General features: G+C 54.3%; 1 long non-coding RNA gene across 3 annotated transcripts; it reads right to left on the reverse strand.

Moving 5' to 3' along the window:
* Positions 1-3,216: 3,216 nt before the first annotated feature.
* On the reverse strand, positions 3,217-33,291 carry LOC117974378 (uncharacterized). Of its 3 annotated transcripts, XR_004664366.3 has the most exons (3): positions 32,167-33,279; positions 15,799-16,826; positions 3,217-11,862 (listed from the first exon to the last, which is right to left on the reverse strand). It is a non-coding gene; the product is annotated as an uncharacterized LOC117974378 (long non-coding RNA). The 3 variants fall into 3 exon arrangements; XR_008626556.1 differs by lacking the exon at positions 3,217-11,862 and having other exon boundaries at positions 14,047-16,826; positions 32,167-33,291; XR_008626557.1 differs by lacking the exons at positions 3,217-11,862; positions 32,167-33,279 and adding an exon at positions 31,779-32,147 and having other exon boundaries at positions 14,047-16,826.
* Between the last annotated feature and the right edge of the window lie 37,711 nt (positions 33,292-71,002).

Here is a 71,002-nt window from a genome sequence, read left to right on the forward strand (position 1 = left end):
TCCACCTCCACCACCTCCACCACCCACCACCCACCACCTCCACCACCCACCACCTCCACCACCTCCACCCACCACCTCCACCACCCACCACCTCCACCCACCACCTCCACCACCTCCACCACCCACCACCTCCACCACCCACCACCCACCACCTCCACCACCTCCACCTCCACCACCTCCACCACCCACCACCTCCACCACCTCCACCTCCACCACCTCCACCACCTCCACCACCCACCACCTCCACCACCCCCCACCTCCACCACCTCCACCACCTCCACCACCCACCACCTCCACCCACCACCTCCACCACCTCCACCACCCACCACCCACCACTTCCACCCACCACCTCCACCACCCACCACCCACCACCTCCACCCACCACCTCCACCACCTCCACCACCCACCACCCACCACCTCCACCACCTCCACCACCCACCACCTCCACCACCTCCACCCACCACCTCCACCACCCACCACCACCTCCACCACCCACCACCACCTCCACCACCTCCACCCACCACCTCCACCACCCACCACCACCTCCACCACCTCCACCCACCATCTCCACCACCCACCACCCACCACCTCCACCCACCACCTCCACCACCCACCACCCACCACCTCCACCACCTCCACCCACCACCTCCACCTCCACCACCAACCACCTGCCCTTTCCTCTGTCCAGTCCACTCCTCCCCTGCCCTTCCACCTGCCCAAACTGCCTGTCTGCCCTTCCGTCCATCAACTGCCTGTCTGTCTAGATCTCCAGTCATCCCCCTATCCATCCATCCATTAATTCATCCATTCACCATACATCCCCATCCCTCCATTTCCCATCCCCCATCCCCCATTCCATCCCCCATCCCTCCATCCCCCATCCCCCATCCTTCCATACCCTGATCCCTCCATCCCTCTATCTTCCATCCTCCCATCCCCATCCCCCATCCCTCCATCTTCCCATCCCCCATCCCTCCATTCCCCATCTCTCCATCTTCCCATCCCCCATCCCTCCATTCCCCATCTCTCCATCTTCCCATCCCCCATCCCTCCATTCCCCATCTCTCCATCCCCTGATCCCTTCATCCCTCATCCCTCCATTCTCTATCTTCCCATCCCCCATCCCTCCATCTGCCATCCCCCAATCCCTCCATCTCATCCTCCAATCCCCCATCCCCCATCCCTTCATCTTCCAATCCCCCATCCTCCATCCACCATCCCTCCATCTCCCATCCCCCATCCCTCCATCCCCCACCCTCCATCCCTATCCCTCATATTTCCATTCCCCATCCCTCCATCCTCCCACCCTTCCATCCCCCATCCCCATCTCCTCATCCCCCATCCCTCCACACTCCATCCCCATCCCTCTACTCCATCCCTCCATCCCTCTATCCCCCATCCCCCCTCTTCCACCCCTCCATCCCTCCATCCCCCATCCCTCCATCCCTCCATCCCCCATCCCTCCATCCCACATCCTCCCATCCCTCCATCCCCCATCCTCCCATCCCTCCATCCCCATCCTCCCATCCCTCCATCTCTCATCCCCATCCCTCCATCCCTTCATCCCCATCCCCCATCTCCTCATCCCCCATCCCTCCATACTCCATCCCTCCATCTCCCCATCCCTCTGTCCCTTCATCTTTCCATCCTTCCATCCAAAGAACATTTCTTCAGCACAGGAGAGGTGCACTCAGTCCAGTTTCTGGGCTAGGAAAGGCTTTTAGGAGGAAGAAACCTACGCTGAGACAGGAGAATGAGTCGGAGGCTCCTAGGCTAGAGAGGAAGAGAAGGTATTCCCAACAGAGGACAGGAGGCAAGAGGCCTCTTGAGGGCCATCCAGTTGCATTCTGGCAGTCACTTCAGAGCGGGTGGCCCACCAGAGCACAGGAGACGCTACTTAGGCTGGAGTGGGCAGCAGGGCCAGGCCGTGGAGCTGGGACCACCTGCCCGGCATGGAGCAGGGCCAACCAAGAAGGGAATGTGGAAGGTACAGAAGGCCAGGTCCTCGTCCTCTGGCTGTTTACCACCGGCCCTTCCAAATAGGCCTGTCCCCCATGTCCCTCCAGGCTCCCCAATCCTTTGAACTCCCAATATGCTCATAGTGAAAACCTGCAGTTCCACCCCTGCAAGCTTTCTGTTGCCGTGTGTGGATTCCAGCTTCTTTGGGCAGGGCTGTGCCTTATCCTTCTTGGTGTCCTGCCCCATGTACTTGGCCAGAGCCCCCCAAATATTCAAGAGATAAAAAATACAGGTGGCCAGGCACGGTAACTCATGCCTGTAATCTCAGCACTTTGGGAGGCTAAGGTGGGAGGATTGCTTGAGGCCAGGAGTTTGAGACCAGCCTGGGGAACAAAGTGAGAACCTGTCTTTCTATAAAAACAAACCAACAAACAAAAACACAAAAAATATGAAACCTCCCCCTAAAGCCTCCTCCTCCTCTTCTTCCTCTTGGGGCTCCTGAGTGTTGGCCTTATCCCCTTCCTGTCTCCCCAGCACCCCGCCATATCCAGTCACCAGCATCTAATGATTCTGCCCGCAGCACAGCTGGACTCTCCACCATCCTTGCCCTGCCTGGTCACCTACATGGGCAGGAATGGCAGCCGCCTTCTCTCTGCCTTTCCTGCCTCCAGGCCACACACACAGTGCAGTCAGAGGAGTCTTTCTAACACATAAGCTGGGTCACGTCCCCCTCTCCATTGTCATGCCTCCCGCTGCCCTCTGGATAAAGTCCTAAATCCCCGCCACAGCCTGAATGACCCTTCCCAGGCTGGCCCATGTCCACTCCTCTGGGCTCCAGGTTCATCCCTCTAAGACATGAGAGCCATCTAGTTCATTGCCGTCCACACTGCGTCTCTGAATCCACAGTCCTGGCTCCCGCCCCTGGGCCATCTTGGCTAACAGCCTAGAAGAGTCCCGAGTCTTCAACTGCCTGGTCAGACCCCCACATCATCCCGTCCCCGTGAGCCGGGAACCAAGTCCGTGTCCTCCACACCACGTCCGACACCTGACTGGCCCTGGGGCAACAAAAAATCTTGCACTGGCTGCCCGAATATTAGAGTTTACCCCCCAGGCCCTCCCTCCCTGGGTCTGACCGTTCCCGTTTGCTGTTTGTGCCTTAAACCAAAGCCAACTGCTTGGCCTCTTCTCTGCCTACAAAACATTTTTACCGATTTTATGGCTGCGAAAATTTCCTTCCTGTCTTCACATTCACAGGAAAGAGAGAGCCCTGGCCCTGACTCAGAATTGGATTGTAGCTGGAGGCGTCCTCTCCAAGCCGGCTCCAGAGAAAGGGTTTATCTGTTTGTTCCTTGACCTTGAGCAGCCGCTGAGGCAGCCAGAAAGAGGAGAGGCAGGAGCTGGGAGGAGAGCGAGGAGCAAAGCTGGGGACCCTGCGCTCTGCCCCAAGGGACCCACCAGCCAGGTGACCGGAAATAAGTCGGAGGGAGGAGGCAGCCGTGCTGTGTGCAGGGCCAGGGCCACGGAGGCCCAGGGGGACGTGAAGCATTGCCTCTCTGCTGTGGCTCTGCAGGTCCGCGGGCTGTGCTGCCTGCCTTTCTCCATCCCTGGTCCCCCTGGAAACTGAACAAAGAACTGGAAGGAGACGTCAGCCATCGAGGCAGGAGCCGACACTGCCCAGCCATCCTGGGGCAACTGCGGCTGTCACAGACCCTGCCCCAGTGGAGGGAATAGCCCCAGGCAGTCTGACCTTGTCCACAGCGAGCTTCCACACTAGGGGTGGCGGCACCGGCAGGGGCAGGAGATAGAGAAAGAGACAAAGAAAAGGAACCCTTCTCAAAAAGGCCTCTTCCTCCTTTCTGCTCCTGGTGCGTGACTGAAATGTAACCCAGACATTTATTGAGCACCTTTGTCTGTGGTATCCTTACCCTCAATGGGCCAACCGTCTTTTCTTCAGCTGAATTAGGGGCAGGCTTAAAGTGGGAACTGTTTTATTTTTGCCAAAATAATCTCATTCTTATTACATAAGTAATGCATGCCTATTGTAGATATTGTAGAAAATACAGATGAATCCAATGAAGAAAATATAACCGCTCACTCTTTTTTTTTTTTGTATTAGAGACGAGGTTTTGCCATGTTAGCCAGGCTGGTCTCGAACTCCTGGCCTCAGGCAATCCACCCGCCTTGGCCTCCCAAAGTGCTGGGATTACAGACATGAGCCATCGCACCCGGCCTAATACAACCACTGTTAATCCCATCCCTTATCGATGACCCTCTTTGGTTGGCCCCCTTTGGTATTTGGAGGGGTTGGGTCTCCTCCCGGTCCTCTGTATCTGACATTTGCTTCGAGCCTTGCACACAGTGGACATGGAAGATGACTTTATGGCTGATCACTTATCTGTGTATTCATTCTTCACTAACCCAAGGAGTATTCACTGAACCCTCAGGAGGTAACCATTTAGTGGTGTTTTAAATTCTTTGGGAGGGGACTGGGCACATTGGCTCACATCTGTAATTCCAGCACTTTGGGAGACTGAGGCGGGTGGATCACTTGAGCCCAGGAGTTCGAAACCAACCTGGAAAACAAGGCGAGAACTTGTCTCTACTAAAAATACAAAAAAAATTAGCTGGGCGTGGTGTTGTGTGCCTGTAGTCACAGCTACTCAAGAGGCTGGGGTGGGAGGATTGCCTGAGCTTGGGAAGTCGAGGCTGCAGTGAGCTGAGATCGTGCCATTGGCCTCCTGCCTGGGTGACAGAGTGAGACCCTATCTCAAAAAAAAAGAAAAAAAATGGCCAGATTCGGTGGCTCATGCCTGTAATCCCGGTACTTTGGTAGGCCGAGGTGGGCGGATCATGAGGTCAGGAGTTCGAGACCATCCTGGCCAACATGGTGAAATCCTGTCTCTACTAAAAATACAGAAATTAGCCGGACGTGTTGGCGTGCGCCTGTAATCCCAGCTACTCAGGAGGCTGAGGTAGGAGAATCGTTTGAACTCGGGAGGCGGAGGTTGGAGTGAGCTGAGATGGCACCACTGCACTCCAGCCTGGGTGACAGAGGAAGACTCCATCTCAAGAAAAAAAAAAGTGATAAAATAAGCATAAATAACTTATTTGGGAGTGGAGAGGGATGTGTGGAAACCTAGACTGGTGCCCGTGTAACCCAAATAAAAGCTGGGCTTCCATGTAGTTCAGTTGCTGCCTCCTGGGACCTGATAATCCAGCAGTCACAAGTCATTTAAACGAACTTTCTGAATGTCCTTGTGACTCCCGAAGAGCCTCAAAGGGGCCGAATTCAAACCCCACAGCAACAGCTCTCACCAGCACCCGTTTCCTTGCTCCGGTTCTCTCCATTAGACTGGCTGTTGTTTTGCGCATGCTGGAGGCTGCCTGACAGTCCTGACACCAGCCTGCATTCTCCCCTTCTCCCTCGAATATTTGTTATGTAATGTGTTCAGTGGGCAGACCCTTCCCCGCCCGTCCTCATGATCCATGCCCCTCTGGTGAGTGGTTCAGAGCCCACGCTCTGGAGCGAGACCCTCTGGGTCCAAATCCTGGCCCCGCGAGTCACACGCTGTGACTTGACCCCGCGCTACCCAAGGCGCGGTTCCGAGGATCAGTGCTGGGCCACACACTGTTTGTGGACACGACACGCTAAGTATAGAACTGAGAATAAGCATTTAGCAACTTTCATAGCAATTTGACACTGCCTACATCCCATTGTGACTGTGTATATTATAAAAATATCATTCCTGACAGATTGGAACATTTTTTCTCGAAGTTCCTTCATCACAGATAGTTTGGGAAGCACGGATTCAGCCTACTGTGTGCCTCAGTTTTCTCAATAGTGAAATGGGAATAATGATGGTCTCTAACCTCACCACATCCCTGAGAAGATGTAAAGGAGTAAAATCAGGGAGGGCTCTGAGGCTGGGGGCTGGGCATTGCAATCTCTCAGTAAATGTCAGTGTCACTATCATTTTGACACATTCTCCAGATTCTGCATTACAAACACCAGATTCTCCTCTGAGGGCAGAGGAGGAATTGTTGGGGAGAGAGTGGACCCCATTCAGTGTATCCTACCCCACCCCAAGTTCCTATAGCTTTTAGCCAATCCTTGAGATTGGAACACCTCTATCACTGCATCCAAAACCTTTCAGGTTTCCAAAGGAACCACTGGGTAGTTTATTCATCCACTTAACAAATATCTAGGGCCAGCACCATGGCTCACGCCTGCAGTCCCAGCACTTGGGAGGCTGAGGTGGGCAGGTCAATTAAGCCTAGCAGTTTGAGACCAGCCTAGGCAAGATGGCAAAAGCTCATTACTAAAAAAAAAAAAAAAAATGCAAAAATGGCTGGGCACGGTGGCTCACGCCTGTAATCCCAGCACTTTGGGATGCTGAGGAGGGCAAATCACCTGAGGTCAGAAGTTCGAGACCAGCCTGACCAATATGGAGAAACTCTGTCTCTACTAAAAATACAAAATTAGCTGAGTGTGCTGGTGCATGCCTGTAATCCCAGCTACTCAGGAGGCTGAGACAGGAGAATAGCTTAAACCCTGGAGGCAAAGTTTGCGGTGAGCTGAGATTGTGCCTTTGCACTCCAGCCTGGGCAACAAGAGCAAAACTCCATCTCAAGAAAAAAAAAAAAAAAAGCAAAACTTAGCCGGATGTGGTAGCATGCACCTGTGGTCCCAGCTACTCGGGAGGCTGAGGTAGGAGGATCACCTGAGCCCAGGGAGGTCGAGGCTGCAGTGAGCCATGATTGTGCCGCTGCACTCCAGCCTGGATGACAGAGAGAGACCCTGTCTCAAAATAAAATTAAAAAATAAAATAAAACCAAATATCTACAGCCCACGTACAGGGTGAGAGCCGGAGAGTCTAGTGGTTAGGAACTTTGGAGCAAGATGGCCCTGGGGTCCAGTCTTGGCCCTGCCACTTACTACCTGAGTGGCCTTGGGCAACTCACTTAACCTCTCTGAGCCACAGTGTTCCCAGAAGAGAGTCAGGAGGAGTCCTAAGCTCGGGACTCAGTTCAAAGCTGAGATTTGGCCTTCAATGTGCACATACCTGCAGAAAGCCTGGCCACCCCACACACTCACTACATCCAGGCTTGGATTTACAGGCTGTGGTGACCTCCCAGGTTCCCTACCCTCAATGAGTTCCTGTGGATTAAGAAGGAATGGGTGGTGCTTTGACATATCAAACTTGTCAGGTGTTATAGAAAAATAAATGAATTTAAGGGCTTTGAATATTTGAGAATGGAGAGATTTAAAAATGTAAAGGTTTCTTAAGATGGATAGAAGTCTTACCAATTGGATTTGTATTCTGTGGAACAGGGAGGCTTGTGTGAGGCCTCTCTCTAGAAAACGCAGCTCTGTTTAAAGGGAAAAGTGCAGGCAGGCTGGCCAACCCACGTGATGGCTCTTGAAGCTTCTCTTTTGAATGGCCTGCTAGGACTTGGGCTCCGGATTCACTGGCTAACGCGTCACGTGGCCAAACATGATTTGGTGGGGAGGGGAAGTGTACCCAGCACTGGATGCTCTGCATGTCACATAGCAATGGGGCAGGATGGATAATCCTCTCACTGAGGGGATGGTGAATAACTGGAAACAGTGACCAATCTGCTGCCGTTCACCATCTTGGTTGCAAATATCACTCCCGTCTCTTGCATGGGCGTGGTGGATTGGAGATGGCTGCAGATTCTTAGTCATTACTCTCAGCAAGACCTGGAGTCTTTTCCTCCTCCCCTTGGATCTGGGCTGACTCCAGGACTGGCTTTCATCAACAGGATGCAGCAGAAGCGACGCTATGTGACTTCCGAGGCTGAGGCTGCAGAGATTTGAGGCATCTGCTCTCACCCAGCTTGAAGTGCTTCCTCTTGGAAGCCAGCCACCGTGAAAAACCCCGCCATGCTGTGAGGAAGCCCAAGAGAGCTGCATGGAGAGAAGGGCCTGTGGAAGAGCCCTGAGGTGCCACTCACATGAAGTGAACATTTGTGGACCTTCCAGCCCAGCCACCAGCAAAACGCAACCCAGCGAGTGTCCCCAGTCAACGCTTCTCTCTATAGGAGACCTGTAAATGGGGTGGCGGGGGGGCGGGAGGAATTTTCTGATCTCACACACTGTTATGGGTTGAATTGTCTCCCCACCCAAATTCATATGTTGAAGCCCCCACCTTCAGTACTTTACAAAGTAATGTATTTGGAGATAATATCTTTTTTTTTTTTTTGAGACGGAGTCTCACTCTGTCGTTGCTCAGGCTGGAGTGCGGTGATGCGATCTCGGCTTGCTGCAACCTCTGTTTCCTGGGTTCAAGCGATTCTTGTGCCTCAGCCTCCCGAGTAGCTGGGATGAGAGGCGTGGTGTTGCATGCTAATTTTTTAGCGTGGACTACTATTTTTGTATTTTAGTAGAGACCGGGTTTCACCATGTTGGCCAGGTTGGTCTTGAACTTCTGACCTCAAATGATCTTCAAATTTTTTGTAATTTTTTAGCGTGGGCTAGTTTTTTTGTATTTTTAGTGGAGAGGGGGTTTCACCATGTTGGCCAGGCTGGTCTTGAACTTCTGACCTCAAAGGATCTGCCTTCCTTGGCCTCCCAAAGTGCTGGGATTACAGGCGTGGGCCACCGTGCCTGGCTGGAGATAAAATCTTTAAAGTGGTAATTCAGTTAAAATGAAGTCGTCAGGGTGGGCCTTAATCCAATGTGTCTAGTGTCCTTATAAGAAGGAAATGTGGACTCACAGACTGAGACGTCAGGCAGGTGTGCACAGGGAGGAGGCCACCTGAGGACACAGGTGCGCCAGGGAGGGAGGGCCTTGGAAGAAACCAACCCTGCTGGCACCTTGATCTTCGACTTCCAGCCCCCAAAGCTGTGAGAAAATACATTTTTATTGTTCAAGCCACCCAGTATGTGGTATCTCGTTATGGTGGCCCTGGCAAAGTAATACACTCAACATACAATGGTGGAATAGGATGACCCACAAACGCTCTCCGTTGGAAAGGAGAAGAACAAGACTGGGCGCAATGGCTTATGCCTGTAATCCCAGCACTTTGGGAGGTGGGCGGATCACTTGAGGCCAGGAGTTCAAGACCAGCCTGGACAACATGGCGAAACCCATCTCTACTAAAAATACAAAAATTAGCCAGGCATGGTTGCATGCACCTGTTATCCCAGCTACTTGGGAGGCTGAGGCATGAGAATTGCTTGAACTCAGGAAGTGGAGGCTGCAGTGAGCCAAGATTGCACCACTGCACTCCAGCCTGGGTGATACAGTGAGAGCAAAGAAAAAAGAAAGAGAGAAAGAGAGAGAGAGAGAAAAGAGAAAGGAAGGAAGGAAGGAAGGAAGGAAGGAAGGAAGGAAGGAAGGAAGGAAAGAAAGAAAGAGAGAAGAGAAGAGAAGAGAAGAATAGAGGCGGTGTGGTGACTCACACCTGTAATCCCAGCATTTGGGGAGGCCAAGGTGGGAGGGTCGCTTGAGCCCAGGAGTTTAAGACCAGCCTGGGCAACATAGCGAGACCCCGTCTCTACAAAACAATACAAAAATTAGCCAGGCATGGTGGTTCATGCCTGTAGTCCCAGCTACTCAGGAGGCTGAGGCAGGAGGATCACTTGAGCTGGGAGGTTGAAGCTGCAATGAACTGTCATCACACCACTGTATTCCAGCCTGGGCGACAGAGCAAAACTCTGTCTTAAAAGTTAAAAAAGGGCCGGGCGTGGTGGCTCACACCTGTAATCCCAGCACTTTGGGAGGCTGAGGCGGGTGGATCACCTGAGGTCAGGAGTTCAAGACCAGCCTGGCCAACATGGTGAAACCCCATCTCTACCAAAAATACAAAAATTAGCCAGGCATGGTGGCGGACACCTGTAATCCCAGCTACTCAGGAGGCTGAGGCAGGAGAATCGCTTGAACCCAGGAGGCAGAGGCTGCAGTGAGCCGAGACTGTGCCACTGCCCTCTAGCCTGGGTGACAGAGTGAGACTCCGTATCAAACAAACAAACAAGCAACAACAACAACAAAAATTTAAAAAAAAGAAAGGAGAGGAGTGGAGCAGTAGCAAGTGCTGGTCCTCATGAGTTCTGAGTCCTGCTGGGTGGATTCGGCAAGTGCCACCTGCCCTGGGGAAAGAAACCCCTTGACCAGGCCCCATGGTGCTCTCTGGAAATTACTCCCGACTCCCCTGTTCTCCTGCCCTTGGGCCGTCCTCTGGGAGGCCTCCTTTTCTATAACCTCCTTGACCACACGGGATGAGGACCCTGGAGAAGGGGGTCTCCCTGGGGGCTGAGCAGCTTCCTCGGGCTGCTTCCCCGTTGGCGCCCAGAGGTGGTTTTGTGTTGTTGACGGTCACAGTCTCTTTTAATCCAGCTGACAGCTCTGCGGACAGTGCCACCCTCTTTAAAACTTCGTAACTTTTGCCCAATTGTTGTCACTCAGCTCTTTTTGCCAAAGATACACCCAAGGCCGGGTGCGGTGGCTCACGCCTGTAATTCCAGCACTTTGGGAGGCCGAGGTGGGAGGATCACCTGAGGTCGGGAGTTCAAGACCAGCCTGGCCAACATGGAGAAACCCTGTCTCTACTAAAAATACAAAATTAGCCGGGCATGGTGGCGCATGCCTGTAACCCCAGCTACTCGGGAGGCTGAGGCAGGAGAATCACTTGAACCCGGGAGGCAGAGGTTGCCGTGAGCTGAGATCACACCATTGCACTCCAGCCTGGGTGACAGAGTGAAACTCTGTCTCAAAAAAAAAAAAAGACACACCTAACTTTCTTCTAGACATGGCTTTCTAGACAGAACTGTGGGCCTGCGAGCTTTTCTGAGGTTTCAACAAAGGGCGTGATGGCCACACCCTTGGTATGATCTTTACCCTGAGATTGAGTCTTAACTGGGCTCTATCACACAGAGTGTTTCTTAGTTTTATTATTATTATTTTCTTAAGCCTAGAATATTCTTTATTGACTATTTGTAGAGTATCCATTTTAAAGAGTCTTCACAGAAAGTTTAAAATTCATAATTAGCTGGGCATGGTGGCACATGCCTGTGGTCCCAGCTACTCAGGAGGCTGAGGAAGGAGGATTGCTTAAGCCCAGGAGGTCAAGGCTGCAGTGAGCTGGGATCACGTCACTGCATTCCAGCCTGGGTGACAGAGTAAGACCCTGTCTCAAAAAAAAACAGAAAAGAAAAGGAAGAAGAAGAAGAAGAAAGAAAGCTTAAAATTCACAATTAGACTTCTCAAACAATACATTTCTGGGGACAGACAAAGTTAAATTTAAAACTCTTATCTGCTCCAAGATCATATTGTGTGTTCCAAGCACAAATATGTCAGAAATTTTTTCTAAAATGTCATTTGGCACTTGAGTCTTGCAGAAGCGACAAACTGCCAGAGGGGCAGGGACTGTGTCTGTTTTGCCCACTTATTATGCAAAAGAGCAGGATTTTCCAAAAATGGCCCTGGGTGCTCACTCTAGGTTGTCTGGGTGATGAACTGGCAGGATGGGGTGGAGAATTGGATCGCACCTTTTTCCAACTCGGGGATAAGTGGTTTGTGCCCAAGCACAGCTTCTCTGGCCCACCCCAGCCTTCTCCCAGCTGGGGGCACAGCACCCAAGCTCAGCCTCCTGCAGCACAGGTGGCCTCCTGCACGTGACAGTGTCTGGATCCTCCCACGGACTATGGACCTTTGGGCACTGGGTGCCTGGAGCACTCACTTAGTTGCTCTTTCATTGGACCGAGATGAGGAATAGTTGCCTTTTTCAATCCTGCAAATCCAACATTTCTGGATTTTCTCTTTCCCTTTCATTTCTGCTTGCAAGTAGGTTAATTCCCTTAGAGCCCATCTCCTGCCTGTAGGGCCCTGTGAAATGCGGCATATTCGTTTGCTAGGGCTGTGGTCACAAAGTCCTGGGTGGCTGAAACACAGGAACACATTGTTTCACAGTTTGGGAGGCTGGGAATCCAAGATCAAAGTGTCAGCAGGTTGGTTCCTCATGAGCGCCGTAGGGAAGGATCTGTTCCAGGCCTCCCACGTTGGTTTATGGATGGTTGATTTCTCCCCGGGGTCTCCATGTCATCTTCCCTCTGAATATGTCTGGGTCAAATCGCCTCTTTTTTTTTTTTTGAGACAGAGTTTCACTCTTGTTGCCCAGGCTGGAGTGCAATGGTGCGATCTCGGCTCACTGCAACCTCCACCTTCTGGGTTCAAGTGATTCTCCTGCTTCAGCCTCCTGAGTGGCTGGAATTACAGGCGCAGGCCACCACGCCCAGCTGATTTTTTTTTTTTTTGTATTTTTAGTAGAGACGGAGTTTCATCATGTTGACCAGGCTGGTGTCGAACTCCTGACCTCAGGTGATCCACCTGCCTCGGCCTCCCAAAGTGCTGGGATTACAGGCGTGAGCCACTGTGCCCAGCCTTTTTTTTTTTTTTTTTTTGAGACAGGGTCTTACTCTGTCACCCAGGCTGGAGTGCAGTAGCACAATCATAGCTCACTGCAGCCTCGAACTCCTGAACTCAGGCAATCCTCCCACCTCAGTTTCCCAAGTAGCTAGGACTACAGGTGTAGCTTTTAAAGCTTCTGCTGGCCACTGATGTGTGGTCACTTCTGCTCACATTTCATTGGCCAGAGTAAGTCACATGGCCAAGCCTCGTCAGAGGGCGTGGAAGGACGTTCTGGGGACAGGATGGTATAACCTGCTTAGGAGAAGGAATTGCTGGGCACAACGGCACCATCTATCATCCGGTTGGCACTGGTTAAGGCTTACGTGTGTGGGGCTTTGTGCCAGCAGCTTCACACCCTTAGCTCATTGACTCCTCATGTAGCCCCATTTTATAGGTAAGAAAACTGAGGCTTTGAGAGGGAGAGAGACTTGCTCATCGATCATAAACAAGATTAACTGACAGACTGAGAAAATCCTGAAGGTCTACATGCTTCTCAGGTCTTGCCCCGTTCCATCTTCTTCTTGAGGCCAGGGTGAGAAAATGCTTGGCCTAGGATGTAGCCCACGCGGAACACTCACAAATGGTAGTGGAGTTAAAGATCTGAGTTGAGGCCAGGCGCGGTGGCTCACGCCTGTAATCCCAGCACTTTGGGAGGCCGAGGCAGGTGGATCACCTGAGGTCAGGGGTTCGAGACCAGCCTGGCCAACACGGCAAAACCCTGTCTTAACTAAAAATACAAAAATTAGCCAGGCATGGTGGTGCATGTCTGTAATCCCAGCTACGTGGAAAGCTGAGGCAGGAGAATCGCTTGAACCTGGGAGGCGGAGGTTGCGGTGAGTTGAGATCGCGCCACTGCACTTCAGCCTGGGAGAAACTCCGTCTCAAAAAAAAAAAGATCCTAGTTGGGTGTGGGGGCGTCTTGAGCCAGCAATGCAGCTGCACACCCCACCAGGGTGCCGGAAGAGCTTGCTCTGGGGGAGCCCACACCCCACCTTTCAGCTCAGCTCTGTCTCCACCCTGCCTGCAAATCTAGGTGCTCCCCAGAGTGCACAGGGTCAAGGGAGGGCAGGGGTTTACATAAGTAAATCCAACTCCTCCTGGAGGAAAGGGAGAGAAGGAGCCTTGTGCATCCCAGGACCCTGTGACCCTGTGATCACTCCTTTGCGGCTGAATCTCCCAGGCTCTAAGTGCCTCTGGGGGGTTGTGAATTTCTTGTCTGCTTGTTTGTTTCAGCAGGGCTGGGCAGGGGGCAGAAAAACCTTATGTTCTTTTTATTATGCTCCTCATTTTACAGATAGAGAAACTGAGGCCCAGGGAGGTTAAAGCCACTTCCCACAGCAAGGGGTGATGATAGATCCAGGACTCAAGTGCAGCTGGGGCGGGCGCTGGGAGGACTGGGCACTGAGGCCCCAGGTGAGCCTGTATTAAAGAGGCTGAGGGTGGGGCTGGATGGGAAAGTGGTGGTGCGGACGGGGTGGGGGGGTGGGCGTTTCTCCTCCCAGGCCGCCCAGGTCTCAGAAGGACAGAGAGGGCAAGACAGTGATTCTTGGAGAGATGGATTTAGTCTAGGGGGTCCCAGATAGTGAGAAAGAGAACCAGGCAGGGGCCCGGGCCCACGTGCAAGGGACAGTGTGAGAAGGAAACACACACACACACATCCCACCACAGACTTTTTCTGGTTTTGACACCCAACTCAGAGAAGGTCTTTTTACATTCAGATTTCTGAAAATGTCATTAGAAACAATAATGACGATGGCAAGCCTTCCCTGAGACCTCACAGCATTTCAGGAAACTCGCTGAAAGGCTTTGCCTGGACTCCCTCACGGAGCCCTCACAGCTGCCCTGTGAGGTGGGTGCCATTACTGTCCTCTTATTATAGATTGGGAAACGGAGGCTCCGAGGTGCCAGAGCTTGCAAACCGATGGAGGTTGGCCAGACTTCATGAGCCACACTCTGAATATTCCCTTTGAGGCACAAACAACAGAATCAAGAAGGAGGCCACGCGCGGAGGCTCACACCTGTCATCCCAGCACTCTGGGAGCCGAGGTGGGTGGATCACTTGAGGCCAGGAGTTTGAGACCAGCCTGGCCAACATGGCGAAATCCCATCTCTCCTAAAAATACGAAAATTATCTGGCTGTGCTGGTGCACACCTGTAGTCCCAGCTACTTGGGAGGCTGAGGCAGGATAATCGCTTGAACCTGGGAGGTGAAGGGTGCAGTGAGCCGAGATCACACCACTACACATCAGCCTGGGTAACAAAGCAAGACTCTGTCTCAGAAAAAAGAAAAAGAAAAAGAAAGAAAGAGAGAGAGAAAGAAAAAGAAAGAGAGAAAGAAAGAAAGAAAGAAAAGAAAAGAAAAGAAACGAGGGAGGGAGGGAGGAAGGAAGGAAGGAAGGAAGGAATCAAGAAGGAAAGCCCTGCCTGCCTTGCCACAAAGCTCTAGGCCTCCCACCCCTCCTCCCTGCTGAGTCAGGTGCCCACTATGGACTCGAGGCTTTGGGTTCCGCCAAGATGGCCAGATAGGGACTTCTATGCTGGTTTCCCTGACGCCATTTCCCTCCCAGCCCTGGCTTTCCAGAGCCCTAAACTGCCTTTCCCTATGAAAGGGGATAGAGCTTCCCACAGCCACCCGTGCCTCTCTGTGACTATCAGAACAGGGGCCCCACTGACACCAATAATGATGCCTGCTGTATGAGGCCAGCCTGTTCTCTGCAGCCCTGAGGTCAGAGGACAAAACGAGACACAGCCTATGTGCCCATCCTCTGGGGATTGGATAACCACATACAGGTACATGTGCACAATGGAATACTACGCAGCCAGGAAAAATAATGAGGTGCAATAAATTGCCAAACAGGACATATAATATTGACTGGCATTTTTAGGCAAGCGTGGTGGCTTCCACCTGTAATCCCAGCACTTTGGGAGGCCAAGGTGGTAGAACCACTTGCACCCAGGAGTTTGAGACCAGCCTGGGCAACATAGTGAGACTCTATATCTAGAAGAAATAAAAAATTCGCCGGGTTTGGTGGCCTGTGCCTGTAGTCCCAGCTGCTCGGGAGGCTGAGGTGGGAGGATGGCTTGAGCTGTGATCATGCAACTGTGATCATGCAACTGCACTCCAGCCTGGGCAAGAGAGCAAGACCCTATCTCACACACAAAAAAGTTTCTATAAGTATCTGTATTGACAGAAAAACTCCAACCCTGAATGTGCTAATTACCCTGATTTGACCACTACACATTGTATACGTGTACTAAAATATTACACTGCATCCCATAAATATGTACAATTATTATGTGTCAATTAAAAATAATAATACAAGCCAAAAAATAGGACGCTGCACTAGAGGCTGAGGTTACGTGGATGAATATGGCACGTGGAAAAAACAACAACAACAATGACAACAACCTCACTTCAGGCAAAAGTAGGAGGCTTCCTCAACACAGCCCGGGGTTCTTTCCTCCGCTCCTGCTGTCTCGCTTCCTCCCTGGCATGGGCGCTACACGGTGTCTCAGCGCGACTCCCCTAAGTCAGGAACAAGCGAATTCCGAGATGAACGGTGCAGTCCTGGCCTCGAGGGGCCTGGAATCTACGGAGTGGGGCAGGTGGGCACATAAATAAAAAACATCATCACCTGAATGGCGTGAACCCGGGAGGCGGAGCTTGCAGTGAGCCGAGATCGCGCCACTGCACTCCAGCCTGGGCGACAGAGCGAGACTCCGTCTCAAAACAAACAAACAAACAAACAAACAAACAAACCATCATCACAATGACCGGGGGTGGGGGCTTCTCCAAGTGCTTGATGCTCTGCCAAGGAATTCACTGGCATTAATTCGGGGACCCCTGACCATAAGTGAGTTTTCTCATTTTACCAGTGAGGGAACCGAGTCTCAGTTAGTGCCCTGGGGAGCAGATTCCGTCTTGCCCTGGGGGTCTGGGCCTCAACTCCGGAGCCTTTTCCGGGACAGAATCCTCTAGCCGCTGAGCTAGCGGCTAATCACCCCCTAAAAGCAACAGAGACAAAAGGCAAGGAAAGGGGTTGCACAGAGGGTGGAGGCAGGACAGGTCCCGGTGGCTGAGCTGCCTCCCCCCACCTCGTCCCTAACCACGCACAAGTGGATTTGGTCCTTGAAGCACACACCCCCTCCGGAGGTGCCATGGGCTCCATCTGAAGGTCAGAGAGGGGACAGTGGCCAAGGCCATCTGGAAAGTGCTGTGGCAAGGGTTCAAACCCTGTCGGCCTGATTGCAAAGGCCCTGTCGCCCAGCGTGGGACCCAGCAACCGGCGCTGTCCAGAGACCCCGGTCCTTGGCCCCTGCACAGGCTTGGCACGGAACACGTGCTGGATACGCAGTCAGCCTCCTTCCTTGTCCTCCTTCCGCCATCATGTGACCTTGGTCCCACCGTTCTCTGTTTCCAGGCCTCCGTTTCCCCATCTGCAGAGAGAGGGGGTTGTCCTAGGGGTGCCCTGGCTCCCCTGGAAGCCTCCAGTACCTTAGATTTCCACTGGGGAAGCCAGGAAGGGTAGGTAGGGCCCCCTGGGGCTGGAGCAAATTTGGGGTTCAGGGCTGTTTTCTGGGGTGAAAGCTTGGAGCCCGAGGAGAGCCCCGCGGACGGCCCCAAATTCCCCAAGCCAGCAGCCCCGCTTAACCTTCCCCCCTCTGCCACCCAGAGCCCCGCTGGACCAGACTCGGGCCCCCACCCCGGAATCGCCCGACACCCCTGACTCTGGCGGGGGGAGGCCCCCACCGGGCCGGCCGGAGCCCCCAGCGCCTTGAAAAGCCTCTGGCCTCCCCCTCCCCGCCAACGCCCGACCCGCGAGCTGCGCAGAGAACGAGGGGGAGCGCCGGCGAGCGCGCAGCGAGAGTGGGGGAGAAATGCAAATGCTTTTTATCCTCCTTTCTTTTAAATGCTGAAACCAGCCTTGACAGCCTCTGAAAATAAATGGCACCGACTCGCTGGGATTTCAAATTCCGTGATTAAGGGCTGAAGCAAATACTTTTTCCCTCCCTCCCCCGCCGCCCTCCCTCCGTGGGCTGATAGAGCGGCGGCGGGCCGGGGACAGCTTTTTGCGAGCCTGCCAGGAGCTCTGATACGCAGCCTCCCGCCCGGCTGCGCGGCGGCTCGGCTCCGGGCTGTTTATCAGGAGCGCTCACGCCGGCAGCCGCGAAAGCAGCTTTAAATCCCCTGCCCGGCCTCGGCGCCCCCTCCTCCCGCCGGCACGCACGCCGCGGTCAGGCACGCGCGCGCGCGCACACACACACACGCACAACATAAGGCACACGCATGCACGTGTGCATCTAACGCACACCGCACGATGCACACACGCACGCGTGCACACACCCTCAGAAAAACATGCATGTTATGGGAGCACGCATACGTGTGCACACTGGCACATATGCACACACGTGAACACCCGGCCCTGGTGAGCGTCTGCCTGTTCTCCAATGAAAGGAGGAAGCCAGGGAAGGCTGCAAAGTTGGGGGGATGAGAGGAAGGAGAGGAGGGGGCCAGGAAGAGAGAGGCTTTTCTGGGTTCACAGTTTGCAGGGGCTGCCTGAAGGCAGCCTAGCGTGGGGGGCGGCTCTGAGGCACCCGCCAGCTGTGTCCTCCCTCGTTCCTCCCCACAGGGCTCAGTGCACTCCTCACACGCACTACAGTGACTCCGAGCTGCCTCGGTCTCCCTCCTTCCTTTCCGGCTCAGTACTCTCTGCGGGGAGCGGGGGGCGGGGTCGGGGTGGAAACACAGCTCCGAGTTATTATGCCTTTTTAGGGCTTGGATTCCCCATCTGGGAGACCTCCAGGCAGGACGCCCCGCCCCTCCTTGAACCTCACCTGTGAGGAGCCCACTCAACCAGGGTCACGCAGCTAGAAAGAGGGACGGTCAGGATCCTCGCTCTGAGGGGTTTTGGGGGAAGGAGTAGGACCCAACAACCTTCCTCTGATTCTGAAAGAACCACCTCTGCTCAGACAACCCTCTGAGTGCCCCCTCTCTCCCCCCTGCTGGGCTCCCTCTGCTGTCTAGCGGCAGCTGACAGATGGGTGATAACAGGTACACCCAGGTACCTGCTAGAGGTGGCTCCACTCCCCGGACAGTCAAGCTCAACTCATGGAGCTCCGACAGCGGGCGAGAGGTGCGGAAGCAAGACCTCGCGGTGCCTGCTGGCCGCGTTACACAAACTGCCCAGCAAAGGGGAAGGTGGGCAACCTCTGGAGAGGCACGGATGGAGACCTTCAGACACACACGTCGAGGTTCAGCAGCGCTGGGGCAGGGGGGTGGGGGTGAGGGGACATGGGCCATAGGAATGCCGTGGTCTCCAGCCAGCTCTGCAAACACGGGGTACCCCCACCATCACTTCCCCTCCATATGCACCCTGAAACCTGCACCTGCCCACAGGTAGCCGCCTGCAGGAGACAGGCAGGGCAGGCTGGAGTTTGCAGAAAGCCACAGGGATAACGATGACGCTGGTTCTGTTTGCCTGGCTCGGTTCTGCTCTGGACATGCAGGCCTCGAGGAGTCCTCACTGTGACCACACCCACTTTACAGGTGAGAAAAAAGTGAGGCTCAGAGAGGGAAAGTGACTGGCCCAAGATCTCCTAGCTGGGAAGAGATGGAGTGAGGATTCAATCCCCCTGCCGTTTACCCCATTCTGTCTCCAAAAGGCTGAGCTGTGGCAGGAGCCCCATTTGTTCTTTATGTGAAAATGATGAGGCTGGACTGTATGTAAGTGCTGATATGTAACTGCTTTGGCCTGTCAGAATGCCAGTGTTGTGCAGCCCAACCCAGGAGCAGCACTCTCTGCACAGCGGTTCAGTTCAGCGGTTTCAGTTCTGAGGCTGAGACTCCGACGGCGGGGTTGCCAGATTGAACAAATAAAAATACAGGACACCCAGGCCAGGCGCAGTGGCTCACACCTGCAATCCCAGCACTTTGGGAGGCCGAGGCGGGCGGATCACGAAGTTAAGAGATCAAGCCCATCCTGGCTAACACGGTGAAACCTCATCTCTACTAAAAATAGAAAAATTAGCTGGGCGTGGTGGCACGCACCTGTAATCCCAGCCACTCGGGACGCTGAGGCAGGAGAATCACTTGAACCCAGGAGGCAGAGGTTACAGTGAGCTGGGATGGCGCCACTGCACTCCAGCCTGGGTGACAGAGGGAGACTCCGTCTCCAAAAAAAAAAAAAAAACAAAACAAAAACAAAACAAAACAAAAACAAAACAAAACAAAAAAAACAGGACACCCAGTTAAATGTGCATTTCTAATAAACAACCAGTGACATTTTAGTTGAAGTACGATATGTCCCATGCAAATACTTACAGTACAAACTCATTCATGGTGTATCTGAAACTCACATTTAATTGGGTGTCCTCTATTTTATCCGGCAACTCTATCTGGGGGTCTTCCTTTGAAGACAGACTTCGAAACCAGGTGCTTTTGGATCCAGAAACCCAACGACAGGTGGGAAGCAACACTGTTATCACTGAAATCAGGCCTAGTCCAGAGATGAAGGAGCCCAGGCTTGGGGGCTGAACCAGGCTCCCCCTATTCCTGCTTAAGTAACTGAGCACTGAAGACCACAGTAAGTCATGGGAGCCCGTGATTCCACACACAGACTTGAGGGTGGGATGAAATGAATCAGCCCATGATGGACAGCTGGGAGATGCTGGGGTGGGTGGGAGATGCCATGGACTCTGAAGGTTGCCACCATTAGAACACAGCTGAGACTTTCCAGTAAACTGTCTGTGCAGTCTCTCAAACATGCATTCCAGCCCCCTTCCCACTGGCCTTCTTCTATCATAGAATGCAGAAAATTAAAGTACTCAATTTCCCAGCTTCCTTTGCAGCTGGTGGTGAGCATGGCACCCAGCTCTGGCCAATGAGATGAAGACAGATGATCCTGAGGATAGTTTCCCTTCCTGAATTAAAAGGCAAAGATTCCAAGAAAAATATACTTGCCTGGAATGTGGATGTGATGGCTGGAGGTGGAGCCGGCATCTTATGACTATGAGGACAAAAGCCAGACACCAAGGCGGCAAGGAGGAAGCCAGGGATACCTGGATCTTTGGGAACTCTTGTATCAAGGCTGCCACAGCCCCAGACCACCTCCCTCGACACATTCCACACACAGAAAGAAACTTTTCATTTGTTTAAACCATGCTTGGTGGGGTTTTCTGTTGTCTGTAGACTAATGCAAATTCTGGCAGATTCATCCATCTTGGGGCCTGAGGGAGGATCCCAGACCCTACAGACCACAGTCTGGACATGGGTGAAAATTCATTGTTTTGCATAAAGTGTTGGGACAGATGATCCCAAGTGCTCCATGAGGACTCAGTGCCTGGCGCTTGGCTGTGGCAAAGCTTTCTCAGGCCTCCAGCATGCGACACGGTGTGTGGTGGTCACCAAATGTGCTTTTTGGGGGAGGATTTTCCTTTATTCTAAGATTATGTCCTTCATACTTTTTGGGCTATAAAATGAAATTTATTTCATGAAATGATGGGATAGTTGATGATGAGAATTTTTTTTTTTTTCCTTTTTTGAGACAGGGTCTTGTTCTGTTGACCAGGCTACAGTGCACTGGTGTGATCACTGCTCACTGCAGCCTCGACTTCCTGGGCTCAAGTGATCCTCCCACTTCAGCCTCCTGAGTAGCTGGGACTATTGACGTATGCCAGCATGCCCAGATAATTTTATTTTTTGTAGAAATGGGTCTCACTATGTTACCCTGGTGGATCTCAAACTCCTGGGCTCAAGTGATCCCCCTCATTCTGTCACCCAGGCTGGAGTGCAGTGGCCCAATCTCGGCTCACTGCAAGCTCTGCCTCTCGGGTTCAGGCGATTCTCCTGCCTCAGCCTCCCGAGTAGCTGGGATTACAGGCGCCCGCTACCACACCCGGCTAATTTTTATATTTTTAGTAGAGACAGGGTTTCACCAGGTTGGCCAGGCTGGTCTCGAACTCCTGACCTCAAATGATCCGTTCGGATGGTGAGATTTTTAATGTGTGTGGTTTTCATTTTGTTTTTGTAATAAAAACTTGGCATGGTTGTTATCAGTCCCCCAATTTTCTCTGGGAGTTGCAAAGGTCCCTGGGAGTATGCCCAAGAATCCTTCAGGTCTCATGCACCCAGGCCCAGCTGGGAGCCCAGAAAATAGGGAGGAGAGGCAGCCCCTGCCAGGAGCCAGCATCGACGGCAGTGGGGGTGGATGGCCCAGGGGCAGGCGAGCATGGTTCCAGATGCCTGCACTTTGGGTCCCAAGGGCCTGGCACTGGGAGAATGTTCCCAGGCTGTCTGTGCCTCCTGCTATCCCTGCCCCACCTGCTAAGGTGTCCCCAGAGGAGCTGGAACAGTGTGTTACAGCTCCCCAGGCGGTATGGCCCCTGAGCACGCTGTGTTCTGGAGGCCAGCGAGGGTGTGCCAGGCTCTGGCCAGTGGACCGTGGGTGCACACCTGCTCCAAGGCCCAGTGGCTTGGCAGGTACCTGCCAGGAACAGCAACGCTCAGCTCAGCTGGACAGTCAGCCCAACAAGCTCAGAGATGGCCAGGGACAACAGGAACTCATAGGAGAGTCCAGGCCATCCCAGGGGCCTTGCAACAGGCCCTGAAGACCCAGCGATGGGGAGAGGAACCTGGAGAGAGGAACGGCAGAAGCAGTACTTGGGAAACTGCTCAACCGGGGAGATGAAAGGTGAACACTGTGCTACACTCACAGCATTTTAAACCTTGCAGCTCCCAGCAACTCTGCCCTAATGAGAAGCAGGAAGAGCCGCGGCAGGCAGGGAAGGGAGTTGCTTGGAGGCAAGGAGGATGGGAGGGCAGAGAGCTTAACCAAGTCTCTGTGCCCTGCCACCCTGGGAGCCATCCTGCCCCCACAGAGACCCCCACAGAGGGTTTCCAAGCAGGGGAGAGCAACCAGAGTCCCCAGGCTGCATTTTGGGCTCTGGTGATACAGACTGGAATGCAGCTGAGGGTTAGAGCCATGAGCGGGAAATGCGGGGTACAACTGTGGGGTGCGCCCACCGCACCATGCATCATGCCGAAAAGGTCCTGTAGCGGTTATAGCGGGACCCAGTACCCCTGCCTCACCCCATGCCCAGATATCAAGAACATACAGATATCAAGATCATACAGCTGGGGAACAGCAGAGGGGCTCCTGGATGCTCTTCTTCAGGGTGAGGCCGGCTTCATCCACTTCAGGGATGTCTAGGGCTGGATGTCATAGCCACCTCATTAAATGTGTCTGCTTTTTCCAGCCTCATCCTCATCCCTAGCCCCAGCTCCAGGCCCAGCCTGCTTTTAACAAGACAGTGAAGAGTGGCAGTTAAAGGTCTGGCTGGCATCAGACAGTGCTGAATTCAAACACCAGCTGAGCTGAAAACGGCCTGACTGGGTGACCTTGAGCAAGTAGCCTGCCCTCTCTGAGGCTCAGTTTATTTTCTGGAAGGGAGAAGACAGTGTCTACTTCCAACGACCGCCATGATGTTTCAGGTTCAGCCCGAAGGGTGAGCAGCCAATAAAGAGTGCCGAGAACGGCCTCTGGCCTGCCAGGTAGAGAAATGACCTGATTCCTTCCAGAAGTTTCCAGTGTTCCCAAGCTGATGAGGCTCCTGGGAGATGCCTCCAGATCTCTTAATGTTCAGGGAAGCATGGGCTCTGGTTGCATTAGGGAGGATTTATTTTATTTTTAAAGGAGTTGAGGCCACTTTGCAATCAGAGCCTTCGTGGCTGGAGCTGGGCGAGCCGAGGAAGGAGTATTAATCAAGGCGCTTTAAGGACATGCAAATCAGGAGAAAGCTCAAGTGATTAGGGTGTGATGGGGCCTGGAGTCCAGCCTGTATCCCCATCTGAGAAGAGAGAGCCAGAGTGCCAGGCAAGGTGGCTCAGGCCCAGCTGGGGGCGGCAGCCAAGGGGCTGCCATGGGGCCGGGAACTGTGGGTTGGGAGCAATTGGAGGCAGAGGGAAGGGAACCCCACTCCAAGGTGGCTGAAGGGTTCCTGATGGCTGCGCTGTCCACATGGTACTCTGGCTGGCTTCCCCGCCTCCCCCACAGCTGCAGAGGGGCTGCTCTGGCATGATCCCCTGCCTGGCTGGGACAGGCCCCTCTTCCTAAGGATACAGAATGGTTATTTGGGTGAGAGGGGCCCACCGGCGCTGCTGGGGGCGGGATGGCGAATGTGACGTCAGCGATCTGCGGTATCTTCAGGGTGACAGCCGTACCCCCCGCGTGGGACCCAGGGCTCCACATCTATAGACCTGACCCAAGGAAAGACTCAGGCCTGTGCACAAGGATGCCATCTCGGGGACTGCGTATTCATAAGAAGCTGAATCAAACAGTGTCCAACAAGGGGGGTTGTTCGAGCTGGTTATGGGACGTGTTTACCAGGGACGTTCAGGTCCTCCTGAGAAATGACGACCTAGACATGGGGAGATGGTTGCTATGTATTGTTCCGCAAAGGAGAAAAAAAGCAGGTTGCAAAACCCTGGGAACTGTCTGCCCACCTTCAAAAAGTCGGTCATATATCTAGAAAAATCTGGAAGGGTAGCCACAAAAACATCATCAGTAGGTACTTTGGAGAGGTTATTGTTACTTTCCCCTTTTATGTTAATTTTTGTGCAATAAACATATATGTATTTGTAATCAATAAAGCCATCTTCTTTTCTCTTTTTAAGAAAGCTGCTCTCTGGCCGCGCGCGGTGGCTCATGCCTGTAATCCCAGCACTTATGGGAGGCCGAGGCGGGCGGATCATGAGGTCAGAAGATCGAAAGCATCCTGGCTAACACGGTGAAACTCCATCTCTACTAAAAATACAAAAAAATTAGCCGGGCATGGTGGTGGGCCCCTGTGGTCCCAGCTGCTCAGGAGATTGAGGCAGGAGAATGGCGTGAATCTGGGAGGCGGAGCTTGCGGTGAGCCGAGATCGCGCCACTTCACTCCTACCTGGGTGACAGAGCGAGACTCCGTCTCAAAAAAAGAAAGAAAGCTGTTCTCTTGCTTGGCCTCATACCTCCCCCAATCTCCTTAATACTAAATAAAAGATCCCAGTGGACCCTGAGAGGGACACCCCCGCAGCCCTCTCAGGGGTCCCCTTGCTAGCACAAAGCAGGTCTCCACCACCCAAGAGGCAGGCAGACCAGGTATGGGGGTCATTGACAGACCCTTACCCTGCCCCATGCATTTTTTGGATGATACAGAAAAAAAAAAAAACAAACAGGTACGCAGTGATCATTCCATACAAGATATTGGTATAGGTCCTATGTGGGTCCAAATTTCTTCTCCTAAGCCTCTGAGCCAGAGGCATTAGGGACTCAGTCTGTTCTGTGTAGAGGTGTAAAACGATACCTATAGCATAGATTAGGTTACACCTTAAGCAGGGCTGGGGCAGTCCCCATAATCAAACATGTTAATAGCTCTGCAGTGAAATGTACAAATGTTCACATCAAGGGGAATAAATAAAACTATAAATAGCTTCCTGTCAGCTGAGGTCAGGTTTTGCCTCCAGATGAATTTACCACCATCTTAACAAAAGGACTTCGGTTTTTCACACTTTTTGTTAATTGCAGAATTCCAGTTAGGGGATGGGGACCAGACGAGGATCGGGGCTCTCAGGCGCGTTGGTTTGGCTGTCTCCCTGCAGGGTCTCCCCGGCAGCGGGGCTGGCTCTGTGGGAGAGCCACTTCCACGGTCACCCAGGGCCCCATACATGGCTGACTGTTCTGTCGTCACCATCTTGAAATTCTCAATAATTGTAATTTTACCGCCCCGAATTTTCCTTTTACACAGGGCCCGGCAAATCGCGTAGCCAGTCCTGCCAGCATCCAGAGCAAAGCCCAGCACAAGGCAATTGCTGAATGGATGGATGGATGAATGAATGAATGAATGAATGAATGAAATGTCATCCCATTCCCTCTCCACTCAGCCCCTTCCTGATTTTCCACTATCCATCAGTGGAGACTCAACAGGGTTCCTGAGTGGCCTGCTCACCTGGAGAGAATGTGATTCCCGCACAGGTCCCTGGGGCACTCAGACCCAAAAGCAGGATTCCAGAGGGGTCCCTGGGTTTCTAACTCACACTTCGAGTGATTTGGACACAGCTGGCATTGAAAAGCAGTTGTGGTTGTTTCAGAGGCCAGCTTGCTCTCCCTTCTTTTCTAGCTGTGTGACCTTAGGCAGGTTGCCAAACTTCTCTGAACTTCCCCAAATGGGCAAGGGGTCAACACTCACTCACCCTTAAACCCTAGCAGGCCATTTAGGAATGAGCCCCTTCCTGCCAGTCATAGAGGAGCGCCCTGCAAAGGTGGGCCCTGAATCTGTCCTGGTCCCTGTGCGTGCCCAGCACCCAGCCTGGGGCCAGGAATGTGGAGGGCTCAGGAGCCGCCTCCTGCACGGGTGGAAGGGGAAGGAGGGTGGTTCCCCCACCTCACAGGGCTTTGTGAGGACGGGGGAGGGTGGGCAGAGGCTCTTCAGCATAGCTGGGCAAGCAGTAGGTCCCACATAAACGGAGCTGTCGTTGTTGGTGTCACACCTTCTCCCTGGGGCTGTGGCCTCAGCTGCTGCACCTTCCCCAGGGGTGGGCGGCAGGTGAGCCCTGCCAGGGGCTAGAGGCCAATGGGGTGGAGGAGGAGGTGGCAGAAGGGGATGAAGGCAGGGGCCTGGTGGACGGAGTCCAGACACGTCCTGATACCAATTAAGGCAGCTCTGGCGCAGGGGGCCTTGGACGGCATTTATCAGCCCGCCGGGGAGGGGCCGGCAAGCTGTCCTCCGGCTGACGGATTAGACAGCGGACAATTAGGTTTCAGGCGGGCGCTCTCCCTCTCCCTCTCCCCTCTCTCTCTCTCTCACACACACACACACACACACCCCACACCACACACACCACACACACACACACACACACCCCTTTCTCCATCAGTCTGCAAGGCCCAGCGGCAGAGCCCAGCTGGGTCTCTGCTGAGCCCCCAGTGGTAGGAACAAAATAGACATAGAGCCCCTCACTGAGGGGGAGGGTCCTCAAAGAGAAGAAGGGAGCCCCAGGGACTTCCCCACCCAAAGCTATGCCTGCGGGGATCACAGCTCAAGACCCCACAGTCTCAACCCCAAGCATCACTTCCAACAGGACCAGGAGTGGGGGCGTTCCCGAGAAGCCAACATGCAGGAGACAACAGCGACGGTGATTTCCAAAGCTGAGGACACGGAGCTGAGCCAACCAGGGGTCCCTTCCTCCCCTGAGAAATAGACTCTCCCCTTCACAATCGGAGCCTGTGATCCACGGATCACAACGGGAGCAATGTGTGATGTGAGGCAAGGGCAGCGACGTTGAGGGGCTTCTCAAAGCTGCAGGAAAAGTCCTCAAGATTCTAGAATGTTCGGCATTGCAGATGCTCTGGGATGAGTCAAGAATACTAAGAGGGAAGGATGTCCCGAGCCCTGCTTTGGGAAATGCAGAATCAGATGAGGCCTTCAGGCAGCTGGTACCCATGGCTGTAGGTCGTGTCTCCGTTCTGCCCCAAAGGCAGGCTCAACCTCTCCAAGGGGCCTCAGATGCTGTGGCCACCGGTGGCTGCAGGGCCTTCTTGCTAAGACCATCCCAGGCACCAGACACTGGGCAGGCTCAAAGCTGAGCTCCTCAACCTCCCCACACAGGCAAATGGCACCATTGTCATCCCAAGGTCCTGTCTAGAAAGCAAATTTCGACTTCATCTCTTCCTCTTCCTCACCTTTCACAGCCTTCACCATCATCATCAACTCCTGTCCCTTGACCTCTAAGACAGCTTTCAAACCCGCTCTTCTCCAGATCCCCATGACCGCCACCCCTTCCCAGCCTGACCCCAGCCACCATGTCTTGTTCAGATGCTCCCTCAGCTCCCAGCCTTTCCTCCTACTCCAGTTCCCCATGCAGCAGTAGAGGTGTCATCTAAACCCCCCCCGCCGCCCGCCAATCTCACCACGCCCCTGCTTCAGAGCCCTCCGTGGCTCCCACTCCCACCCACCTCAGGAGAAAGTCCCAGCACCTGACTGCAGCTTCCAGCTCTGTCTCCCCACCTACGCTGGGGTCATTGGCTTCATCCATTCTTCACACTCAGCAATGATCTTGTTTGTTTATTTGGTTACTTAGTTGATGTTAGCTCCCCTCCATCTCCCACCAGAACATCATTTGAAAGGACAGATCTCTGTTTTTTTTTGAGACAGGGTCTCATTCTGTTGCCCAGGCTAGAGTGCAGTGGTCTGATCGTGGCTCACTGCAACCTCTACCTCCTGGACTCAAGTGATCCTTCCACCTCAGCCTCCTTAGTAGCTGGAATTACAGGTATGTGACACCATGCCTGGCTCATTTTTAAAAATTTTTGCAGGGAGGCCAAGGTGGGCGGATCACCTGAGGTCAGGAGTTTGAGACCAGCCCGACCAATATGGCAAAACTCCGTCTCTACTAAAAATACAAAAAATTAGCCAGGTTTGGTTGTGCACACTCGTAATTCCATCTACTTGGACGGCTGAGGCAGGAGAATCACATGAACCCAGGAGACAGAGGTTGCAGTGAACCGAGATCATGCCACTGCACTCCAGCCTCAGCGACAGAGCGAGACTCTGCCTCAAAAAAAATTTTTCTTTTTTTTGAGATGAGGTCTCACCATGTCGCCGAGGCTGGTCTTGAACTCCTGGGCTCAAGTGATTCTCCCACCTCCGCCTCCCAAAGTGCTGGGATTATAGGCATGAGCCACCGAGCCTGGCCCTGGCAGATCTCTTTTGCTCACCCTTGTCAGCGTCTGTCACCTTGCTGGAACTCTCTGCACCTGTGGAGTGAGCAAGGACATGGGTCCCACCCTTCAGGCTTGTCCCTCGATGCTGTTCTCTCAGACTCCCCACGAGGACCACATCCCACGGCCGGCTCTTTCCTGAAGACCACACTCGTCTCACCCTCCGTCCCAAAGTCCGTGACGTACCCAGGCTCATCACACCACCCTTCAGCCACCAGCTCCTGTTCCCACCTCCAACCTCAGCAGAGAGGCCACTCTGTCCCGCATGCACCAGCTGGACCCATCCACCCTGCACAGCCGCTGAGGCAGGGTGGCCAGCTCACTCACTGGGCTCTCCCACCCAACAGAGGCTTCTTGGGGCCACCTCCTTCACTCTGCCTGGCACACAGTAGGTGCTCAATAAATATCTGTCTAACAAAGCTACTGGGCCCAGAACCCTGGCTCTAACCCCAGCACAGGTTCTGCCTTCCTCTGGCCTGGGCTCCCATCTGCCTGGGATCCCAGGGGCCAGGGGCCAGTGTGGATATGATCAGGTACCAAGCTGAGTGAAACAGACAGAAGGTGCTCTGGGGACACCTGTAACTGGGGACTTTGCATGGAAAGGGGGCAAAGCCTTCTGGGATGAGCTGGGCTTTGATGGGCAAGAGGACAGGCTAGGGAGAAAAAGCAGAAAATCTATTTTATTTTATTTTTTTTAGAGATAGGGTCTCTGTATGTTGCCCAAGCTGGTCTCCAACTTCAGGCCTCAAGGGATCCTCCTGCCTCAGCCTTCTGAGTAGCCTGGATTACAGGTGTGGGTCACCATATCTGGCTCTAAAGAGCAGAGACTCTTATGTTCATTAATGAACAGTTGCATGCCGGCCACTGCGTCTGGCACTTTATACAGGTTCACGTGTTCAATTCCTGTGACAGTCTTTTGAATAAAGTTTTACCTCCACTTTCCAGAAGAAGGGCAGCTACAGAGACATGAAGCCACTTATCCCGGATCCCACAGCTGCCTGCAGCAGATCCCAGGCATGGCCGGTCCCAGGGTCCTTGTCCTTTCGCTATCTACCATGCCACCATCTATGTGCCAGCTCCTACGCAGGCAGCATCCACCTCACTGGTGTCTGGGCAGAGGGAACCCCTGTGAGCAAAGGCCCAGGGGCTGGATGGAGCCTGCTGAGTGGGAGGCAGAACACACCTAAGAAGGTTGAGAATTAAATCCCCAAAAGTCAGCAGCAAAAGCCTGGGGGAAAGTGGGCTGGTCCCTTGCCCTCTCTGTGCCTCAGTTTCCTCATCTGTAAAATGAGGACATAATAGTACTTACTTCATAAAGAGGATCAATATCTTAAAGCACTTAGAATGGTGCCTGGCACAGATAAAGCATTGTAGAAACAGTTTCAAATAAATAAACATGGTAGGAACATGGTGGTCCCGAGTCCAGGCAGAGGGCCGAGGAGCTCTCCGGCTGTCGCTGGACCAGGAGGCTTGGCAGGCCCTTGGCCAGCTGGAGGTGGGTAGCCATGCTTTCTTCCCCCCGCCAGTGGCTGAGGCAGGTCTTTGGAGAATTCTGGACAGGCTCCATGAGGCCCCCAGGCCTGAGGACCATAGGCAGCCCACTCTCCCCTGGTTACTGGAGGCTGGAGTTGCAGAGAGGTCCCTGGGCCTCACTCCCTTTAGGGTCCAGGGTGGGAGAGGAGTAAGCGCCCTTCTTCTCTTCACTTGAATGAGCCCTGTGTGCACCCAGGCTCCTGGGTCAGACCCTTAGGAAATGAGTGGGGGTGAGGAAGCTCCCCTGAGGACTATAGGTTGTTGGCGTCGGGGGGTAATTTCCCCATCAGGACCCGCCCCAATAAAGGTCCGTAAAATCATCAAGACACTCCAAGGTGGGGGGTGGCGGGAGATCTTGACTAGAGTCACAAAGCTGTGTGTTTTTGTTGTGTTTTGTTTTGAGCCTGGGTTTCACTCTGTCACCCAGGCTGGAGTGCAGTGGTGCAATCTCGGCTCACTGCAACCTCTGCCTCCCGGGCTCAAGCGATCCTCCCATCTCAGCCTCCCGAGTAGCCCCTGTTGCTTTTCTTAGACCTGACAGAATCACCAAGGTCCCCTAAGCACGTGTGCTGTGATGAGTGATGCCATTTTACCAATGGGGAAACTGAGGCCCAGAGAGATGCTGTGTTTTGCTGGAGCCTCACAGATAACCCTACTCATCCTTCAGGTCGGCCTTAAACATAGTGGTCTCAGGGGAGGCTGCCCTGAGTCGGGTGGAGCCCAGGGCCCTGTTCCACTCTCACACACATCCTGTACTTCTCCTTCAGGGTCTGAGGGCAATGACAATGAACCAGCTCAATGTTTCACTGTCTTCACTGTCTGCCTCTCTGCCTGGACTGTGAGTCTTCCAAGGGCTGGCAGTGTGTCTGTGCACTCATAATCGAACCCCAGAGCCCAGGCAGGCCTGGCCCGTGGTGGGTAGGTGCCCATTGTTTGTTTGTTGAATGAGTGAGTGAGTGAATGAACGAATGATGGAGTCAGAATGAAAACATACAGCCTGCCAGGCACAGTGGCTCACTCATGTAATCCAGGCACTTTAGGAGGCTGAGGTGGGCAGATCGCTTGAGCCCAGGAGTTCGAGACCAGCCTGGGTAACGTAGTAAGACCCCCATCTCTACAAAAAATACTAAAAAATTAGCCGGGCATGGTGGCTCACGCCTGTAGTCTCAGCTACTCAGGAGGCTGAGGCAGGAGAATCACTTGAACCTGGGAGGCAGAGGTTGCAGTGAGCCGAGATCACGCCACTGCACCCTAGCCTGGGCAACAGAGCAAGACTCCATCTCAAGAAAAAAGAAAAAAAAAGAAAAGGAAAGGAAAAAGAGAAGAGAAGAGAAAAGAAAAGAAAAAAGAAAAGAGGCCTTTAGGAAATCCTGCACAGGTACTGATTTGCTCTGTTAATTCCTCCAATGGGAAAGGCGTATTGCTAGAGGGAGGAGGCACAGTCATGACACAGGGATCAGGGATTTGACCCCAACAGGCCAAGGTCAAAGGCAGAGATCAGGAAGTCAGATCCCACGGAGGCCTGTGGCCGTGTCCCCCGGCCCTCTGCAGGTCCCCTGACTCAGAGCCCTCTTCTCCCACTGCCCCCTGATGTTTCTCCAGTCCCTTCCCCTCTGTCTCATCACTCTGTCCACCTCATCTGTGGTGCCTGAAAATCCCCTCTTGAGCTGTGGGTGTCATTCTTGTCTGATCACCGCCTCCCCCACCACACACACCGCCAGCCCCAAATACAGAGCCTCCACAAAGCCCCTTATTAAGAAATTGGTCAATTTCCTGCTAATTAAAATAAATACTATGCCACATTAAAGGCCAATTAATTTTCAGAGCTGCTAGGAAAACATCGCCTGGAAAATGTACACCCCCCGCCCCACCCCCTCCTCGGCAAAGGGCAGCCACGTGGCACCCAGCAGCAGCCGGGAGGGCCTGGTGGGTCCCGAGCTTCTAGCAGGGTGGGGAGGAAGGGATGACCAGCTGTGGACAGGGCTGCAGGCGGGCGGAGCTTCCTGTTCCTGCGGGGACTCCACTCACTCAGCCCAGGAGCTCTGAGACCCCATCCCTCCCCAGGAAACCCAGGCCCTGAGAACAAGTCTGCCTAGCTTACCTCACAACCACAGGCAAGCACTTTCTCCAGAACTGGGTCCTTAGTTGCTGAGGAAGATGGACTTCGGTAAGGCCTGCGCTCACCAGGCTCTGCACCCCGAAGTTATCTCACTGAGGGGCACAGCAGCCTGCAGAGGGAGGTGCCATTGCTCCCATTTTGCAGTTGGGCAAGATGAGGCCCAGAGACACCAAGCCCCTCTCTTGAATCACAGCTTCTGGGGGCAGAGCAGGATGTACGCCTGGTCCTGCCTGACTATACCCAGAGAAACCTGCGGCAGGCCCTTCTCCATCACACATGGTCCTCCCACAGCAGCACAAAGGTCAGGGGAACTGCTATGTCTGCATAAAAGCAAACGTCATCAGTTGGATTTGTTCAAGGTGAGGCTTACCTGCTTCCTAACCATATCAAAAGCTCCTGTTGATTGAGAGTCAGGGACGTGCCAGGAGTCCTGCCAGGACCTGACCAGTTGTCATCTCACCGAATCCTCACCAGCACCACGCGGCTCAGCGAGGTTAGGTAACATACCCAAGGTCACACCACCTGGCCACAAATTAGTCATAGCAATCGCCTGTCTTCAAGGTCCAAGTTTTGCTATTTCTTCAAGGTCAAAGCCAAGGTCTTCTGTTCTGGAAGGACATCAAGCCATAGACAGAATGCTGGGTTCCTGGTGTGACCTCTGACAAGTCTCTTTGCCTCCTTGGGCCTCAGTTTTGTCATCTGCCAAATGGGAGGGCTGGATTCACTACTCCCTCGGACTCTGTTTAACTCGAGCATCCTGCAGGGGACCTCAGCCTGGGGCAGGTGCGGTCAGAGGGCAGATGGCCAGGAGCAGAGCCAGATGGGAGCAACAGCCTTCCCTCTGCCAGGACGGGGAGACCTGGCTGCCTCACAGTGAGAGGTCTGGCAGCCAGGGAGAGCAGTGGGGACAAGGGCCTGGCCAGGGCTGGTCATGGAGCACACTACCCCCACCACAGCTGCCCCTGTGCTGAAGACAACTCCCAGGGTGGTGAGAGTGGCATCCTGACCCCAGCAGCGCCTGTAGGACTGGGCACCTGCTGTCCACCCACCCTCTGCCCTTTGCTCTCCCTTCCTCGCCCAACCCCAGGAGCTCAATGCCTGCTCAGGGCAGGAATAAGAGGCAGGGGAGGGGTGAGGAGAGGAAGGGGTCACTGGGGCCTTGCTGATCCTTCGTGGGGCCTCCATGTCCCCATCCCTCACGCAAAGCGCCAACTCGGAGGCCGAGCATTTCATCAAAGCGAAGCGTCTCCCGCCGGCATCCTCAGAGAAGTGCTGCGGCGTTCCGTTTCTCCTTGAGGCTAAGGAAGGAGAACACAGAGCCGGAGTGGAGAGCAATCTGCCGTCCCTGAGCTGAGCACGCCCACCGTGTTGGGGATTGATTGCTTCCATCCTTCAGCCCACTCTACGGAGCACCCACCGTGTGACAGGCGCGGCGCTGGGCACCGAGGACAAGAAAATGAATAGGCCATGACATGCGCGCCTGAGAAGTCGCAGAATCAGACGGGAGACAGACCCAATGCCACACACCAAGCTCTGGGTGCACGCAGGGCACTGAGTCACTCCTTGTGGGTGAGGGGGTTCCCAGGGCACTCGACAACTGACAACCGACAGAGTCTGGAAGTAGCCTGGAGGGGAAAGGGCATTCCTGGCGGGGGCACAGCAGGAGCAAAGGCCCAGTGACACAGAAAGACCAGGGAGTGTTGAGGGAACAGAGAGCAGCTTGGTGTTGGGGCGGCATCGGCGGGTGGCGCTGGAGCCGATGAGAAAGGAGAGGCCGACTGCGGTTCAGGTGGCCAGGACCTTCTGTGCCATGCTCCGCCAGTTACAGCCAGCAGTGGTGGTAAGCACAGCCACCTGGCATTGAACAGTGACGGTGTGGCCAGCACTGTGCTAAGCTCATCTCAGTCATTCTCTCACCACATCCTCCAACGAGCCCGTGAGGCCCAGAGAGGTTAAGTGAGTTGCCGGTGGTCACACAGCCAATAGGGGCCAGGCTGGAACTTGGACTCAGGCTCCCAACTCTCACCCACCAGCATGTGCTGCCTCTGAAGAGTTTGGGATTCCCCTTCAGGGCAACTGGGAGCCACGAGGGATTTTTAAGGGGGGTGGGTAGCACAGTCTCAGTGCCCTAAATCCCCAAGTCACGCTCGTGGAGAACCCACTGCGTCCGCCTGGGAGACGTGGCTGGTCTGTTTTCAGGGTCTGAGGGTTACTTTGGCCTCCCTGGGAGCTGCCCTGGTCTGCCATGCTCCTCCCTGAGTACTGGGGCTTGGCCTGCGTCTTCTACCCCAGCCCGTGCTGCTCCCGGGTTCAAGCCTTGCGGCCAGGGGTCGTCGCTGCCATGGCCTCTTCAGAACCCAGGTGCCCACCTGTCAGGGTCTCAGCCCCTCCAACACTCTCTGGGGCCCCCACATTGCCCACCCTCTCTTCCCTCCCTTCCTTGCCTGGGGATAGCACCTGGGATGTGGGGTGCACAGGGAAGCGCCCCCTGATGGAGCTGGACAGCCCTTGGGAAGATCCAGCAGCGGTGGCCTCTCCTCACCCTTTCCCACATCCTCCCGGCTCCCTCTGCCCACCTAGCTTCCATATGGGGTACTGGATCATTCCTTCCCACCATCTCCCCTCCAGGGCCCCGCTTTCATTCTGCTCCCCCCATCCAAGGTCTCAGCATTGCAGGTATCACAAGACTGTGGATTCCAGAGGCCCCACAACACTTCCACCCTCCAAGCACCCACTGAGCATATGGAGAAGCTGAGGCCCAAGCAGGGCCAATGGCAGAGCAGCTGGAAGCCCAGCTCTCCTGTGCTCTCACCGCAGCTCCAGCTCCTGGTCAGCTGCCCACCAGGCATCTGCTGAGCGCTATGTGTTTCCATATAGGGGCATCTCACACTTGATCCTCACTCCAGTACAGAGCAGCCTGGGTTAAAACAGGAAGGCTGGCTTGTCCAGCTCTAGCTCCTAAAAATGCAATGAGTCCCATGTCGGCATCTCTGCCTTGCAAACAGGTAAAATGAGGCAGGCAGTAGCTCAATGACTTGCTGTCCCCGGTCATGTGTCAGGCAACCACAGTCACAAGGGTCTCCTGTCTGAAATCCTGCCTATTTTTAGTGTTAAGGCCAGGAAATGCGTTACTATAGACTCCTCTCCCTGTGTCCATGGCAGACATTACTAATTGATCACAGCACTCTCTTCCTGTAAGCCCAGATGTAGTCTCAGAATCCTCAACACAGCCTCTATCAACTGAGGAGCTGGCAATCAAGGTGACACCTGTTCACTGCCCTCCCTGCACGGTAGGGTCCAGTCTTATCTAGTGTCTTCCCAGCACTTGGCTCAGGGCCCAACACATGGCACAGATCACAATAAGAAACTTTTTTTTGTTTTGTTTTTTGAGACGGAGTTTTGCTCTTGTTGCCCAGGCTGGAGTGCAGTGGCACAATCTCGGCTCACTGCAACCTCCGTCTCTGGGGTTCAAGCGATTCTCCTGCCTCAGCCTCCCAAATAGCTGGGATTACAGGCACCCACCACTACGCCTGGGTAATTTTTGTATTTTTAGAAGAGACGGGGTTTCACCATGTTGGCCCGGCCGGTCTTAAACTCCTGACCTCAGGTTATCTGCCCGCCTCCACCTCCCAAAGTGCTGGAATTACAGGTGTAAGCCACCATGCCTGGCCACAGTATTAAACTTTTTTTATTTTTTTGAGATGGAGTTTCCTCTTGTTGCCCAGGCTGGAGTGCAATGGTGCAATCCAATCTTGGCTCACTGCAACATCTGCCTCCCGGGTTCAAGGGATTCTCCTGCCTCAGCCTCCCGAGTAGCTGGGATTACAGGCATGCGCCACCACACCCGGCTAATTTTGTATTTTTAGTAGAGATAGGGGTTCTCCATGTTGGTCAGGCTAGTCTCGAACTCCTGACCTCAGGTGATCCGCCCGTCTTGGCCTCCAAAAGTGCTAGGATTACAGGCGTGAGCCACTGCACCTGACAGTGATAAACTTTTACTGAGTGGTTGAACAAATGGTAACCACCGAATGAATGATGTCTCCCAAAGCCAGTGGCTCTAAGCAGCTTCTTTTGTAGCAACAACATGACAGCAATAATTATAACAGTAATGCCCCCAACAGCTGACGTTTCCTGAGTCTTTAAGGTATTTCATCTGAGCTGATGGACAATTCTGGGATGCCATTTCCCCAGGGTCACACATCATGGGACAGAGCCAGGCCCCGCCCCTGGTCTCCTGCTTCTGAGTCCAGTGCTCTGCCCCAGCCCCCACCTCTGCTAGTCCCACTGCAGCTTGTCTGGGTCAGTCAGAGTGGACCTGGACCTCAATCCGGGGACCCTGCAGATGTTGGAGGCAGATCCCAGGGCCCAGGGTGGGAATGGGTTCTCAGGGGAGTAGTTAGTTGGATGCTTCCTCACCTGCTTGGAATTGTAGAAATACAGAACAGGAGATGCCACAATGCACCACCTTTGCCATGACCTGACTCCCCCACCCCAAAATTCATATGTCAAGACATAATCTGCCCCAAGCATGGTGGCTCACGACTGTAATCCCAGCACCTTGGGAGGCTGAGGCAGGTGGATCACCTGAGGTCAGGAGTTCCAGACCAGCCTGGCCAACATGGTGAAACCCTGTCTCTACTAAAAATGCAAAAATTAGCCAGGCGTGGTGGCACACACCTGTAATCCCAGCTACTCGGGAGGCTGAGGTGGGAGCATTGCTTGAACCCGGGAGGCGGAGGCTGTAGTGAGGCAAGATCACACCACTGCATTCCAGCCTGGGTGACAGAGGGAGACCCTGTCTCAAAAACAAACAAAAACAAACAACACCATTATCTGCAATGTGTATTAAGAGATGAGGCTTCTGGGAGGTGATTAGGTCATGAGGGCTCCATCCTCATGAATGGTATCTGTGCTTTTAGGCAAGAGGCCTGGGGAGCCTGCTCGCCCTTTCCACCATGTGAGGACAAGGCTATAAGGCACCATCTGTGAGGAAAGGGCCCTCATCAGACACCAAATCTGCAGGCACCTTGATCTTGGACTTCTCAACCTCCAGAAATGTGAACAATAAACTTGTTTATAAATAACCCAGTCTAAGGTATTTTGTCATAGCAGCCGAATGGACGAGGACACCCTTTTTTGAACAGGTAGAAGAGAGTGGCCTCCAGGGAGTGTGATCTGCCCAAGGTCACCTGGCGAGCTTGGCTGAGGAAGGTGTGCAGAGCCCAGTGTCAGAGCCCCCGAGACGCCCTCTCCTCTCCTAGTGCCCTGTGCACTTGGGCTTAGTTGTTTTGCATCCTTTTGAGAATGTGAGTCCCTCAGAGGGAGGAACCTGGGCACGTCACATAAGGCTTTGGCTCAAGATGGGTGCTCAGTAAACACTGGGTGGACAGATGGGCAGAAGGAAGGAGACAAGGAAAGGAGGAAGGGAAGGAGGGAATGGGTGAGTGGATTCATGGATGGATGGATGCATGGAAGCCAGGGAGGGAGGATGAGTCACTGGGAGAGGATGGATGGAATGGAAGGATGGATGGATGGATGATGGGTGAACGGATGAAAGGAAGCAAGCCAGCATAGATGGAATGAGTGATGGAATTGATTGTCCCCTGCACCTGGAGGCCTCCAGTGACTCAGCCACAGAGGTCAGGAAGCTGGAGACGTGAGCAGGCGGCTCACCCCATGGTCCCCTCCCCCTCCCCCCCCCCGATATTTTCATTAGGACACATCTGCTGCACCTGGCCCCTCGGCCCCTGCCCTACGAAGCTGCAGACGCCTCTGCTGGCTTTATTAAGGACCTATTAACCCAACGGCTCCAGGCAGGGCTAACGATGCTGTCACTGCAGATGCTGGTTTGGTAGAGAGCCTCAGAGGGCTTCAGTAGGGAGCGCCAGGAACCTAAGGTTACAGCGAGGTCTTTAGAGCTGCACAGGCCTGCCTGATTTAATCCCAGTTCTGCTAATTGGCTGTGTGGCCTTGGGCAACTTACTTCCCTTCTCGGAGTGGGAGCTTCCCCACCTATAAAAGGGTCATAATGTGCTTGTTTGAGGATTCACTAAGCTAAAGCATTACAACACCTAGCCCAGAGTAAGAACTTGTTATAACCAGCAGCATATCCGAGGATTCCCCCGGGAGCCAGGTCCAGGGTGGAGCGCTCACACACAGCAGCCCCCATCTTTAGGATCAGGCAGGTGCTGTGACCCACCCTATTTCATGGACGAGGAAACTGAGGATAACAGGAGATGAAGTGCTTGGCCAAAGCCACCGTGCCAGGCAGTGACAAGGCTGAGATTCAAACGTGGGCCGTGGAGACCGTGACTGGGCCATGTCCTGCCGGCTACTGAGCAGGAACAAAGGCCGGGGCGGGAGGGCGGGGCTGGAGGGGTGCTTCTCCCACCAGCTTCTGGAGGTGACAGCACGGAGGAGGGGAGGGGAAGCTGGGACAATCTCGCTGATTTACGGCTTCCAGCGGGATTAACTGCACCATCTGGAGGCCACACGTCCACCCGGGTGTGTTAGGAACCCCAACCCTTCGGTGTAAATGGCAGGGGGAGACACGGTGGATGGCAGATCAGCTGTGAGCTGCCGGGTTGACTGTGGGGACCATGTGGGGCCCACCTGGCTTTCTTCAAGCCACCATCTACCCCTGAGGATGTCTCCCACTGAGGGGGCTGGATCTGCACCAGACTCAGAAGATTCCAGAATGGCTGGATCCAAGGGTTCAAATACAAAGGGAGGGCTGTGGCCGGAGCCACCGAAAAGTACAGGGGGTGAGCAGGAAGGGCAGGGGAACAACAGAGACAGGAGCAGCAGCTGGACACTCGCTCTCAGGGGTGTGTGACAGCGACTGCACCATCTTCCAGCTGTGTCCCCAGCAAGTGACTTCACCTCTCTGAGGCTCTGCCCCTTCATCTGTGAAAGTGGGATCATCGTGGTCTTTACCTCACTTGGTTGTTTTGAGGGCAGAATTAGATAAGGAAATGTACAGACCTCGGTGGAGTACCTGGCACTGAGTAAGTTCACAATCAATGGCGGTTGTGATTATTATCCCCATTTGCCAGATGGGAAGACTGAGGCTCAAAGCAGCTCAGGGACTTGCCTCGGATTACACAATGGGTTGGTGGCAGAACCCCTGGCCTCGGCTTCTCCTGACCCCAGTCCAGTGCTCTTTTCCTGGAGGCTGGACCAAAGATGAACCTGCCTTGGGACACAGCCAGCCCCAGAGTGTCAGAGACCCAAGGTGGCCATCCTGGGTCACACCAGCTCCAATGACAGCTTCCATGTTCTAGCACCTACTGTGCACCAGATGCCATGCCACGAGCTTGTGTGCACCACCTCCAGGAGCCATCACCACCTGTGACACGGGCACTGCGCTATCCCTGTTGTCCAGATACACAAGCTGTGGCTTCGGCAGAGCCAGGATCCACCGCCAGGACTGTCTGGTCCTGGAATCCCGGTTCTCAGCACAGGCTACTGCTGGGCCAAGGTGGGGCTTCTCTAGACTGCAGCGACAGCTCCCAGGCGCCTTCTCCCTATGTGTTCATCTTCTCCTTCAAGGAGAGACGGCAATATGGCACCCAGCCCCCCACCGTGGATCCTAAGTCTTCTGGACACCAGACAAGTTTCCCCTGCAGGGCGGGGTTCCTTTCTCACATCTGGAAAAGGGGCGGGGGGGAAGGAGGGAAGAAGAAACATCAGCCCTAGCCCCTCCCTCCCTTCAGCCAGCACAGGGCCGCAGTGGGGGCTCAGGCTGCTAGGCGATGGTGGCAGGGAGGAGATTTGAAGCATGCGGTCCCCCTTCCCCGCACACCCTGTCTACATTCCCATCTGGTCAGCCTGCTCGCTGAAAGTTGAAGTCCGCCTTGTACAAAAAAACAAAAGCCTCCCCTTTCCAATGCAGAAAGCCCCAGAGACCGGGGCCACTCCGCTTGCCTTCTCTCTTGGCCAGTGTGGCCAGGACAGGGGCCGGGGAAATGACAGCTGCCCTGCTCAGGGGAGAGAGATCCCAGTCCTGGCTTGGGTCCTCTCTGGGGCCATACCCCAGGAGCAGCTCGCGGAGCCTGTCCCCGCTGACTCCCACCGGCTCCTGCCTCGCCCGGCAGCCCAGGCCCCGCGACCCCTCCCCCTAGGACCTCCCGGCCTGGCCATCCGAGATGACCCTTGCCCCTTCCCCACAGAAGCCCAGACCTCTGACCCTTATTAAAAACAAACCAAACAAAATCTGGAGAGAAAAAAAATTCTCCACAAACACCTGAGAGATGATCGCGTGTCCCCGGCGCACGTACACACACACACACGCACACACACCCCAGCCTCAGACACGCGAGGCCGCCTCCACATAAACACGCTACTGGAGGGCGGGTTTTGTTTATGAAACGTCCAGGTTTCTCTCAACTTTGGGACGGGTGTGGACTGTTTCAGAGTTTTCTGCGGGATGAGGGAGCCTGGGGGCGGCAAGGATGTATTTTCTGCTTTGTGCTCTTTGCTGGTTCAATCCGGGGAGGGGGATACTGAACAAAAGGACCAGAAAACCCAGGAAGGGGGCCCCGGGGCAGCACCCCCACCCCCAGGGGAGGTCGGGCTCCGGGAGGGCAGCCCCGGGGCCTGGGAAGCCCGGACTGGGCCTGAGCTCCGGAGGGCGGGGCTGCTGGCCCGCGTCCCCTCCGCGTCCCCGCGATGGGCCCAGGGTCTGTCGCTTCGAAAACGTCTGGGACCGCTGGGCCGGGGTTCCTGCCCCCTCCTCTCCTGGCCTACAGCGCCTGGAAACCAAGGAATCCGCCCGGAACAATGGCGGGGCGGCTTTCCAAAGGCAAACAAGGAACGATTTGGCTTTTCCTTCCCCCGGCCCCCGAACCACTACCCGAGCGGGCGGCAGGGGCAGGTCTGGGGGTCCAGGTGGCCCCGGCGCGGCGACGGGACACACCCGCGACGCCCTCGTGGGCCAGGCCCCGCTGCGCATGCGCGGGTTGGGGCGCAGGAGGCCGCGGCCGCCCGCGCAGCCTCGCTCTGGCCCGGTCTCCGTGGCAACGGGCTGGGGGGAGGGGCCGGGCGGCGCGGGCCGCGGTGGCTGCTATTTCTGCCGCTTCCTGTTCCTCGCGGCCACGTCGCCATGGCAACGGTGTTACTCACCGCGGCCGCTTCCCGGCTCGGCTGGCGCGCGTGACCCCGGCCGCTCGCGCCCCCTCGTCTCTCACTTGCTGTGTTTTCCCCTCTTCCCCCGGGCGTCCTCCTCCTCCTGCACCCCGGGCCCCCCACCCTTCCCCCTCCTCCCCGGTGCCCACGGCCCGGGACGAGGGGGAGGGAGATTGATGGGGGACGCTTATTAAAAAACATTGTAACCGTTTCCGTTTTTATTACGTTGACAAGGGAGCGTTATTTACTGTTATTGTTTGCCGAGCGGGCCGCGCCGGAGCGCGGGCAGCCCCCCGGGAGCTCACCTTCAGGCCGCGGCGGGCGGGGGCCGGGGCGGGGGGCAGGGCGAGAGCAGGGGGCGTCGGGCGGCCGCGCACCCCGGGGCCCTGCTCCTCACCCCTTCCCCCGCCAGCCCGTCCGGGCCCCGCGGCGGGGCGCGTTGGCGCGGGGAGGGACTGCAGAGGCCCGGTGACTCGCGTTGAAGGAGAAAGGCAACAAAAAATAAAAAAGGAACAGATGACTTCATTCTCGGGAAGGCTCCGTCCTACACGGACCAATTTCCTGGGGACTGTGGTGGAACAGCCCTGCTGCCGTTGGAAGCACTTAAAACTAAACCAGATAAAGACCAGAACATTCTGGGCCCTGCTGAACCAAGCCAGGGCAGGCTGCCGGGGCATGCAATTGCTGGCCACATGGGGAGGTGGGTGGCCTCCCTCCACCCTCAAAGGGCGCCTGGCTTCCAGTGTCCCAAGATTGGGGGTCCTGTGGGGAGGTGTCCACCGGGATCAGATGGGCCTGAAGGACGCCCCCAAGCCCCTGCTGGGATGTTAGTGTCATCCTGCTAATTAAAGTTTGTGATTCTGTTCCTAACTCAGCTCCCCACTCTTGGACATTATCAGCTCAAATGCATACAGTTGCTGCTCTGGACAGAGAAGCCAGAGGAAAAAGCCTCTGCAGTGCACACCATACCATGGGTTCAGAAAAACAAATGTTGGCCGGGCACGGCCCGCCTGTAATCCCAGCACTTCGGGAGGCCGAGGCAGGAGGATCACTTGAGGCCAGGAGTTTGAAACCAGCCTAGTCAACATGGCAAAACCCAGCCTCTACTAAAAATACAAAAATTAGGCGTGGTGGTGCACACCTGTAATCCCCGCTACTAGGGAGGCTGAGGCATGAGAATCACTTGAACCTGGGAGGTAGAGGTTGCAGTGAGCCAAGATCATGCCACTGCACTCCATCCTGGGCAACAGAGCAAGACTCCATCTCAAAAAATAAAAATAAAAAAAAATGTTTACACTTACAAGCAACTCCTAGTGAACAACCCAGGTTTTGGAAACAACTTTCAGCGACCCCTTTAGCCTGTTTCATGTTTTCTTTTTCTTTTTCTCTTCCAAGGACATGCGGTTAGCCTTTGGTCACGGAGACCTTTGCCCTTTCAAGATAAAGTGATCTTCAGCTCTGTTCCCAGCACCAGCCGCTCTCAGCTGCACAGCCCTCCCTGAATGTGTGAACCAAAGTCACTGGTTCCAAGAAGAAAGAGCATCCTCCATCCCCACCCCACTCCCACCCCCACCCCACCCCACTCCCACCCCATCCCACCCCAGCGCTTGTGGAGTGTAAGACAGAGGTTCCCAGCCCTGAGATACAGACAGGCATCGGGCAGGCCTATACCTCCCTCCACGCCGAGTCACCAGCACTCACCCCACAGGCTGACCGTCCACGCAGACGTGGTGGTGGGTTCAGAGGGTTTAGCTGATGCGAGAGTCGGAGCCCTGGGCAAAGTTTGTGACAAAATGACAGTAGACACCCAGTGTTGCAGAACCCCAGATCTGGGAGGACTTCGGAGATTACCGAGACCAACTACCCCCACTTCTTGTTTTACAGTTGGGCAAACTGAGGCCTGGAGAGGGGAAGGAGATGGGGCTAAGATGCGCCACCAGCTGGTGATAGAGCCTAGATGGGACCGTGGCGCTGTGCCTTCCATTCAGGTGCTGGTTGCCCCACTCTTTCATCTGTGGAATTATCTGTATGATCAGAAGTTTGGGGCTGGGGGCAGGACAACTGTCAGTCAGGGGCCACTGTCGCCAGAGTGCTAGGGTTCAAATCCTTCCTTCTCAGCGAAGCCTTGGGCCAGCGAGTTCTTTTCTCCAAGACTTGGCCTCTTTATGTGTTAAGTAATGGGGGTAATAACTGACCCTGGGCCGGGCGTGGTGGCTCACGCCTATAATCCCAGCACTTTAGGAGGATGAGGAGGGCGGATCACTTGAGGCCAGGAGTTCAGGACCAGCCGGGTCAGCATGGTGAAAACCCATCTCTCCTAAAAATACAAAAATTAGCTGGGCGTGGTGGCGGGCACCTGTAATTCCAGCTACTTGGGAGGCTGAGGGAAGAGAATCACTTGGACCTGGGAGGCAGAGGTTGAAATGAGCAGAGATTGCGTCACTGCACTCCAGTCTGGGCGACAGAAAGACTCTGTCAAATAAATAAATAAATAAATAAATAATTAAATAAATAACAGAGCCTGCTCTGAGTTTGTCTTAAGGAAGAAAGGTCATGACGCAGGTGAGGGCCCTGGACTGACCTGGTACTTTCTAGAACTTAACTGATGCAACCATGGCGATGCTGGTGGTGGTGGTGTTTGTAGTGGGTTAAATGGTGCACCCCCCCACCAAATATGTCCACACCCTAATCCCTGGAACCTGTGAATGTGACGTTATTTGGAAAAAAGGGTCTTTGTTGATGTCATTAAGTTATGGATCTTGGGAGGAGGTCACCCTCAATGACCTAAGTGGGGCCTAAATGCCATCACGAGTGCCTATGGAAGAGGAGAAGCTGTGTGTAGACGTAGGCAGAGGGTGGAGTGATGCAGCCACGAGCCAAGGAGCACCTAGAGCTGCCAGAAACTGGAAGCAGCAGGAAGGGTCCTCCCCGAGCCTGCTGAAGACCTTTGGCCTTCAGAACAGCAAGAGAATCATCTGTGTTGTTGTAAGCCACCAGGTTTGTAGTGATGTGTTCCTCAGCCGTAAGGAAGGAAACAAATACAGGAGTGTTGAGGTTGAGGATGAGGATAGGGTGATGATAATGATGGTGGTTGTGATGTTGATGGTGGTGATGGTGATGGTGGCTGTGATGTTGATGGTGGTGATGCTGATGGTGGTGGTGATGCTGATGGTGGTGGTGATGGTGATGGTGGTGGTGATGGTGATGGTGGTGGTGGTGGTGATGCTGATGGGGGTAGTGATGCTGATGGTGGTGGTGATGGTGGTGGTGATGCTGGTGATGGTGGTGGTGATGCTGATGGTGGTTGTGATGTTGGTGGTGATGCTGATGGTGGTGGTGATGGTGGTGGTGATGCTGATGGTGGTTGTGATGCTGATGGTGGTGGTGGTGATGGTGGTGGTGCTGATGATGGTGGTGATGCTGATGGTGGCGGTGGTGATGGGGGTGGTGATGGTGGTGGTGATGCTGATGATGGTGGTGATGCTGATGGTGGTTGTGATGGTGGTGGTGATGCTGATGATGGTGGTGGTGATGGTGGTGGTGATGCTGATGGTGGTGGTGATGGTGGTGGTGATGTTGGTGATGCTGATGGTGGTTGTGATGTTGATGGTGGTGGTGATGGTGGTGGTTGTGATGATAGTGGTGGTGATGCTGATGGTGGTTGTGATGTTGGTGGTGGTGATGGTGGTGGTTGTGATGATGGTGGTGGTGGTGATGGTGGTGGTGATGCTGATGATGGTGGTGATGGTGGTGGTGATGGTGGTGGTGGTGATGCTGATGACAGTGGTGATGCTGATGGTGGTGGTGATGTTGATGGTGGTGGTGATGGTGGTGGTGATACTGATAGTGGTTGTGATGTTGATGGTGGTGGTGATGCTGATGGTGGTGGTGATGGTGATGGTGGTGGTGATGCTGATGGTGGTGGTGATGGTGATGGTGGTGGTGATGGTGGTGGTGATGCTGATGGTGGTGGTGATGTTGATGGTGGTGGTGATACTGATGATGGTGGTGGTGATGGTGGTGATGCTGATGGTGGTGGTGATGTTGATGGTGGTGGTGATACTGATGGTTATGATGTTGATGGTGGTGGTGATGCTGATGATGGTGATGGTGATGGTGGTGGTGATGCTGATGGTGGTGGTGATGGTGATGGTGGTGGTGATGGTGGTGGTGATGGTGATGGTGGTGGTGATGCTGATGGTGGTTGTGATGTTGATGGTGGTGGTGATGCTGATGGTGGTGATGCTGATGGTGGTGATGTTGATGGTGGTGGTGATGCTGATGGTGGTTGTGATGTTGGTGGTGGTGGTGATGGTGGTTGTAATGGTGGTGGTGGTGGTGATGGTGGTTGTGATGGTGGTGGTGGTGGTGATGGTGGTGGTTGTGATGTTGATGGTGATGGTGGTGCTGATGGTGGTGGTGATGGTGGTTGTGATGCTGATGGTGATGTTGATGGTGATGTTGATGGTGGTTGTGATGCTGATGATGGTGGTGGTGGTGGTTGTGATGTTGATGGTGGTGATGCTGATGGTGGTGGTGGTGTTGATGGTGGTGGTGATGCTGATGGTGGTTGTGATAGTGATGGTGGTTGTGATGGTGATGGTGGTGGTGATGCTGATGGTGGTGGTGATGCTGATGGTGGTTGTGATGGTGGTGGTGGTGATGGTGGTTGTGATGGTGGTGGTGGTGATGGTGGTTGTCATGTTGGTGGTGGTGGTGGTTGTGATGTTGATGGTGATGGTGGTGCTGATGGTGGTTGTGATATTGGTGGTGGTGATGCTGATGGTGGTGATGGTGGTGGTGGTGGTGATGGTGATGCTGATGGTGGTGGTGATGGTGGTTGTGATGCTGATGGTGGTGGTGATGTTGATGGTGATGTTGATGGTGGTTGTGATGCTGATGGTGGTGGTGGTGGTGATGGTGATGGTGGTTGTGATGCTGATGGTGGTGGTGATGGTGGTTGTGATGTTGGTGGTGATGCTGATGGTGGTGGTGGTGTTGATGGTGGTGGTGATGCTGACGGTGGTGGTGATGCTGATGGTGGTTGTGATGGTGATGGTGGTGGTGGTGTTGGTGGTGGTGATGCTGATGGTGGTGGTGGTGTTGATGGTGGTGATGTTGATGGTGGTTGTTGTGCTGATGGTGGTGGTTGTGATGTTGATGGTGGTGGTGATGCTGATGGTGGTTATATTCTCCTGCTAGAGCTGTCTGACGGTTCCAGAGGCCCGAGGTCCACAGTAAGGGCGTGGGCAGGACCATGCTGCCTCTGAAGGCCCCGGGGAAGCCTCCGTCCCAGGCTTCTCTCCAGCTTCTGGCAGCCTTGGCGTGTGGCCGTGTCACTCCTGTCCTCCGGTCCTCCCATCCTTCTGCCCTTCATCTTGACATCATCTTCATTCTGCCATGTCTGTTCACCTTTCCCCTTTTTATAGGAACCTCACTCTTATTGGATTAGGGCTCCCCAACGACCTCACCTTAACCTGGTTACCTCGGTAAAGACCACACAAAGCCGCATTCTGAGGGACTGGAGTTAGGACTTGAGCCTATCTTTTTTTTTTTTTTTTTTTTTTTAAGATGGAGTTTTGCTCTTGTTGCGCAGGCTGAAGTGCATTGGCGCAATCTCGGCTCACTGCAACCTCCGCTTCCTGGATACAGGCAATTCTCATGCCTCAGTCTCCCAAGTAGCTGGGATTACAGGCACCCGCCAACATGCCCGACTAATTTTTTGTATTTTTAGTAGAGCTGGGGTTTCACCATTTTGGCCAAGCTGGTCTGGAACTCCTGACCTCAGGTGATCTACCCGCCTCGGCCTCCTAAAGTGCTGGGATTACAGGCATGAGCCACCGCACCTGGCCGAACCTATCTTTCGGGGGGACACAATTTCCCTCACAATAGTGGTGATAATGGAGGTGATGGCAGTTGGTCATGGAGGTGATGATTGTAGTCATGGAGATGACAGTGACCGCCATGGTGATGGTCCTAGGCCTCAGTCCTGGACCCCCAAACCCTGCAGCTTCTCCTTGGGGTGCAGTGGTTAGTTCATAGGGTCTCTGGGGGTCCAGAGCCTGTTCTCAGCGGTGGAGAGCAGGGTTGGATTGTCAGCTGAAGGAGCAGAGAGGTGAGAAAGAAGATCCCAGGGTGCTATTGCCAAGTTAGTGTCCCTTTTGCACCCTTCTGAAGCTCTGCCAGCCACCAGCAGTAAGATCTGTGCAAGCCCTCTAACCTCTGTCAGTCGCTGGTTGAGACGTGGGGTTGTGGAGGGAGCAGCTCAGCCCCAGGCCTCTGGGAGTCTGGGATGGCACCCGGTGGAGACATGGGAGCTCAGCCGCCTTGGCCAAGAGGGCATCCATTGGGGTGAGAGGACAGCGAGGCTGGGGGGCAGGTATGGGTGAGAGAGCTCTCCCTGCTTTTCTGCACCTGACTTGTCCCTGTCACGTGCAAGCCCTTGCTATTTTTATACACAGCTAAGTCAGTGCTTGTCTCTGGCCCCACCCCGCTGCCAGAAACCTCCCAGAGGGTAGGGACCATGATCCAAACGTCTTTGAGTTGCCCAGAGCATGACCAGGTCCTGCACAAATGCAGAGTGAACCTGGACTGTTTTTTTCTGGAAGAACAGCAAGTGCCTCCCTTCTCCCTCCATCTGGGCACTACGGAGATAAGACCGGAGAAGCCAGCTGCTTTTGGATGGGATCTTTCTCTGCCAGGCCCTGGGCTACCCAAGGAAGCTGGGCAGAACCGCAAAGTCAGCCTGGCCTGGCCTTTCTTCTGGAGCCCACGGAGCGTGGTAACCATGGCAGCAGGAAGACAGAGCCCGGAGGACAGAAAGCCCACTGGTCTTTGGTCTTTGACAGAAGCCAGGCAGGAGCAGGCCACTGTTTGTTGTTGTTGTTTTTTCTTATTAGACATAATCACATCAACCCTCTCCTCAATCTATCTTCGTCTAGTTTTTGCCGACCAATAATGGTAATAATAGTCATAGTTAGCATTCATTCGTTTGTCCAATCAATATTTATGAGCACAGACTCTTGCCAGGCACTCTTCTATGCACCAGGAGACATTGAACAGAAAAGCCAAGTTCGAGCCTTTTCAAGGCTGACATTCTGGGAAAGAAAGACAAAGAACCAGGAAACTAATGCTAGGATCCAGGGAGCAGGGTGAGGGGCTAGAGCAGAAAACAAGAGGGCTGGACTTTGGACAGGGAGGCCAGGGATGTGAGGAGATGCCACTGGAGCTGAGACCTGGGTGGAGGGAGGGATTGAGACCTGTGGGGAGCCCAGAGCAGAGGATCAGGGCTGGAGCAGCAGGTGCCAAGGCCCTGGGGTGGGTGTGCCCGGTGTCCTAACTCTAAGGACACCTGAAGCCAGGAAGCCAGGGAGGGTGAAGGCAGAGGCGAGCCCAGGGTCAGCGTGTGTGTCTGTGTGTGTGTCTGTGTGTGTGTGTCTGTGTGTGTGTGTGTGTGTGTGTGTGTGTGTGTGTGTGTGTGTGTGTTGAGGCAAGGCCTCGCTCTTTCACCCAGGCTGGAGCACAGTGCTGCGATCTTGCTCCCTGCAACTTCAACCTCCTGGGCTCAAGCAATCCTACCACCTCAGCCTCCCAAGTAGCTGGGACTATAGGCACATGCCACCATACCTGGCTCATTTTTTAATTTTTTGTAGAGATGAAGTCTCGCCATGTTGTCTAGGCTGGTCTCGAACTCCTGGACTCAAGCGATCCACCCCCTCTTGGCCTCCCAAAGTGCTGGGATTACAGGCTTGAGCCCCCGTGCCCGGCTTGATTTGTGTTTTTAAACAATCTCTGTGGTTTCTGAGTGAGAATAGACTGAAGGGGCTGGAGGGAAGTCTGGGGAACTGATCAGAATTCTCAGCCGGGAGCCGACAGAGCCCAGAGGGGAGATGGTGGTGGCCTGGTCGGGGACAGCAGCAGTGGAGATGAAAATGGCTGGATTTCAGATATATTGTAAGTAGAGCCATCAGGATTTGTAAAAGGATCAGATGTGGATGTGGAAGAAAGAAAAGCACCAAGCCTGACTCCTGTGCCATGAACAGTGGGAGGTCTCATTTCCTGGGATGAGGAAGACTACAAGAGAAGCTAGGGTGGGGCTGGGGTTTGGGGGGCCACTGTACCTCCACGGCCTTCTCAAAGCCTCAGGCTGAGGGCCTTGCGAGACCAGCCCTCGCTCCCTGCTTTGGTTCACATCCTCCTGCTTCCCCCTGGCCTGGCTTTCCTCCTCTTCGTGGCTAGTTTCTGTGGATGTTCAGCCCCCTCAACCACTCCCTGGCACTGCCAATCCATCTCTCTCCCCTCCCCTCTTGCTTTCCCCCACCAAAACATCCTGTGGATGGTGTTCCCTCCGCCGGGAATGCCATTCCCTCTGCCCTTTGCACTGCTGCTCCTGAGACCCCATCAAGAGTTGGGGTTTGCACAGGTTATGCTCAAAAAACTCACGTGATGTTCACATGTGACACACTTGCAGATATGGAATACTCCCTGAAACCACTTATCCACATGACCACCCTACGAGGTAGGAACTATGATCATACCTATTTTATAGATAAGGAAACTGAGGCCAAGAGAGGTTAAATAATTTGCCCAAGGGTCAGACCTGATGAGGATACGAACCCCGGCAGTCTAATCCCAAAACTCACACTCTTGTTTCTTCCATCATTCGTTCGCCTGTTCTTTCATCCATTCATTCACCATTGCATGCACTGGGTGCTACGTCTTGCTCTAAACTCTGGTACCTTCCATGGTGTACACTGTGAGGGCACTGGGGAGGCAACGGCAGGCAGGCCAGCCCAGGCCGAACCTGCATGGAGCTAACTTTCCAAGGAGGAGACAGGCAAGTGACCTGCAAAGAGAAACACGGTGACCTGAGAGATGCATGCGGGCTGGGCTAAGTGCAAAAGCGGAAGGGAGTCACCGGGCACGCCCTGCAGGGAGGTGGGGCTGCCTCGGACGAGGGGAGGAGTCTCAGGAGCAGCCATGCAGAAAGCAGCGGGAATGGCGTGCCCAGCGAAGGGAACGGCCTATGCAAAGGATCTCGTGGTGGGAGAGCAAGTGGGGAGGACACAGTGATCTACTGGTAGTGCCGGGGAGTGGCCAGGGGCTGAGCCAAGGAAACCAAAGCAGGGAGGGAGGGCACTGATCCCGCAAGGCCCTCAGCCTGAGGCTTTGAGAAAGACATTGAGGTACCATGACCCCTAAACCTGACACATCCAGTGCTGGCTCCCACCCCAGTGCAAACCACAAGAAAGACTGCCAAGACAAGACCCTGTTGCCCAAGAGGGCCCCAGCCCACACCGGGTGAGGAGGCTGAGCCCCCAGCCCTGCTCCCTTTTCTACTGAAAGCATCAGGACTTGAATCCAGGGCTGACTCCATAGCCACGCCTGGAGGCTGTCCCACCCCCAGGCTGGCTATCAACCAGCAGGTCAGCATCTGCCCTCTGTCCACATCTAGAAAGGACCAGGTGGAGCTGATGTTCTCAAGCCACAAGCCTCAGCTGCCCCAGAAGCCACTCATTGACTCACTCACTCATTCACCCGACAGCTGTTGGTGAATACCTCAATGTCCCAGGCACCCTACCCAGTGCTGAGGATGCAGCAGACAATGAGACCACATCCCTTCCCTCAAGGAGCTGACACTCTTCTGGGCGGAGCCTGAGAATTAACAAATAAATATAAAGTCAGTAGAGGTACAGGTACCATGAGGAGGAAGGGGGTGCAGACAGGAGAAAGACGGGTTTCACTACTGGAGCTGAGACAGACCCTGACTTTGGGGACAGCACTCTGAGGATGCCCCTGTGGCCTCGGGTCTTTCCAGCCCACCCTGTCCCCTGCTCATGGAGGTGCGGGTGACCCTCTTACTCCCCACACTCTGCCTCCCTCGGAGCCCCTGCCCCTCCCTCCTTGGTTGGCTTCCAATCTTGAGGCAAAGCCAGATCTTTGAGGGAGCAGAGCACCCTCCCAATGTCCAGGGGTCTGCGTCAGAGTTGGGGAGGGGCTGGGCCCTGCTTACAGTGGGAGGCCCCCCTCCAGCCCTGGGGAGGGGGCAGGCTCCGTCCCCCTTTTGTTCCCCCCGCTCTTCTGCTGGGCACAGAAAACTGGGGAACAGGGCCCCTGAGCTCTGGACCCTGGAGCAGAAACTTCATGTGGGCTGAGGGCAGAGGGAAGGGCTGAATACCTAAAGCCTTGCCCAGCAGATAAAACAGCGAACAACCCCCACTCCCATGTCAACCTCAGCACTTGCTGAGCTCAGAGCATTCCAGGGTGATCTAAGTGCAGCCTCACACCGGGAGGGTTGTGCTATTGTTATCCCCATTTTCTGGAGGAAGAAACAGAGGCTCCCTGGGTCCAGAGATTCGCCCAGACTCCAACTCAGGGCCGACGACATTCAGCGGACATCAGCAGAATGGCTGAGAGCCCAGGGCATCCAGCGAGAGGCGCCAATACCAGCAGCGCCCCACTCACTCAGGCCCCCACAAGACAGAATCCCCCAAACTGGAAACATCCAGTGCCAGCTCTGACCCCAGTGCAAACCCAGAGAAAGGCTGCCAAGACCAGACTCTGCTGCAGGGGAGGGCCCGGGCCCACACGGGGCGAGAAGGCTCACCCCCAGCCCTGCCCCCTTCCTCTACTGAAAGTGTCAGGACTTGAACCCAGGGCTGACTCTACAGCCGTACCTGGAAGCACTGGGCTGTCCCCACCCCCACCCCCCGACTGGCTATATGGAGGCCCCACTGGGTCCTGAGGGCAGGTGGCCGCATCACCCCCTTAGGGAGGGGGAGGGGGTCAGTCGCCCCTCAAAGTTGCACAGCTTGTGAAAGGGGGTGAGATTCAAACCCAGGACTGTCAGGCTCCCACCAGCACCTAGAGAGCAGTGGGGACAGAGGGCCCAGGAACTCTGGCGAGGAGGCTCCCCACGTCCATGGCAGCACTAGACCCAGGCATGGAGGCTCAGTCACCTCCAAGGCTGCACACAGTGGACCTGGTGCAGGCCCCGTGGCTGCCTGGCCCCCTCAGATCCTGTTGTGAGTGGCTGTCTCTGCTGCCCCTGCCCCGACCCAACCCCTCTGCCCTCAGGGCTGTGCCCACTTCCAGGTCCTTGCCCTGGGACCAGCACTGGTCGGGTATGCTGGGGAGTCCTGCCAGAATTCTGGAAGCTTTGGCCCCATCAAGGCTGTCTCTTGCCCCTGAGACTCAGAAGACGGAGCCACAGGACCATGGGAGCCTGCCCAGCCTGGAACTCCACCCCACCATGAGGCGCCTGCAGGCCTGGGGACATCAGGACTGGGCAGGGGGTCCCCTTCCTCTGCCTCCTCCTGGGGCCAGCCTCTGTCCCTCCACTGCTGCAGTAGCAACTGCATGGGCTGGGTGTATGAGCTGTGTGTATGAGCTGCATGTCTGCACCGACCTCTGCTTGTGCCTCCATGTGTCTTCGCGTGTGTGTGTATGTGCCCATGTTGGGGTGAGCAGAAACAGCAGGACAGGAGAGGGAGGGAGAGAGGGGGAGATGCAGGCAGCAGAGGGCTGGGTGACACAAGACTGCTGGAAATGCACAGAGAGCAGGGTATGCACCGCAGCTGCAGGGAGAGGCCCTTGGAGAGAGGGACGAGAGACGGGTTGGAGGGGGCCCAGCCAGGGGCCAGCCCAGGTAGCAGAATCAGGAAAGCAGAGGCCTGAGGGAGAGAGGAGAGGGGAGGAGGAGGAAAGCGGAGTCCAGACTGCAGCAGGGGGCCCAGAGAGTGGAGTGGACAGAGGGGTGCCGAGGCTGGGGGTCTTGGATGGGACAAGGAGGACAGGCAGCACCTTCTCCACCAACCATCCCGAGTCAGCCCCACAGAAAAGCCCGGGGGTCAGGAGTAGGTGAGGAAGCAAAGTGGGGGCTCCCTCAGTCCCAGCCCCATCCTGACCTGGGGAGAGGACAGGCATGAGACCAGCCCCGAAAGGAGATGGTAGAGTCCCCCGAGGTCGCAAGCTCCTCACACTTAGGCTCCAAACACCTCCTCTGCACCAGCTGGGGCTGTGTGACCTCGGGCGGAGGACGCTGTCTCTCTGAGTCTCTGAGCCCCAAGAAGGTATTCAGCCTGGTGCCCGCATGAAGGCTCAGTGAGGTGAGACCTGGGTCCAGTTCAGGTGGGTCTGATGGCAGCGCCCAAGGTGCTGGGCACATGCCTCCTTTATCACCAGGGAGAGTGAAATAGGGCCCAAGGCACATAGTTGCCATGACCTGAGCAGAGAGATGTGCAAGCTGTAGAGTGCTGAGGACAACAGGTTGCTTATTTTAAGTGATATTCTCAAAGGTAAATTCAGGTTGGTGCCAGATGGGGGAAGAGGGAGGGAGGTGCCTTGAGAAGAAATCTCTGAGGACCCAGGTTGTAGGGGCAGAGACAGCCTGGGGAAGGAGCAGAGCTGTGCTGGCTCCTGCCCAGGCCACATGGGGGTCCCACCAGAGCCAGGCTGGACCCCAGAGAGTCCCAGAAAGGCATGGGCGTCAGGGTGGGCCCTGCAGAAGGCTCGCCTTGGAGACGTGGGCTCCAGGAAACCCCTCAGCCCCAGAATCCCCTCACAATGCCCCCCCCGATTCCCCCCCAACCCTGTTGTCCAGGGGGAGGCTGCTGAGGGCAGAGAAAAATATGGGATGGGGGAGAGAAGCTGGGGTCCCCACATTCCAACTGTGGGGTTTTTTCCATTCCCTAAAGGCAAGGAGAATAGTGTCAGGAGAGGAGAGAAAAGGGGGAGGGAGAAAAGGAGGAGGTGGAAAAAGGAAGGCAGGGAAGGAGAGGAACAAATGGAGAAGGATTGGAGCCTTGAGAGAGGCTGCCCAAGGAAAGGGCTAAATGAGAAGAGAAGGGAGGGGAAGGCGGCGAGAGGCTGCAGAGCCCGTGTGCGGCACGGGCAGGCGCTCCAGCAGCTCCGGGTCTTCCAGAGACAAAGGCCCGAGGCCGAGGAGGAGGAAGAGGAGGGGGAGCAGGCGAAGGAGGCAGCGGCAGGGAGGGGAGGCCGGGCAGCCTGGACGCAGAGCCCGGGCCCCAGACCCAGGCAGGTGAGAGACCTGCCCCAATCCAGCCAAGGCCCGAGCTGGGGAAGAGGGGAGTGCGCTCCAAACTTAAGAGGAAAAAGTCTACCAGCTGCCCTTGGGGCTGCCACGACAGATAAAACCTCATCCAGGCATCAGAGAGCACCCTGCACACGAATGCACAGCAGCGAGCTAAAAATACTGGCTTGAGAGGGAAGAGGGTGAAGGAGGGAGGAGGGGGAGGGAGGGGGCAGGAAAGAAGAGGAGGAGGGTAGGGAGGAGGGTGGGGAGGAGTGAGGAGGGTGGGGAGGAGTGAGGAGGGTGGGGAGGGGTTGGGGAGCAGGGAGGAGTTGGGGAGCGGGGAGGAGGTGGGGAGGAGGGAGGAGCGTGGGGAGGAGTTGAGGAGCAGGGCTGCAGGTTCAGGCTCAGGCAGCCTCAGTTTTCCAGAGTGCCCAGTTTTGCAGAGGTGCAGATGCAGAGAGATGACTGTTTTGGGAACTGCAAGCCTCTGCCCCCCACGGCCCCTCTCTTGGATGGGGGTGAGGTGGGGAGGAAAGAAATGGAGAGAGAAAAGGGGAGAGGCAGGGACCAAGAGAACCTCAGGAAGGGAGAGCAGAGCTGTGAAGGGCAGGGCTGGGGAGGAGGTTGGGGAGATGAGGGAGGGAAGGTGGGAGGGAGAAGGGAGAGGGAGGGAGGGAGAGAAGGAGGGAAAGAGGGAGATAAGGAGGGGGAGGGAGAAGGGGGGAGGAGAAGGAAGAGGGCAGGACAGGGAGGAGGGAGGAAGAAGGGAGGGAGGGAGGGCAGGAGAATGGGGGGCAGGGAGGGGTGAAGTGTCTCTGGGCTCTGAGGCACAGACCACCAAGAGACTCAGCACCTACGCTGGTCTCCTCCCACCCCCGTGCCCCTCCCACCCCCTTGCCCCACTACTGGATCCTGGGGAGTGTGGCAGGGGCTGTCAGGGTTGAGCAGTGGGTTCCCCTTCCAGGCCTGCTCCAGACAGAGGCCCCCACCCTCCTTTTGTTGGGGTCACTGGAAGGGCGGGCCTAGGCTAGGGCCTGGCTCCTTGGAGAAGACCCACCAGTGACCTAGCAGGGACCAGAGCAGGGGCTGGGCCCGGACATTCCAAGTCAATTCAGGACTCGAGCACCCCGGAGGAGAAGGGACCCGGATTGTCCCCTGGAGTCACCTGCATCTACTGGCCAGTCTCCGGTCTGCCTTGGATCCTGGGAGTAGAGGGACAGCATGGCAGGAAGTAGCCCATTCCACCTAGACAGGAAGAAACCCAGAGCCGCCTGAGGAGGAGAGAGAATGCCAGCAGGATCATCGTGGGGGCCGGGGCTCAGGGAGGCCTCTTGGAGGAGATGGTCTTAACACCTGAGAGCTGAGAAGAATTCAGCCTCACAAAACCCAGAGACACGGTCCCCAAGAGGGAGATGGAGCTTGGAGATGCGGTGGAGTGGCCAGGCCGGGAATGGCCCGCAGGGTTGGAGCCCAGGCCTGAACCTGGCAGGTCACCGGGGAGTCTCCTGCTTGCTCCTGAGCCGGTGTCAGTGAGAGCTGGGTAGCGGGGCCACCGGGAGGCTGAGGGACCCAGGGCCCGGGAGCGTGGGAAGCGAGAGCAGCCCCTCCTTCGTTCCTCGGCAGCCTGGGGCCTCACCCCTGCAAGGTCCGGGTGGCCACCGCTTGCAGGGCCATCCCTCTGGGAGTGGGCAGGGGGGCCGGGGGACCCTGGGATGACCTTCACCCCTCCGAAGGCAAGGCCTCGTCACGTTCATGCTCCAGCCCTTTCCCATCTGGGCTCCTCCTGTGTGCTGGGAGCGCCATGGCCTTGTGAGAACAGGGCAGCATGGTGGATGGGCGAGTGTGGCACGGCGAGGTCCGAGCCCCTGGCTACTCTCCCCAGCCCTGAGAACGCAGGCTGCCTCGTAAGCTCTGTGGGCCTCAGGCTCCTGGTCTCTAGAATGCAGCCACGGGCAGGCTACCCAGAAGTGAGACGCCTGCCAAAAAAAGCCCCGTGCCCGGCCCAGAGCCAACACTTGGTCCATTGGGCCCCAGCTCAAAACCCCCCGAGAGGCCTGCCCTGAGCACCGTCCCTGTCCCTGTGTGCCCCCTCAGTCACAATTCACCAGCACGCAGCCACCCACCGAGGCTGAGCCTCTTCAAATTTGCTTCGATGTTTGCCACGCACTGACTCAGGTCTCTGGGCCTCAGTTTCCTCACCCGCAAACTAGGGGCGGCCTCTGGGAACTGTTCTAAGGGGAGTGGGAAGCCACAGGCTTCTCCTGACGTCCGTGTGCTCCCTCGCGTCTCACGGTACCGCGTCTCCTCCGCAGGGCCTGTCTGTCCTGTGTGACGCTATGTGCCACCCCACACGTCTTCAGCCCCGGAGAAAGATTCTGGTGGTGGAGACTGTTGAGTAAATGCTCACTTGAGCTTCTCCCACTGCCTTGGAGCCCCTGTTCTGTTTTTCTCCAAATTCTCTTTGCTGACAGAGTACACAGTTCAAAACCCCACGCTGGGATGAGCTAGAGGACGCCCAGGTCCAGCCCAGCAGTGGCTTCCTGTCCCCTCCGCCTCTGTACCTCTGGGGTCTCCCTCTGCCACTGCTGTCTACTGGGATGCTCTTCCTGGGCCCCTGTGGGACAAGGACTGCCTGTGGCTGAGGTCCCCCTCCATGCAGAACATAGAGCACAGGTGTGTCCCAAAGAGGAACAGAGAGAAGGAGGGGGAGGGCCCAAGAGAGACTTGGAAATGAATGCCAGGAAGCTCAGGAAGCTCAGGCGCAGGACTTGCGTTCGGGACGCCTGGCCTTTCCTTGTGTATTTCTCCTGCTGTCTGCATAAACATTTAATGCAAGAAAGAAAACCAGCCCTGGTTCTTGGGGTGTTCCCACCCTCCTGGGTCCCCGCTGGCTGCCTGGCTTCCTCCTGCAACTCCTGCTGTGTGTGTGCGTGCACGTGTGTGTGTGCATGTGCATGTCTGTGGGGCATATGTGTGTGCGTGTTTGTAATTGAGGCTGCGGAGTGGAGGGACCAGGGGTTTCCTCTGGGGACCCTGAGAGAAGGAGGCATTTTCACCACAGCCGAACAGGGCGGGACCCCAGCACCCGGGACCCAGCGGGATTTTGCCAAGGTGACGGGGGCTGGCTGGGCCATGCGGCTGTTTGTTTGATTTCCCCTGACTTCCAAACTAGTTGAAATTACACACCAAGCATCGATTTAATTAAGTTTTCCGGTGTGTGGCATAATTAGTAAGACACACGACTGGAACTGGGTGGGCGGTCCCATCCCTGCTCTTGCCTGTTGGAATTCTCAGCCCTCGGGCCACAAAATATGGCAAATTGTAACGTAGGGGAGGGAAGCGAGGGGCAAGCCAGCCGGAGCTGTCACCTCAGGATGCCAGGTGGGCAAGGGGTCCCCAGGCAGCTCTGCCTCACAGAGGACCAGAAGCTGAGCTCAGATGACCCTCGGGGAGCCTGCCACCTTCCCTGGGGCCTCAGAAGCAGACAGGAGGAATTCAAGAGGGGCCCTGCCCTGGCTATAGCATCAAAGGACTTCAGGACAGGATCACCTGGGGGCTGTTGGGCACAATCAAATGACAAATTGGCAGTTCCCTGGACACAGAGCCCCTGCTTCAGATCCTTCATACTTTCATCTCTCACATCCTGAGAGTGTGGGCCACCGCAGGAAGAGGCCCACCACCTGGTTTGTGGTTCTCCAGGCCTGCTGGGAAAGGCTGTCCCCCTGGCCAGCTCCTTCCTGGGGAGGAGAGGCCTCTGTGTTCCCGTCCACCCGAATGGGGCTCAGACTGTCAGAATCCAACCAGAGCCCGCAGTTTGTCATTGCGCACATTGTGAACCGGAGGAGCCTTCTCGCCCAGGGCAGGCCTGGAAATGCACACGGGGTAGGGGGCGGGCCCTGGTTCTGCCTCAGCAAGGGAGAGAACTGTCAGAGTGGCCGCTCTGGTGTTTGAAAGCAGCTGCCGTGGTGTGAACCACTCTCTGCCCCCTTGCCCAGCCCTCACTGCGGTCCTCGGCCGATGGCCTCCCAGCCCCACCACCACTAAACGGCTCTTTCAGAAATCCCCAGCTGCTGCTGGGGGCCAAATCCAAATGACCCATTTCTTTCTTCTCCCCTTTGATCCCTGCCACATTTGTTCCCGCCCTCCCCTGGCTTTCCTCTGGTCTCCAGGCCTCCAGCCCTGATGCCCCTCAGGGCCGGCCAGGACCTCTTCCTGGTCCCCTGAGTATTCTGTGGCTGCCAACACCTTGACCCTGGGCCTGGCCAATACAGATTCGTGATCATTCCCCGCTTCCTCCCTTCCAACTCAGGCCACCCATGGGGCCCTTTCCCTGACCATCCCAAGGGGCCCTGAATCAGGACTGATCACTTTGCTCAGCGGACACTGAGTCCCCAAGGGCAGCCCCAGCATCTGACTCCTCACACACATCCCCAAGACTGAGTTCAGAATGTGGGATGCAATCATTGAGTGAACATTTATTAAGCACTGACTGTGTGTCAGGGCCTGTCCTAAGTATTCTACAGGTATTAGAGTACTCACTTAATCATTCCATCTGCATATCCTCCTGTCTGTCCTCCCACCCAAGAAAACTGAGGCTCAGTGGGGTTACAAAACTTATGCAAGATGACACTATTATCATATAGAATAGCTGGGATTTGAATCCTAGTCTGGTCTGTCACCGTAGCACATGGGTATAACTGTCTGAAACAGCCTCTCATCCATTCCTCCTGCCCATCGACCCACCCATTCTCCCATCCATACTTCATCCATCCTACCATCCACCCTCCCATCCATCGTCCATTCATCCTATCATCCATCCTTCATTCATGCTCCCATCCACCCTCCCATTCTTCCTCCCATCCATCTTTCCATCCATCCTTCAACCATCCCCTTATCCATCATCCAACTACCCGACCATCATCCATCTACCCATCCATCCTCCCATCCATCCTTCTATTCAACCCCCACTCATCCTCCATCCATCCTCCTATTCGTCCCCCACTCATCCTCCATCCATCTTTCCATTTATCCCCTCGGTCATCCTCCATTCATCCCTCAACCAACCTCCATCCATCCTCCACTCATCCCCCATCCATCCTCCCATCAATCCTATCTATTTTCCCATCTATCCTCCGTCAACCTTCCCATTTCATCCTCCCATCCATCTTTCCATCCATCCTCCATCCATCCTCCCACCCATCTTTCCATACATTCTCTATTCATCCTCCCAGTCATTCCCCATCCTCCCTTCCATCCATCCTCCCACTTATCCTTCATTTATCCTCTCATCCATCTTTCCATCCATCCTCCCATCCATTCTTCATTCATTTTCCCATACATCCTCCTATCCATCCCCCATTCATCTTTCCATCCATCCTCCTATTTATTCCTCTGTCCATGATCTCATCCATTCTCCCGTCTATCCTTCATTCATCTTCCCTTCATCTTCCTATTTATTCCTCTGTCCATGATCTCATCCATTCTCCCGTCTATCCTTCATTCATCTTCCCTTCATCTTCCCATCCATCCTCCATCCTTCCATCCATCTTTCCATCAATTCTTCACCCATCCTACCATCCATCTTTTCATGCATTCACCCATCCATCCTTCATTCATCATCCCATCCATCCTTCCATCCATCTTCCCATTCATCCTTCCATCCGTCTTCCCATCCATTCTCCCATTTATTATCCCATGTATCCTTTATCCATTCTCCCATCTATGCTTCATTTATTCTCCCATACATTTTCCTATCCATCTTCCCATTCATCTTTCCATCCATCCACCCGTCCATCCTCCCATTCATCCTCCCATTCATTCTCCCTTATAGCCTTTGTCTATTCTCCCATCCATCCACCCTTCATCTTTTCATCCATCTTCCATCCTTCCACCCATCCATCTTATTATCCATCTTTCTATCCATCCTCCATCCATCCTCCCATCCATCTTTTAATCCATACTCCCATGCATTCTTCATTCATTCTCCCATCCATCTTTTTATCCATCCTTCAGCTGTCCTCCCATCCATCCTCCCTCCATCACCCTATCCATCCTCCCATGCATCCATTTTCCCATCTATCAATTCTCCCTCCATGATCCCATCCATCCTTCATTCATCATCCCATCCATCCTTCCATCCATCCTCCCATCCATCTTCTCATCCATCCTCCCATTTATTATCCCATGTATCCTTTATCCATTCTCCCATCTATGCTTCATTTATTCTCCCATACATTTTCCTATCCATCTTCCCATTCATTTTTCCATCCATCCACCTGTCCATCCTCCCATTCATCCTTCCATTAATTCTCCCTTTTTCCATTCTCCCATCCATCCACTCTTCATCTTTTCATCCATCTTCCATCCTTCCACCCATTCATCTTTTTATCCATCTTTCTATCCATCCTCCATCCATCCTCCCATCCATCTTTTAATCCATTCTTCATTCATTCTCCCATCCATCTTTTTATCCATCCTTCAGCTGTCCTCCCATCCATCCTCCCTCCATCATCCTATCCATTCTCCCATCCATCCATTTTCCCATCTATCACTTCTCCCTCCATGATCCCATCCATCCTTCATTCACCGTCCCATCCATCCTCCAATCATCCTCTCAACCATCCTTCCATCCATCCCCCATCCATTATCCATCTACCATCCATCCTCTCATCCATCCTTCATTCATCTTCTATCCATCTTTCCATTTATCCTTCATCCATCATCTCATCCATTCTCTCATCCATCCCCCATTAATCTCTTCACCCATCCTCCCAGCCATCCTCCATCCACACTTCATCCATCCTTCACCCATCCTTCATTCATCCTCTCATCCATCCTCCCATTCCCTTATCCATCTTTTCATCCATCTTCCATTTATTCCTCTGTTCGCCCTGCCATTTATCCTCCCATTCATTCTTCTATCTATCCTCAATCCATTCTCCATCCATCCTGCCATCCATCTTTCCATCTATCCTCCCATCCATTCCTCTGTCCATCCCCATCTGTCTTTCCATCCATCCTCTCATCCATTCCTCTGTCTATCCTCCCATGCATCCTCCCATCCATCCTTCAACCATCCTCCCATTCATTCTCCATCTAACTTTTCATCCATCCTCCCAGCCATCCTCCAGCCATCCTTCATCCATCCTCTGTTCATCCTCCATCCATCCTCCTTCCACCTTCTCATCCATCCTCTCATTCATTCCTCTGTCCATCCATCCTTCAACCATTCTCCTATCCCTTCTCCCATTCATTCTCCATCCATCTTTTCATCCATCCTCTGTTCATCCTCCATTCATCTTCCTTCCACCTTCCCATCCATCCTCCATCTATTCTCCATCCATCCTCTCATCCATTTTTTCCATCCATCCTCCATCCTTTCTCCCATCCATCTTTCTGTCCATCCTCCCATGCATCTTCCCATCCATCTTTCCTTTCATCCTTCAACCACCCTCCCATTCATTCTCCACTCGTCTTTTCATTCATCCTCCCAGCCATTCTCCATCCATCTTTCACCCATCTCCATCCATCTTCCATTCATTCACCCATCCATCCTCCCATCAATCCTCCCATCCTTCTTTCCATTCATCTTTCATCTATTCCTCTGCCCACCCTCTATCCATCCTCCCATCCATCCTCCTGTCTATCCTCCATCCATTCTCCATTCATCCTCCCATCCATTCTCCCTCCATCTTATTCTTCATTCATCCTCTCATCCATCTTTTCACCCATCCTCCCATCCATTCTATCTTTCCATTTGTCCTCCCATTCATCCTTCCATCCATCTTTTCATTCATCCTTCAACCATCCTCCCATCCATTCTCCCATCCATCCTCCATCCATTTTTTCATTCATCTTCTAAGTCATCCTCCATCCATCCTCCATCTATCCTCCCATCCATCCTCCATCTATCCTCCCATCCATCCTCCATCTAACTTTTATCTTTTCATCCATCCTCCCAGCCGTCTTACACACATCCTCCATCCATCCTCCCACCCGTCTTTTCATCCATCCTCCCATTCATTCCTCTATCCTCCCATTCATTCCTCTGTCTATCCTCCCATGCATCTTCCCATCCATTTTCCCATCTATCCTTCATTCATCCTGTCATCCATCCTCCCATCCATCCACCCATCCATCCTTCATTCATCCTCCCATTTATTTTCCATCCATCCTCCCATCCACCCTTGCATCCATTTTTCCATCCATCCTCTGATCCACCTTCCCATCACTTCAGTCTCTCCATTCACTCTCCTCTATTCCTCATTCATCCTCCCATCCTCCCACACCCCAAGCTCTCACTCAGCCTTTGTCATGCCTCCAAGCCTTAATATAGGCTCTTCTCTCATCCAGGCCTGCTTTTTCTCCTCTTTGTTGGCCAGGGGACTCACACCTATGTGGGACCTGCCCTGATACACTCCACACCCCCTCCCCCTGCACCTGGCCCTGCCTCTGCAGTGCCAACTCCTCAGTGCCCACTTCAGTGCCAGGCACAGGTGGGGAGTTCTGGTGGCTTTGCTGGCCCATGACCTAATTGGGGCCTGCTCTCTTGTGTCTCACCCCAAAGCAGAGGGAGCAGAGCCACCTCAGGGGCATGCACGGTGGGCTGTGCCTTGGGGAAACACAACTAATTTTAACAACAGCCTTAGGAAAGAGACAAATCTGTCCCTTTATTCCCTCCTTGGGGAAAAAAACTGTGTGTGCACGTGTATATGCACACATGTTTCAGAGCATCAAACGCCACCGTGACTCGGGTGTCACCAGCCTTGTTTGCCCAGTGCTAGAGGGGACAAACACATGATCTCCGGCCACAGGATAGTGGCTCTACATGCTGACTCTTGGCACCCAGGGCCTGGTGTTTGTCCAGATGCCCAAGCCCCTGGGGGATGCCGTTGCCTGCGTATGTGGTGCTCAGCAGTGTTTCAGTGAACCTTAACCAACCTTGGGGGTCTGCTGGGCAGAGGGGGAGAGCCAGTGTCTGGCTCCTGGCGAGTTGCGTGCCCTTGTGCCAGCTAATGACCCCCACGGCTCTCAGCCGCCTCCCTGTCTGCTGTGGAGTGAATGCTCCCAGGCTGTTGTGAGGAGGCGGCCAGAAGAGTAGGGACGGGCCTGTGTTGTGTGTTTCCTCCTCTCCAGAGAGCCTGACCAGGGCTGACGAATGAGGGCGTGCAGCCCAATTCACTGTCCATGGATCTACCTTGGAGTTTGGGGTCCCTGCGGGGGTGTGAAGCTTCAGAAACTCTCCTCTGTCCCCCCGCGCCATCCTTTTCCCTTCCAAGACAGGATCTGGCCTCTTGAAATTCTGCACACTAATAAAATTGTAACTAATTTACATCCGAGATGGGGAGTGAGTGGCAGCGGTTGTCATGGAGACCATCTCCAGGGCCCGGCTGCCTCCGCCTCTCAGTGCAGCTGAGAGATCAAGAGATTCTCGCCGAGTGCTGCAGCTGGGGCCAGTCCTCATGCCTCCCGGGCACCCTGCCCTGCTCCCCCCATGCTGGGCAGGTCCTTGGGGGACGGAATGGAGGCAGCCCCCCTTGGAAAGGCCCCAAGTTCTGCCAACGGTGCTCTGAAGGTCAAAGCCCCTCTGTCCTGACTGTGCCCCCAACCCTGCCCCTTCACCCCGTGGGCCCCACTGGCTTCCTTCCCTCCAGATGGAGGCCCACCCCGAGGGACATGAGGCCCTATCCCCACAGCACAGCCAACAATGGCACTCAGAGTGGGGACAGTTTCCAGGGAAGGGGCAGAGCAGCAGAGCCCGGAGCCACCCACAGATCTGTCCTCCTGGGGTCCACCCTGGGAAATGCCCCACCCTGGACTCCATGAATCCCAAGATGAAGAAAATGCCCTCCCCAGCCTCACAGAGCTTGCCTGCCCACAGGAAAGACGTTGAAATAACCAGTACTGGCTGGGTGCGGTGGCTCATGCCTATAATCCCAGCACTTAGGGAGGCCGACACAGGCGGGTCACTTGAAGTCAGAAGTTTGAGACCACCATGGCCAACATGGTGAAACCCTGTCTCTACTAAAAATACAAAAATTAGCCAGGCGTGGTGGCTCGTGCCTGTAGTCCCAGCTACTGGGGAGGCTGAGGCGGGAGAATTGCCTGAACCCAGGAGGCGGAAGTTGAAGTGAAATGAGATCATGTCACTGCACCCCAACCTGGGCGACAGAGCGAGACTCCGTATCAAAAAAAAAAAAAAAAAGAAAGAAAGAAAGAAAAAGAAAAGAAATAACCAGTGCTGTGACTCCGTGCCACATGCTGTGCTGAGCCCTTCACGTGTGAGATCTTGTCTCAGTGTCAAGGTAACACAATGCAGTGGGCAATACTTTAAGTCCCCATTTTATCACGAACAAAAAGGCTTTAGACAGGTGGATAGATAACACCGAAGTTCAGAGCCCTGGAAAGTATAAAGGCCGGAGGCAAAGCCAGATCTCCTCATTCTAAAATCATCATGGTAAAGCTGATAAGCTGCCTGCAGAGAAGAAGCAGGATGAAATAATTATAACGAAGCAGGGTCCATGCAGTCAGAGAATGGGGTGAGGGAACAAACGGGCCCTGAAGAATCATGAAATCTAAGTTGGGTTTTGAGGGATGAATAGGAGTTCCCCAAGGGAATACATGGAAGAAGAATGTTCTAGGCAGAGGGAACATGTGCAAAGGCACAGAGGCAAGAACCTGCCCAAAACATTCAAATACCATAGGCTGCGTGCTGGGGTTGATGTGGAGGAGGGAGGCGTTCAGTAGGAGCCAAAGAGGGAGCCAGGCCCCAAGGGGCTTCACTCACCAAGCTGAGCGCCCTGCACCTTATCCTGCAGATGAGAGATTAAAGAGCTGGCTCCAAGCAGGCCCACCCCTGACATGTGTGGGCCCTGGGGCAAGAGTAGAAATGGAGGTCCAGGTAGAAAAGATCTAGATGTTTCCAAGTCAGAGAAGCAGCTAGGACGCTGCTGGCTAAAGAACTCTTGCCAGGCTCTCATTTTTATTCTTGTCTCTTCAGCGTTTTCCACCAGATCGTGAACTGGGCCCCAGGCCACAGTCCCCCAGCCTGAAGGGAGATTTGTGAAATGCAGATTCCTGGGCCCTACCCAGGAGGCCATGCTCCGATAAGGATAAGGTGCTATCTTTAAGAGTTTCCCCTGGTGATAATTATACATGAAAGTCAAGAGAAGCCCCCCCAACCCCCACCCTCTGCTGAAAGTAGCAGGAGTCTGAGGGGTGGGAGGTGGGGGTACAACAAGATTTGTGTTCTAGAAATGGATCCGTAGCTATTGGGCAAAGGTGGGCGGGGAGGAGAGTTGGGAGGGGCAGAGGCCTGGCAGCACCTAGGTTGGAGAGGGTGGCGGCCTGGTGACAGGGCAGGACGGTGTGGCTTTGGGGGGGCGGGGTGGAGGGGATGGTACGCGGTTGCGGGAGCGGTCCGGGGTGGAGGTTGTGTCAGCAGAGGCTGTGTTTGAAATTCACAATGGACAGGGCCTGGTGCTGATGAGGCTTGAAGGTGAGCAGGGATCCAGGGCAGCTCCTTTGGGATCATAAAATCTAATCAGGCTGCAGGAGGCCTGGGCCCTGGGCGGACTCCATTAGGCAAGAGCCCACTCCCCTCTGCTGATCCGGGCATCCCTGGGGCCCCTTAAGTGTCACACTGAGGGTCAACTCAAGGCTCTGAGTGGCGGAAGAAGAATTAAAAGCCCGCCTCTGTCCCCACCCACCCCGATCCCCTACAGGAGCCTGCAGCCCTGCTGGGGAGGCTGGAGGAGCAGCTGGGAGCAGCAGGTCACCAGGAAGGAAAGGCGGGCATGCCTCAGGGGTGGGGGGGTGGAGTGGCCAGGAGGGGGGGCTTCCTACTCGAGGAGGACTTTGGACCCTCCCACTTTCCATACACGGTTCCAGAAATCATCTTGATAATAAAAATAATAACCGTGAAAACCACAGCAGCAACTATTGCCCTTGATCGAGCAGTTTTTGTGCCAGGCACTGAGCACGCAGCAAAGAAATGGCAGACTGGGCTCTCAGATCCTGAGCCATGGGCTGGAACCAGCTTTCCCTGTGCCAAGCAGAGAGGGGCTTAAAACTCAGTTCCTACCCTTGGAACACTCCCAAGCTGTTTGGTCATGAGACTGCTGGAGATGCCTCTCTGGGAGCATCTAGAAGGCTCTAGAAGGTCCATGCCTCTCTAGAAGGCTATGCTGGCAAACACCAGCTTTTGAGACCATGGGGGACTAGACCGTATTTATCAGCTGCAGGAGTTCAGAAGAGGGAGAGCTCGTGGGAGCTGCTGGGAAAGGCATGACTTGAGCTGAATGCTGAAACAGCGGCCGCATTTGAAGAAGGGAGAGGAGGTGGAGAGGGGATCCTGGGAGGAGGCTCCAGCCTGGGCAATGGTGTGGAAGTGGGAATGCAAAAGGAGTTTAGAGAAGGTCAATCGGCTGCAGCGGCTGGCGAGTCACAGGAGGCAGGGATGGACACAGGTCGGCCCAGGTCTGGGGCGTGTCCTTCTGCTTATTTCTATACATCCAGGAGGGTTTGACACCAGGACATCAAGGCGTCCACCCTTGTCAGGCCTGGGATGGTGCCCCACTGTTGGGGATGGGTTTGGTGAGTTCCTAAGAACAACAGCCACCCCGGAGGAGGCCTCATCAAGAAGGGGACTGAGCTGAGGCTCTTGGGAAAATGGAGGCCTCAGATCGCCCCAGAATATTGGAAAAAAGGCTCCCATGCCCCACACCCACCTTGACCAAGGGCCTAAAACCAGGTGGGCAACAATGCAGGTCCGGTCATCAGCTTGGCCTGACTGTCCCCCGTCTGCCTCTAGCAGAGGTGAATACCTTGGGTCCAAACCCTGCTCCCCCATTTACTATGTGACCCCAGACAGGTTCCTTGACCTCTCTGAGCTCAATTTTCTCACTCATAGAGCCAGGATAAAAACTCCAACCTCCAAAAGTGTATTGATTTGTTTTAGGATTAAATGAGATGAAGCTAAGAACTCACTTAGTGGAGGTTGCAGTGCAGAGATCACACTTGAAAAATGTTACTTCCCTCCCTTCCATCCTTAAACTCAGGGACAGGTCAGGTGTGACCACACAGAAGGTGCCCACGTGACTTTGTCCCTTGAGCTTCCATAATCCTCACTGCTTCTGCATCATCCAACAGTGGGGCCAGGCTGAGAATCCCACGTGATACAGACCTGGTTACTCTCTGTCTTTATATTTTACATTTAAATCTATGATCCATTACTAGCTTATTATTATTATTATTCTATTTTGAGACAGGGTCTTGTTCTGTTGCCCGGGCTGAAATTCAGTGGCACAATCACAGCTCACTGCAGCCTCAACCCCCTCCCAGGCTCAGGCAATCCTCCCACCTCAGCCCCCCGAATAACTGGAACTACTGGCATACACCACCACACCTGGCTAATGTTTGTAATTTTTGTAGTGATGGAGTCTTGCTTCATTGCCCGGGCTGGTCTCAAACTCCCGGGCTCAAGAGATCCTCCCACCTTGAACTTCCAACATGTTGGGGTTACAGGCATGAGCCACCATCTCCAGTCTGCTAGTTAATTATTATTAATTTTTGTCCCTCCTCTAATCTGAAAGGAGCAAGATAATTTCGGTATAAGATATGAGATTTGAATTGCAGATCCACTTGTGCAGTGAGCAACCTACATGACTGTCCATGTTGGTCCTGAAGCCCCCATCTTTTCTTCTCAGGCTCTATTATTCCTCAATGGATGGTGTTTTGACAAGCAGTCCCCAGGGAGTAGGGATGAGGTGGGCTGTGCATTAGACCAAACTAGTCAGGCCGGGGCTTCTTGCTAATGGCAGCAAATGCACTTAGTGCATTTTTTAAAAAGTAGATGTCCAAGCTGGGTGCGGTGGCTCATACCTGTAATCCCAGCACTTTGGGAGGTTGAGGCAGGAGGATCACTTGAGCCCAGGAGTTTGAGACCAGTCTGGGCAACAAAGTGAGACCCCGTGTCTACAAAACATTTAAAAAGTAGCCGGGTGTGGTGGCACATGCCTGAAGTCTGAGCTACTTGAGAGGCTGAGGTGCAGTGAGCCATGATTGTTTGCACTCCAGCCTGGGTGAGAGAGAAACAGACACTGTATCAGAGAAAAAAAAAAAAAATCTGGCTGGCCATGGTGGGTCACACCTATAATCCCAACACTTTAAGAAGCCATGGTGGGCAAATCACTTGAGGTCAGGAGATCGAGACCAGCCTGGCCAACATGGTGAAACCCTGTCTCCACTAAAAATACAAAAATTAGCTAGGCAAGGTGGTGCATGCCTGTAATCCCAGCTACTCCGGAGGCTGAGGCACAAGAATCGCTTGAACCCGGCAGGTGGAGGTGGTAGTGAGCTGAGATCGCACTGCTGCACTCCAGCCTAGGCAACAGAGTGAGACTCTGTCACACACACACACACACACACACACACACACACACACAAAAGATATCCAATTGTTCATCATTTGTTGAAACTTCGTATGTTGAAAAAAGTTTTCTTTATTCATTGATTACTATACAGTCTTGACCTCCTTCATTTTGCCAGCCTTGCTATCAGATCCTTTGTGCTTTTCATTTCTTCATTTAATAAATACTGAGGGATAATTGGACACTCATATGCAAAATATGAATCTTGGCCTTTACCTCACACCATATACAAAGATCTACTCATAGTGGGTCATAGACCTAAGCATAAGATCTATAACTGTAAAGAACTTTTAGAAGGAAACCTAGGAAAAGATCTTTGGGGCTGGGCACAGTGGTTCATGCCTATAATCCCAGCACTTTGGGAGGCTGGTTTGGGAGGATCGCTTGAGCCCAGGAGTTTAAGACCAGCCTGGGCAATATGGTGAGGCCCATCTCTACTAAAAAATACTAAAGAGATGGGGTCTATAGTGAGACACCGTCTCTCCCAAAAATTAGCTGGATTTGGTGGTGCATACCTAAAGTCCCAGCTTCTCGGGAGGCTGAGGTGGGAGGATCACTTGAGCCTGGGAGGTGGAGGTTGTCGTGAGCCGAGATTGCCTACTGCACTCCAGCCTGGTCAACAGAACAAGATTATGTCTCAAAACAACACACAAAAAAATTTGGGACTTGGCATTAGGCAAAGAGTTCCTAGATATGACAATGAAGCCTAATCCATAAAGAAAAAAATGATAAATTTCAGCTCATAAAAATTTACAACTTTTGCTCTAAGAAAGACACTGATAAGAGAATGAACTATGAAAAAATATTTGCACATCACATCTCTGACAAAAGACTTGTATCCAGAAACTATAAAGAACTCTAACAACTCAACAGTTAAAAAAAGTAACTAATTAAAAGTGGAAAAAAAGGCTTATACAGACACCCCATCAGAGAAGATACAGGGATGACAACTGAACCTATGAAAAGGTGCTCAACCATTATTAGCCACCAAGGAAATATAAGTCAAAATCACAATGGGATATCACTCCTCACCTCCTTAGATGGCTAAAAAAAAATACTGGTAGTTCCAAATGTTGACAAGTTTGCAGAGCAACTTGAACTCTTGTATATTGCTGGTGAGGATGCAAAATGATACAGCCACTTTGGAAAACAGTTTGGCATGTTCTTAAAAAGTGAAACTTATTCATATAGTATGATGTAGCCATCCTACTCCTGGACATTTATCCCAGAGAAATGAAAACTTAGGTCCATGCAAAGACATATACATGAATGTTCATAGAAGTGTTATTTGTAATAGCCTGGAAACAATGCAAATGCCCTTCAGTGGATGAATGGATAAACAAACTGTGGTCCATCCATACCGTGGACTATCACTCTGTAATAAAGAGGAGCCAAGAACTGATAGAGGCAACACCTTGGACAGAGCTCAAGACCGCAACGCTGAGTGAAAAAATAGCCAATCTTAAAAGATCACACACTACACAATTCCATTTATATGACACCCTCCAAAAGTCAAAATATAGAGATGGAGATCAGTGGCTGCCAGGGTTTAGGGGTGAGGCCAGGGCATGGCTACAAAAAGATAGGAAGAGGAAGCCTCTTCAGGTGATAGAACTGTTTTGGATGCTGATAGTGATGGTGGTTACACAAATTGATGCTTGAGATAAAATTCATAGAACTGTTCTCCAAAAGGAATTTAATTAAAATGCAACTTGAAAAAAAATGATGTAGCGGCCAGGCGCGGTGGCTCATGCCTGTAATCCCAGCACTTTGGGAGGCCGAGGCGGGTGGATCACCTGAGGTCAGGAGTTTGAGACCAGCCTGGACAACATGGTGAAACTCCGTCTTTACTAAAAATACAAAATTAGTCAGGTGTGATGGTGCACGCCTATAATCCCAGCTACTTGGGAGGCTGAGGCATGAGAATCGCTTGAACCTGGGAGGCGGATGTTGCAGTGAGCTGAGATCGTGCCATTGCATTCCAGCCTGGCTGACAGAGCAAGACTCTGTCTCAAAAAAAACAAAAAAACAAAAAAAAAACAGATGTGGTGCCGCGAGTTCTCAGGTAGTTTCTTCCCACAACCCCATAGGCCATGGTGCTTCCCCTATAGCACCTTGGAAGGGATTAGAAAAGGGCACCGCCTCATGTGCAGAATGCAGCCTGTGCCAGGGCCCTCAGCCTGGCAAGTGGAGGACTGGCTGCATTGCAGCTCCACTTGTGCAGTGAGCAACCTACACGACTGTCCATGTTGGGTCCTGGAGCCCCCATCTTTTCTTCTCAGGCTCTGTTATTCCTCAATGGATGGAGTTTTGACAAGCAGTCCCCAGGGAGTAGGGATGAAGTGGGCTGTGCATTAGACCAGACTAGCCTGGCCGGGGCTTCTTGCTAATGGCAGCAAATGCACTTGGTGCTGAGGCTGCAGGCTGGTGCTTTGGGGGACCAGTGCTTAATGGCTTGTCTGCCAGGGAAGAAGAAGGATGGCCGGACAGCCAGACGCATAGCCAGGATCAGATGGATGGAGGGAGCAGGAGGACTTACCCCAGCCTGGAGATCCCCCTCCCTCTGGGAGGTGGGGGTGGAGAGTGAGGGGATGTGCAGGAAGGACGCTGCCAGGGAG

This window comes from Pan paniscus, chromosome 11 (assembly GCF_029289425.2).
Source record: "Pan paniscus chromosome 11, NHGRI_mPanPan1-v2.0_pri, whole genome shotgun sequence".
NCBI classification, from domain to species: Eukaryota; Metazoa; Chordata; class Mammalia; order Primates; family Hominidae; genus Pan; species Pan paniscus.